This window comes from Lynx canadensis, chromosome B1 (genome assembly GCF_007474595.2).
Source record: "Lynx canadensis isolate LIC74 chromosome B1, mLynCan4.pri.v2, whole genome shotgun sequence".
NCBI lineage: Eukaryota > Metazoa > Chordata > Mammalia > Carnivora > Felidae > Lynx > Lynx canadensis.
In genome coordinates this window covers 44864317-44934834 of record NC_044306.2, presented here as the reverse complement: position 1 = coordinate 44934834, position 70518 = coordinate 44864317, and the positions used below count along the sequence as shown (strand labels likewise).

The window sequence follows — 70518 nt, the reverse complement described above, 5'->3', positions numbered from 1 at the left end:
GCGGACACAGCACAGTGAAGGGGTTGCTTCCGAGGGAAGGAAGGCTCTTTACAAAATTCAGCTCAAGGCTTGGAATTGAAACATGCGGGGCGCCTGGGTGGCGCAGTCGGTTAAGCGTCCGACTTCAGCCAGGTCACGATCTCGCGGTCCGTGAGTTCGAGCCCCGCGTCAGGCTCTGGGCTGATGGCTCAGAGCCTGGAGCCTGTGTCCGATTCTGTGTCTCCCTCTCTCTCTGCTCCTCCCCCGTTCATGCTCCGTCTCTCTCTGTCCCAAAAATAAATAAACTTTGAAAAAAAAATTTAAAAAAAAAAAAAAAAGAAACATGCATCACCTGTGCTGGCCTTGCTCTCCCAGTCACGGCCACCCACCCTGGGCTCTCTCACCCCCAGGGCCCACCTTCCTGGCTCCAGTTATACAGTGTCAGGACCCAGAGCACAGAGAGGGTCTCAGGAGCCTCTTGATGGTGACGGTGATAGGTGGGACCTTCACGTCCATCCCCTTCCTGATACTCACCTGTCTTCCCTGACCCCTATTCCCTCTTCTGGGCGTGTTGGCCCAAATGCTCATGGAGAGCATCCTCCTTTGCACCCCTGCTCCCAACATCACCCTCCCCTGTCCTACCCCCAATGTCATTCCTCCCCCCAATACACATACACACACACACACACACACACACACACACACACATACACACTCCCTCTCACCTCCCTTCCCTCCCCCACCCCTTCCCCTCCATTTGTTTCAATGAACAGCCCCTTTTATCTATTCTGTAGGTACAAATGAAGCTGTCAAATTTGATCAGGCGCTTGATATGACAGGCCGTGGGAGTCAGGACCCCTTGAACAGAGTGGGCCTTGTCTGTCACAGCCTGCCTGACACTTCCCATAATGCCCAGACTGATGAGATTCTGAGTAGGGCCCAGCACATTTTCAACTCTATTTTGGGTGAAAACCCTTCTTGAAAGATCTTGAAAGGAGCTGGCAGTTCAGCCGCCCGGATGATTAATGAGGGTTGGCTCCGCTGGATGGATTTCTCCTGGTGCCAACGGCCGTCCCCCCAACAGGCTAGAACGTGTTGCCGTTGACTTCCCCCAGTACTTCCCCCCACAAGGCGACACCCCCCCAAAAAACCTCTCCCACCAACCCTCGGACATTCCCGCGGGCCGCCCCTCGCCTCCACCTGCAACCACTCTGACCGCGTATCTCTCCCCATCCTCCCTCGTCTGATGCAGGAGCAGCCCCGGCATATGGAAAAAGTTAACTGTCACAGCTGAGGGAGGCCCGGCTTGAGCTAACAGGGCCCGCTGGACAGCTTTGCAGGTTTTTGAGGGGCATGGAGGGAGTGCTGAGAGGGGACCAAACAGGACAGTGACCCCTGAGTGCCACGTCACATGCTCCAGTGGGCAGGGTAGGCCTCTCCACTTTTTCTCCATGGACTTCAGGAACTCTGGGGACAGGACCCACGGGGTGTCTAATGCCCCAGAGAGATAAAGCCTTCAAGTCCTTGTTTTTCCTCATCTCACTGTTTCTCACGATTATTTTAACCAAGAGAGTTCTTTATTGGGCAGGACCCTCCGGTGTAGGGCAGAAGGTCTAGCATCCTTGGTCTCAAGACATGACTTGTTTTTGGCATCCCCCCACTCTCCAGTCATGGAGACAACCAAAACTATCCCCTACACCTCCAAACAGCCCTGGGGTGGTCCAGCCCTGCTTGAGAACCACCATTAGAGGGACGAGTCTCCCCTCTTCCTCATGCTTTGAGGGCCTTGTCCTCATCTCTGCCTCCTTCTGCACTCACACCCTCAAGCTCGCTCAGTGGAGAGAGCACCTTGATGGAGGGGAAAGAAGGAAAGAAGGAGGTTCTCCCACCCACCACAATACTAACTTTTCTCCTCCACTGCTTGCCCCAAACCAGCCCTGCTTTAACCTCTGTCCTATTGCCTTCCTCTCCTGCTGTCCTATTTTTCCTAGCAGATTACAGCTTACGCATGCTTCAGGTGAAAAAAAAAAAAATGTTGCCTGAAACTTCTTTGGGCTTTCCAAGCTCAGAATCCTTCAGGAACAGGCCAGTGAAAGGTAGTTGGGGTCAGAAAAGTGCTGTTTCTTTTTGGAACATGGAACATGGTTTTTTCCTATGGAACATCCATAGGGGTTTTTGTTGTTGTTGTTGTTTTCAAGCCAGGCTCCAAGGTCTGGGGACTCTATCAGAGGAGAAGCAGGGTCCTAACCCCAACCCACCCACGATCTCCTGTGGAGTAGGCTAAGCCAGTCCATGAGAGAGGGTTTCCAAGAATACCAAGCCATACGTACTCTCTTCACTCTATATTTTCTTCTCCCCCTTTCCTTCTGAAACAGAAAAAGAAAAAGGAAAAAACACCATAGTTTACCCACCCCAGGCCACTGGGTAGATGCCCAATGAGCTCTGAGATCATCCAGCCCCTAGCTGGACCTAGCACCATCTGTAGGATCCTTCAGTACCATCTACTAAGCATCTGTTACACGCCAGGAATTGGGCTCAACTCTCGGAGTAAAATAGTGAGCGAAAAGACACACAGCCCCTGCCTTCCTGAAGCTTATAGACTAACAAGGAGAACAAAATTAAACAATTCAATGTAGGATTATACATCGTGGTAGTAGCAATGAAGGAAAAGGAGAGTGTTCTACCGCGCATACAGAGAGGGTGTAACAAGGAACGCTCGTTTAGAACTAAGGTCAGAGAGAGCCTCTTTGGGACCATGACCGTGAAGCTGAGACCAGAAGGCTGAGCACAGCCAGCCAGATAAAGAAGGAAGAGTGTCTCAGGCTGGGGAAATTCATGCCCGGGCATCAGCCAAATTCTCCTGTCATGGAGATCCTTTTCCCTTGCAGCTGTGCCTCCCTGGAAGGACAAAAGCTCAGTAACTCAGCCAGAGCCCTGGAGAAACCAGGAATGGGAGGAGCTGGGAGGAGAAGGGCGGCGAAGGGGTGTGGAGGGAGAGCACTGACCACCCAGTCACCCCACAGTCCAGGGCACCACCAAGGTGGTTACCTCGGCAAGCAAGAGGGAGAACTGGAGACTGGTCTGGGGCTGACGGGACCTCTCAGGAGGGTTTCAGGGATGCTCTCAGGCCAAGCTTTGAGCTTCGCCAGCTCCTGGAGCTGTGATGGGGGCAACGGCTGATGGAGACAGAAATTAAATGAACGATGACACAAATTAATACATAATTACAAGATTCTTGCCCAAGAGGGAAGCTTGAGGGTGACTCAGCTTTCTCTCTTCCAGAAAGATAATATTTTAATGAAATACTGGAGAGTGTGTTACTTACTCTTGGAAACCCATAGGCCTTCCTTGGCTCCCCCCCTGAGCGGCCCCTCTCTAATCAAGGCCAAACCTTTAACCTAAAAATCAAGTCCTCCACGGAATGGCCCTGACACCTTTCCACCCGTCCCTGCCGGAAACATCACAGGAGCCAAGCATGACGGCTCACTGTTTCCTAGACACCCAGCTCTTGCATCCAGTTGCTCCTTCCTCCTAAAAAGCCTACCCCCTCTCACAAATTCACTGGTCTTGTTTTCACCCCAACCGGTTGCCCTGAATCCTCTGAGCCCCTTATTTTATCTCTCTGATAGTCTTTGTCTATGTGAGGACCCCTCACCACCCCTCACTGGCCCATGAGTACCTTAAAAGCAAGAAGGATCTCTTATGCATACTCATGCCCCCTGTGTGCCTAGGACAGTGCCAGGCACGAGGCAGTCCATCCATAAATGCTTGCCAAATTCCATTTAATCTGAAAAGAGCTAAAGAGCTTAAGCATTTGTCAACATCTTTAAACTGAAGTCACTACTTTGATGAGAGAAGAGACCCCCCAGGAGGTAAAACTCAAAGGAACAAGAGAGACAAAAAAAGGCAATCAGGCAAGAGAGAAAAGATGCACGTCCTTTATCAGTGGCCCAGTGGCCACTTGTTCCAGAAGTCTTCCCTTCTCTCCTCTGTCTCCCCATGCCCAGAACAGGAGAGGTGCTCCTGAGGACACAGGATTTGGGGTAGGGCGGCAAACCCTAGAGGCAGGCAGAGGAGACCCTCCTTCCTCTCCCAACTTGCCATGGTGGCTGGCATTCTCCCACTCAACTCATTTCTTGGATTTAAGGAGCAAAGTCCTGGGGGGAAAAATCATAACAATGTTCTATGAATGGGGGAAAGAGAGAAGACACCCCCCCCCCTTAATACATCAGTGTTCACCAAACCTGTTTGGGAGCAGCCCACACCTAAGTAGACAGAGAGCAGGGCTCCCGGGAATGAAACGTCAGAAGATAGAGAGGTGGGAAGGAGCCAGGTCCGAAAAGCTCTGCAACATGAACATTTCCCCACGAATGGCAGCTCCAGGGTTGGTGTCCCTGGGGAGCACCCGGCAGCCAGAATGCTGCCAGAAGGACTTCCCTTCCTTGTCTCAGTGCTGACCCACCCCATGCTCACTGCTGTACCCACAGTGTCCAGTCCGTGCCTGGCACGCAACAGGCCCTCAACAGGTATTTCTTGAATCAACAAATAAATTAATACGGCTGTAGGAAGGTGCTGGGGATGGGTCCCAAGGGGAAGCTGGTCCTTGCTCGCAATTCTGCAAAGGGATCCAGCAGACCTGTGGAAGTTCAGACCCACGTTGCAGGAAGCAATCCCTGAAATTAGCCAAGCACCCCCATCTAGCAGACAGAGGTCCACAGCTGAGCAGCCTGGAAAGGACGCATTTGCACACTTACCCCACCGTCTTTTGGAACAGAACCGACCTCCCTGCTGTCTTTCGGGATTTCTTCCGGGAGAAAGAGAATTTTCCTGGCCACTGGGCCAGAATATAAAAACAAGGCTACATAAAACAGGCCTAAGAGGGAAAGAGTAGGCCAAAAACAATATGCTCCTCTCCCCCCTGTTTCTTTAGGACCTCAACCTCTTTTCCCAGTGAGGAGGAGGAGGAGGAGAGGGGAGCAGAGCCTAATGACCCCGTGCCCCCTTGCCAGGACAGAGGTCCTCGCAGGCAGGGAGTCAAAGAAAACTTTTTCGAGACCGATTACCAAGAGGGTAACTAGGTACACAGAGCACATGTGAACAGGCTCCTCGTTTCCAATTCAGGACTGTCAGATGGTGATTAATGACTAACAGCCACAGAGCAGCCTTGATTGCCAAGTGCCGTATTGTTAATGCTGACATTTAATGAGGCCGGACACAAGTCCAGCACAATTCCACACCATCATCTGCAAATAGCGCTCAACAGATTTAATTGGTTAAGTATTTGTGTGTGTGTGTGTGTGTGTGTGTGTGTGAGAGAGAGAGAGAGAGAGAGAGAGAGGGAGGGAGGTATAAAGGGCAGAAGAAAAGGATGAGATGTTGGTGGGTGAATCTGCCCTACAAGGACATCTCTATTTTAATACGTGTAGCGGTGCGATCACCGAAGTCAGGTGGAGCGAGTCCACACGACTATCTCCGCAGACCTGAAATGCAACCGCAGCCCCCAGCAGAAAAGTCTCTCATATGGTGGAACGGGCCACCACACCCTCCCCCACCCCGCCAACGCATCTGACTCCTGCTGCGGTCCCCCCACACCACCCACCACCATCACCGCTGTCTTTCAGGGGCAGCTGGGAACTGGCATGTTTGTGAAGTTAGAACACATGAAAGAGAGTTGAAAGAAGAAGTTGTCTAGAAGTGGGCCTGGATCCAGGGCTCCTGAGAAGCCACTTTTTCACTGGACTCAGATCAATGGCCCCTTGGCCCGCCTGCCTGGGCGGCTCCTCCCCTGCCAAGAGAGAACTGTTACCCCCATTCCGGAACTCAACACTCTCTTAGGAGAGGAACGGAATCCATCTTATTGTTCTAGAAAAAGAGTCCCCGGCAATGGGGACAGAGGGACTGGCCCAGCAAGGATTCTGTAGGCCAGCTGAGCAAGGTGACAACGGGTGTGGAAAAGGAGACGTTGGCTCCAAAAGGGCGGATCTAATGCAAGGTGTCTGCACTCATGGAATCCTGGCTACAGTCACAATGCTGTGGCTTGGACGGAGGGAAGTAGGTGGAACGCAGGTAGCCAGCACGCTAGCTGGGGAAATAACAAACGTAAGAACAGCCGGACAGTGGACGCTAAGGGCCAAAGGAGCGGCGGAGGGGGTCAGTGCCGACAGCATGCAAAGGAGAGGTCGGTTCAGGGTCAGGCGGAGTCCGGGGCTGGAAATGTCTAGAAAAGGCAGGAAACATACCTACGATGTTTGAAAGATGGAAGTCCTCAGGCAGAAAGAGGTGGCAAGGCCACCAGCCAGGTGAGGGCTTTGGAAATTTGAATTCTCATTAATTCCCCTTCAAAGCCTTATTCCTCGAAGTGTGACCCTAAAATCAGCAACATCACCATGGCCTTGGAGCCTGTTAGAAATGCAGAATCTCAGGCCCCAGGCCTGACCTATGGCTCTCAGTCTGCATTAGGACAAGACGCCAGGTATTTGCATGCATGTTGAAGTTTGATAAGCAAAGCTCTAAATGCCCTGGGCAGGAAGCCACACACAGAAGCAGCCCTGGCCCCAGAACCCGATATGCCCGGAAGTCCCCTGACATTCACCCACTGACAGTCCTGCAACACCTAGCAATGTCCTCTGGGGCCCCCTCAGCCTGGAAGGAGACCAGGACTACAGCATCTGCCCTGTGGCCCTCCGTGCCCTTGCCCTGTGGCCCTCTGAACCACGGCTGCAACACCTCAGAAAATAATCACTAAAAGCTAATGTTTCGTCTTGTGACTCTGTGCTTAGGGGTGCCCCTCCTGTGACCCGACCTTCCAAACCCTGTCCAGGAGCCACCAAATCTTCCCTGCCAAGGCCTCTCCTCTTTTCAGCAACAAACCGTTAGGGGCTTTTCCCACTGGCTGCTTCTTCTTACCCCTCGCCAAATTAGGCTGTTCCCCCAGCTTCATTAAATGCTCCCATGACCTTCCATCCTGTAACTCGACCCCACGCTGACAGTGTAGGAGCGAGGGGAGCCTAGGGGAGCCAGGAGAACTGGGTCTCACTTCTGGCCCCTCTGGGCCCCCACCCGGGGCAAAGCACTTCACACATCTGTGCCTCAGTTTCCTCCCAGTAGAGTGAAGGGATCGAAGGGATCGGATAAAAAGGGATGATCCTAAGGCCCTTTTTGACTGTAACAGTCCATGGTTTTATTTCAGAGAGTTATTGTGAGGGCCCAATGAAATGAGATAATAGATACTATGATAGATTGAAAAGTTTAAAATGATCCCCAAACAGCGTAATAAAGAGTCTCCTTTCCTCCAATCGCCAACCGGCATGTCCCTGCAAGTGTCCCATTGTTCTCGTGGTTCCTGTTTTTCTCCACGGATTGGGGGCAACGTGAGGGCAGAGCTGGCGGATTCGATTTCTTCTGTATGCTCTCTCAGTGACTAATGCTCACAGAGGCCACTCACCAGCATTGCTTACTGGGTGACAGACTGATTACCCTCCAGGCCGCTCATTCGCTTAAGTGGACTTGTAAGAAAATAACAGAAAAGTGGTCACCTTCGCTTTTTAGGAGGGGAAGGTAAAGGACCTTGAAATAGGCATGTCTCATTTCTCTTGAGGGAAAAAGGTAGTTTGCCCCCTTAAAATTAGTTGGATTTGGAAATTCAAGCGGAATTTTTAATAACGCCTTGCAAATTAGCACAAACCAGCATGCCAGCGGCTTAATTCCATTCTTACTAAGTATACTGTGCGCTGAGTGCCAAGACCCCTCTCAGTAGTAGGGGAAATACAGAAGAAACACTATCAAGTCAGAGAACGTTTGCAACAAACATAGCAGGAATTAGGTATCAGGATATATACCGTCCCATTCTAAACAGTTACTTTGGAAAGGATATATACTCATTCTAATACCTTATCTTGCTCTAACCAATTTGGCATTCTTTGAAAACCATCTCCAAACCCTGTTGCATTTTTTACTGACAATGACAAATCTTAATGTGTTGATTAGGTGAGAGAAATGTCTTTTGAAGCCAAGCCTGGTGAATAAGCTGGATGGTCAGGCTTATGCAGTCAGGTCAAAAATCTAAATAATGTGCATCTTCTAAAAAAAAAAAAAAAAAAGCTTCTTCCAAAAAAATTTTTTGAAGCCTATTTATTTTGAGAGAGAGAGAGAGAGAGTATGAGCGGGGGACGGGCAGAGAAAGAGAGGGAGAGAGAGAGAGACAGAGGGAGAGAGAGAGAGAGAGAGGGAGAGAGAGAGAGAGAGAGAGAGAATCCCAAGCAGCTAACAGTATAGAGCCCAATGCAGGGTTTGAACCCACCAACCACGAGATCATGACCTGAGCCAAAACCAAGAGTTGGACACTTAACCGAATAGGCCACCCAGGAGCCACTTACAAAAAAAAAAAAAAAAAAAAAAAAGCTCTTAATGAGCATACAGGAATACTGTGCAGCCTTTGCCTGCGAATACTTTGAAGGTCTTTGACCAAGTTGTGTGCATTTGGCTCTGTGGGTAACAATCAATCCCGCAGTAGACTTCCTGGCTTCTATCATTGCCCTACAGCCCACCCCAACCCCCATCCTCTACCCTCAACACAGCACCCAAGAGTCAGATCATGCCACTCGTCCGCTTGAAACCCTGCAAAGGCTTCTGTCTCATCTAGAGTGGAGGCCAAAGTCCATAGGGTGGCTTCTGAGACCTCACGTGAGCCAGCTCCCATTCCCTCCCGGCTCCTCTCCCACCACTGTGGGCTCCAGTCAGGTGATCTCCCCGCCATCCCTCAAGCCTGTCAGGCAGGATTCCACTTAGGGCCTTTGCCCTAGCTGTCCCCTCTCTCTGGAAAGCTTCTCTCCCACAGATCCACGTGGCCAACTCTTTCATTTCCTTCAAGCCTTTGATCAACTCTCACTTTCTCCTGGAGACCTAGTCTAACCTTCTATTTTTTCTAAAAAAAATTTTTAACGTTTATCTATTTTTGAGAGACAGAGAGAGACAGAGTGTGAGCGGGGGAGGGGCAGAGAGAGAAAGAAAGACACAGAATCTGAAGCAGGCTCCAGGGTCTGAGCTGTCGGCACAGAGCCCGACTCGGGGCTCAAACTCACAAGCCGTGAGATCATGACCTGAGCCGAAGTCGGACGCTTAACCAACTGAACCACCCAGGCGCCCCTAACCTTTTATTCAATACCTTCCAGGTGATAACTGTACCACATAGACACAGATGAAGACTCGGCTACACACAGGATCCCTTTATCCTACTCCTCTGTTTCTCTTTTCTGTGGTACATATCACCTTTCACTAAAGTATGTAACTTACCTAGGTATTATTTATTATATTTACTGTTGTTTGTATCCCCCTGCTAGAATCCAGGCCCAGGAAGGCCCAATGTCTTTGCCTATTTAGTTGAATCCCAAAAGCTTAGAACTGGCACTTAGCTGGTACTCACTACATACATAGTGAATTGAATTGAGTTGAGTTGAATTGAACTGATTTCAACTGAATTGAATGACAGGTCCCAACTTATATGAAGTATAGTCCCTGCCTACCAGTTGCTGACAGATATGATGAAGAGAATGAGAGGCACGCACATGAAAGCAGTTGAACAGTGCACATGGGATTCAGTCAGGCTGCAGGAGCAGCGGTCGGTGCAGGTGCAAGGAGGCTGAGGCTTCCATCTGGTCAAGCAAACCTTGTCCTTGTCCCCAGCACCTGCCTGGATCATTTCAGCCTTGGGAATACTCTGCCTAAAGTCCTCTACCCTTGCTGCCCCCTTACCTATACCCTACCCGTCCATCAATGCTTAGCCCCAGTCCCCCTCCTCCATACCATCTTCCTGATTATTCTAGCCCTCCCTGAAATCTCTGTCCTCTGAGCTCCCGTGGCACACATATTTTGTATCAGACCATTTAGTCTTTAAATAGAAACGCTCTGTGTAGATGGGTATTACTAAGGACATCTTTGGCTGCTTCTCTGAACAACTCCAGCCCTGTCCGGTAGTGGCTCCTGACCCAAGTGGCTCCCATTGGTTGGTCAACAGTCAGAGAGAAAAGGGGAAGGTATTGCAGGCACGGGAAACCTCAGAAGCAAAGATAGAGTGGCGTGAATTGACATGATGAGCTTCAAGATATTACGCCAGTAGTTCTCAGCCTGGCTGAGATCTGAATCACCAAGAGGGCTTTTAACCAAGATCTCCAGGCGGAGGCCTGATCCCAGACAGTTTCATCAGAGTGTCAGGGAATGTGGCCGAGGCATCACTATTTTGCAGAGTCCTCAAGTGATTCTATTCTGGAGCAAGAGTTAAGAACAACCACACTATGGGGGCGGCGGTTGGGGGGGGGGGTGGGGTTGGGCGGGGAATGAGTAAAAGAGGTGTCAAGGAAACTGGAAAACAGACCCAAAAAAACCCTCTTGTTGTGCCTGTCCTTTTTTCTCTCTCTCGCTCTCTATTTTGTTTCTATTAATCTGTCATGGGAATTTGTCTTTGTCGGAGTAGTCCGGATGGATCAGCGCTGTGGCCAGATGATCCTGCCCCCTGCCCCGCAGAGAATAGGCAGCAGTGACATATGTGGGCCCAGCCAGGGTCCGTGGGTACCCACGGGAATCAGAAAAGCTTGGGGAAGCTAGAGACTTATTTTCGATCACTGAGAAATTTATACTGCAATGTCTCCCTTCCCAGGTTGTTAGAATTCAGTTTACTCTCTCGTGCCTGCCCATCCAAAGAGCCGAGAAGCACGCCAATTATATTCAGGCTGCCGGTTCAGAAATTCTTGCCTAATTCTTCACACCCCTCTTGCCCCCACATCCTCTGAAATCGAGCAGAAGTTATACCTCCTCACTCTAAAAGGCAGCCCGGCTCAAGGGCATTGAAGAGCATGCCAGGAACTTGGCGGCTATGTGAGTCCTCGCCCGTTCTGGTCTGTAGATGCTCTCTGGCACACCGCTTTTTCTCCTCTTTTCATTTCCTTGACCTACAAAACGCAGACCAGCAACCGAGGTGCACTTCCCGGGAGCTGCCTGCAGGGGCGCCAGTGCAGCCTGGGCCTGCCCTCCCACTCGCGCCTGCCATCCCACCCCAGTCCTGGACCCCAGTCCCCACCCACAAAACAGCACAGGGGCGCCTGCGTGGCTCAGTGGATTGAGCCTCCGACTCTTGATTTCAGTTCAGGTCATGATCTCACCGTTCATGAGTGAGCTCCAGCCCCGAGTCAGGCTCTGTGCTGACAGCGTGGAGCCTGCTTGGGATTCTCTCTCTCTCTCTCTCTCTCTCTCTCTCTCTCTCTCTCCCTCTCTCTCAAAATAAATAAAACTTAAACAATTAAAAAAATTTTTTAAAAAAGTAGCACAGTCACTGGAAGTCACTATTCACCACCTGCCACTGTTAGGGATGAAGCTAACAATACCCGTGCCTCTGGAAAAGGACGCGCGCTTACATTCAGGTAGGATGTAAAGGTCTTAGATGCAAACTTGTCCTGAGTGCTAGATCTGCTTATTCGGGAAGGGGGTGGGCTGGGTGGGCAGGAAAGGGAGGGTAAAGGAACATGCACAGGGAAATATGTTGGCACTTAGTGGCTGAAGGAGGGAGGGAGGAGAGTGCCAGGGAACGAGGTGGAGGGTGTAGAAAGACGAGGCTGGAGCTGGAGAGCTGATGACAAGCTTCCCAACTCCGCAGTCTTGCCAAGGCCCAGCCCTGGATCCCACAGGGGTCACAGCCCAGGGCTGACCTCTGAGGCCACCTCCTTTCTCCTCCTCAGTCTTCCATCTCTGTGTAGAGCCATGGCCTGCCAGGCTCTGGCCAACCTGTGGCCTCTCCACACTGAAAAGGTTCCCTTGAAAAGCCAAAGGGGGAAGAAACCCGCCCCAGCAGCGAACCCCATATATACAGAGAGGTAACTTGAAACCCCGGAGCTGGGCCAGAGGAGGAGGGGAAGGGTAGAGGGGGATGAGGTTTTTCCACTTCCATTCGCAACTGTCAGGCGAGTGATTAATGACCAACAGGTTTGGAATCGCCTTTATTGCCAGATCAGTATTGTTGCCCGTGACAGCTAATGAGGTTGGACAGGCTTCTCCACGCTGAGCTTTATGGGGCCGGCTCCCTCCCCTGCAGAGCTCACAAGCCCTGCCAGCTTTTGTGCACAGGAATGTTCCAGCCCCCCCACCCCAACTTTGTTCCTCCATCACTACCTCCCCCCCCCACAGTGCCCTGAACCACCCATCTCACCCAGAACCTGCCCCATCCACAAAGGAAGCACAGTAACGGGGTTCCGATCTCCAGCCTGCTCACAGAGATCCATCTATTATACCCATACCCCTAAGCGCCTCCTCCCCAGCCCTGCTAGAGCTGAGCGGTGGGACTGCGTGGAGGGAAGGGAAAGGAACAAAAGCAAACATTACAGCCCTTGGGTTTAAGACAAGGGGGAAGACGTTTCTGCATGCTTGCTCTGGACCGTCTGACCAGCAGCCTTCACAAGCCACTCCACAGTCAGCTGTAAAATGCAAGAATTTTACACGCTTACCACTTCAATCCAGCAGATGTGTTGAGGAGGCCAGGATGGAGGGGTGAGGGAATTTAGGAAGAAGGGTTTAATAACAGTTAATAATGATTTTTAACCAACCGCCTCGAACCTAGATACACAAAGCCAGGTTTCAGAGAAGAAATCAACTTGGTCTGAGGTCTCAGGGTAAGGAAATATACTGGCTTTGTTTTCTGCTCTCTTACAAATAATCTTTACCTCTGTGCTAGTTCACATCTTGATACGGTTAAGCACGTGTTTGCCTGGGGTTTAATATTTGAAGGAATAGGAGCAATGTAATAAGCAAACAGCTTAAAAGGCCCAGAAAGACCCCCTCAGCTTAAAACTCTATTACTTTTCAATGTGATATAAATGTATTTTGCTTCTGCTCAGAGCAATTTCCTAGTTTACTCTTATTAAACCAGGAGACGGCTTAGCAGAGTTCTTGATTTATGAAACACATACTAGATTCATTAAAACCTTAAAAGATTTAATACATTTTATCAGGACATTAAATCTGTGCAGGCTTTTTAAATCAAATACCTGCCATATTTCATCCCCCACACCCTGCACACTTACTTAAGAACACTAAAATGTGGACTGACAAACATTACGGGTGTTTCAGGCCTGATTTCTAAGTGGCATTAAAGTCCTCCCCTCTAGGATTTACAGCCCAGCCTCTCCCCAAGGCAGAGCTTCCCTCTTTGGAATTCGGCTCAGTAAGTCAGCTGAGATCTACATTTCCAACATCTACACGAATGTTTCCACCTCTCCCATCCCACAGCCAGTGGGGGTTATCCTGGTAGGTTCCCTAGGACCCCACCAGCAATACCTGCCCCCCCATGCTTAACTCCTGGGCTCCACATTCATGACCTCTCCCTCCAGGCTCCACTCCCCTGACTCTCTTAGCCCACACAGAACTGCATTGGCACATCTGTCGTGCCCGGAATGCCTGGAAAAGCTTGCTCTTTCATTCTCGAACCCCATTGCTATGTCTTGCTCTACAACAGTGGTTCTCAGCTAGGGGCAATGTTGTCACACCACCACCCCAGGGGACAGTTGGCAATGTCTGGAGATACATTTGGTTGTCACAATTGGGTATGGGGGAGGAAGAGGGCTGCTGCTGACCCCTAGGGAGAGAGGCCAGAGATGCCGCTAAACATCCCACAATGCACAGGATAGCCCTCCCCCCACCAAGGAATCCCCAAAGAACCATCTGGCCTGCAATGTTAATAGCAGCAAGGCTGAGAAACCTGCCATTGGAACTTAGCGGGCACAGGTGGCCTCTCTCACTCTTCCATTCTTTCAACATTTAGGACTGTGGCTCATGGCTAGGAGGTGTTTAATAAAGGTTGATTGAATTGAACTAAATATTTGTCCTGGTGCATTGACATTTTCCACATTCACAAATATGGGGGAGAGGGGAAATACTGGATCAACAATCAGATGAGGAAGTGACTTACCCATCTAACCTGCGTGTCCTTGTTTGTAAAACGGGGTTATTGTCATACAATCCTGGTGGACTGTCATGAGGATCACGTGAGCTCATGTATGTCCTAAAGGGACATGCGATGTTTATTATTTTGTTCAACAAGCATTTATTGAGTGCCACTTATATACTAGGAATTATGTTAGACTCTCTGGGGTCGGTGTGGGAGACACAAAGACAGGTAAAAGAATTCCCTGCCCTCCCAAAGCTTACACTCCTGTGGCACGTACTGACATAACCAGAATACTTCGGCATATTAAAGGGTGTGCCATACGAGAAAAGCGTGTGCGGGACAATGCACAAGACTCTGTGAAAACACAGAGAAGAAGCATTGAGAAGGTTCTTAAAGGATGAGCAAGAATTGGTCGAGCAAAACACAAACACACAATGGAATGGTATCATAAAAGCTGGAGGGGAAGGTAGGGGATCACATCATTGAAGGCCACGTATGACGAGGTAAAAGATGGGAAGTTGTTCCCCCGATATGATCAGGGGGGAACCTTTTCGAAGCAGAAAAGGTGCACAAAGATCACACAGAGCACAGTGTGGATGATGCACTGATTTAAGGGTAAGCTTTTAGGCAGAGTAAGGAAGTCACTAACAGCAGACTCTGACGATAATCCAAGTGAGAAATGATAAAGCCCCGAACCAGGGCAATGCGTAAAGAGGAGGGTGGCAGCATAAAGGAACAATTAGAGCTTCGATTCTAAATGAAGGGGGCAGATTAATATAGAGGCTGGGTGGCCTGCATGGTTGAGTGCATGGTGACGCCTTTCATGGGAGGAGTATGTCTGGGGGGAACGTGTTTGCAACATGATTGGTTTGGCCCCATCCCACATCCAAAGAGATGGTGGAGTGAGGAGGTCATGGAAGGCTCTTGGTCCCCAAGGAGAAAGGAGGGATGTATTTAGGAATCCAGGTGGAAACAGACTGGCCGAGAATGAAACATGGATTCCCTTATCCTTTGAGATGCACACACCAAGTATATAAGGTATCTCTGTCTATGCAAAAAGGAATCTATCGGTGAAACAAAGAGATATCTAGAAAAATATTTGCAGACAAAATTCCATAACGTCTTTTTCTTTAATTCCTAAAATTATTATGGATTCAGAGATGTCAAAAGAATGGTCATCCCAGCAAAAGAGGCCAAGCCACACCTCAAACCATGAGGCGTCTTGGCGGTTTCCCAGAGTAACAGGGCCTTTTTCTCACTCCCCGAATGCGGTGTGGACCTTGACCGAGTCCCTGCTCTGGAGACTTCCTCCCCTTTGCCTTCTGTTCTTCCAAGAGTGACATAGAAGGCTGTATTAAAATCACAGGCAATAACTGGGTCCATCGACAGATGAATGGGTAAACAAACTGTCTCATGGCACAATGGAGTGCTACACAACAGTAAAAAAAGGGATGAGCTGTTGATATACTCAACAACGTGGATGAGCCTCTAAATTTTCTGGGAAAAACAAAGCCAGCATTATGGCTCCCCCCATAAAAGAGTCTATACGGTATGCGTTCCATCTGTATAAAATTGTACAAAATGCAAACTAATCTATAGCGACAAGATCAGTTGCTGCTTGGGAATCAGGGTTGGAGGGTCACAGAGAGAGAGGGGTAAGAGGGAGAGTTGTAAAGGGGCATGAGGAAATTTGGGGGTATGAGGCATGCGTTCATTATCTGGGTTGTGGTAATGGTTTCACAGGTGTAGACATATGTCAAAACTTATCAAATTATACACTTTATATGCACTTTATTATACCCATTATACCTCAAGAAGGCTGTAAAAACACATCATCACAACATGATCTTCAGGTGACTTCCAACCAACTCCCAACTCCCATTTTTCTCATGACTCCCCTTTGATCCCTTTGATCCCTTTGTCCTTTGAAAAAAAACTTTAGCCCCAAGCAAATATACTTTTGTTCTTAAAAGTCACCCAAATCCTGGAAGTGCAAGCTGGTGCAGCCACTCTGGAAAACAGTATGGAGATTCCTCAAGAAACGAAAAATAGAACTACCCCAGGACCCAGCAATTGCACTACTAGGCATTTATCCAAGGGATACAGGTGTGCTGTTTCGAAGGGACACATGCACCCCCATGTTTATAGCAACACTATTGACAATAGCCAAAGTATGGAAAGAGCCCAAATGTCCATCGATGGATGAATGGATAAAGAAGATGTGGTATATATATACAATGGAGTATTACTCAACAATCAAAAAGAATGAAATCTTGCCATTTGCATCTACGTGGATGGAACTGGAGGGTATTATGCTAAGTGAAATTAGTCAGAGAAAGACGAAATATTATGAATTCACTCACATGAGGACTTTAAGACACAAAACAGACAAACATAAGGGAAGGGAAACAAAAATAATATAAAAACAGGGAGGGGACAAAACAGAAGAGACTCATAAATATGGAGAACAAACTGAGGGTTTCGGGAGGGGTTGTGGGAGGGGGGGTGGGCTAAATGGGTAAGGGGCTTTAAGGAATCTACTCCTGAAATCATTGTTGCACTATATGCTCACGAATTTGGACGTAAATTTAAAAAAAATAAAAATAAAACAAGTTAATAAAAAAGTCACCCAGATCCTGGTTATTCCAACTGAAAATAAGAGGGGAATATTGTAAGTAACCCCCTTGATTATCATTAAGGATATAGTTTCCCACTCCTCGTCTACCAAGCTCACCCAAATCTTACTGGGATCAAATGTCTTGAAAGAAGACCTCTATTCCCTGTTTGAGGGCATGAGGAAGAAAACGTTTTTTAAAAGTTTTTTCCAGCAACTTCCAGTCTTGTGATGCAAATGCAGTGAAGCCAAGATTTTAAGAGTTGCCTGGTTCCTTTGGGGCTAACCTGGTTATTAATAATTAGGGCTCTGACTGTGCAAAAAGGGGGTCTCTTCTCTCATTGGAGTGGCTCTCTCACCAACAAGGAGCTTGATAAGAGGACTAAACAAACAACAATCCAGAGATAGGGAGATGTGGGTGGCTGGGGTGGGAGCACCTTCTTATCCTGCTTCAACCTACAATTATAAAAGGAACTGGCCTGATGTAAAGTTTTGCAATTTCTGACCATTGGTCTACATTCCTGAAAGGTTACGTGCGAGAGATAAATGTGGTAACTCTGTGTGTGTGTGTGAGTGTGAGTGAGTGTGTGAGTGTGTGTGTGTGTGTGTGTGTGTGTGTGAATGTGTTTTAGTTGAATCATTATGTTCTCATCATTTGCTGTAAGGAAGAAACAGACTTGGGATCACTTGAATTCTGCTTTGCAATTTACAAGCTTTGCGCTCCTGGGAAATCCCTTGACTTCTCTCAGCTTCAACTTCCTCCTCTAAAGTGGAGCTGAACTCAAAGGGCTGACCTGAAGATTAAATAAAAGGAGAGTGGCATAGGGCCTGGTCCATGGAAAGCACTAGATCGTGCTTTATGAAATTTGTATTGTAAATAAATATCCGTTGAAGTGTAATTCCAGAGTCCCTTATCTCTCCTTCTGACAAGTCTTCATCTGGTTATTACTCAATGCCACATAACTTTAAGCTTATCCTTCTCAATTTCTGCCACATTAATAATCCAAACCTGCAAACAGACAAGAACACATTACAGGGATTTGTTATTTAAAACAGTGACAGCTAACACTATTGAACACTTAAAACGTGCCAAACATTGTGTGTGCTTTTTTAATTGTCATTGACATACAATGTTATATTAGTTTCAGGTACACAACACGGTGACTGGACAGGTCTATACATTACGCGGTGCTCCCCACAATAAGTATGGTCACCATCTGTCACCCTACAACATTATTACAATGTTATTGGCCATAGTCCCTGTGCTGTGCATTTCATCTCCATGACTTAATTATTTTATAACTGGAAGTTTGTATGTCTTGATCCCCTTCACCTATTTTACCCATCTCCCATCCACCCACCTCCCTTCTGGAAAGTTCCAGTTTGTTCTCTGTACTTAAAAGTCTGGTTGTTTGTTCATTTTTGTTTTTTAGATCCCACTTAGGAGTGAAATCATATGGGATTTGTCTTCTTCTGTCCAACTTATTTCACTTAGCATAATGCCCACTTGGTCCAGCCATGTTGTCACAAATGGTAAGATTTCATTCTTTTTTTGGCTGAGTAATATTCCATTACTGAGTGTGTGTGTGTGTGTGTGTGTGTGTGTGTGTATACACATACACACACACACACACATACACATACATACATACACACAGCCCCTCGGGCTGCTTCCATATCATGGCTATTATAAATAATGCTGCAGTAAACATAGAGGTGCATGTATCTTTTCAAATTAGTGTTTTCATTTTCTTGGGTGAATACCCAGTAGTGGATCATATGGCATTTCTACTTCTAATTTTTTGAGAAACCTCCACACTGCTTTCCACAGTGGTTTACCAACTTACACCCCTACCAACAGGGCACGAAGGTTCCCTTTGCACCACATCTTGGTCAGCACCTGTTATTTCTTGTCTTTTTAGTCTAACCATTCTGACAGTTGCGAGGTGTTACCTCGTTGTGTGCGTGTGTGTGTGCGCGCGCTTTTCTTGATCTGTCGTTTGATGCTCATGACAGTCCTGTCAGTCCTATAAGGGTCATACTATCATTACTCCCATTTCACAGATGAAGAAACTGAGGCACAGATTAAATCATTTTCCAAGGTCACACTGCTAACAAGAGGCAGGGTGGAGGGGGAGGGTGGTGAAAAGGCAGGATTTAAACCCAGGCAGTCTGACTGTGGAGTACCTGCACTTAACCACTACTCTACACTGCAAGTTTTTTTTTAATGGATTTTTAATCTGCACCTGGGTGGCTCAGTCTGTTAAGTGTCCAACTTCAGCTCAGGTCATGATCTCCTGGTTCTTGAGTTCAAGCCCCACATCAGGGCTCTCTGCTGTCAGCATGGATTCTCTGTCCCCCCTGCCCTTCCCCTGCTTGCTCTCGTCTTTCTCAAAAATAAATAAACATTTAAAAACTTTTAAAAAATGGATTTTTAAATACTTTCATTAAACAAATCATTACAGATGTACCTGCTTGATAATACTGGATATTGTCAGAAAAGCCACAGAAGTCTTAAGAAAGGGATTTTCCGGGGGCGCCTGGGTGGCGCAGTCAGTTAAGCGTCCGACTTCAGCCAGGTCACAATCTCGCGGTCCGTGAGTTCGAGCCCCGCGTCAGGCTCTGGGCTGATGGCTCAGAGCCTGGAGCCTGTTTCCGATTCTGTGTCTCCCTCTCTCTCTGCTCCTCCCCCGTTCATGCTCTGTCTCTCTCTGTCCCAAAATAATAATAATAATAATAATAATAATAATAATAATAAACGTTGAAAAAAAATTTAAAAATAAAAAAAATAAAAATAAAATTAAAAAAAAAAAGGGATTTTCGGGAATGCTAGATCATCTGAAGTCCACCTGCTGCCTCTAGGCAGGGCCAAAGTTAAACTACTCAGGTCTGGCAAAAAAACTTCCTGAGAACAGAATCCCAAAGCTTTCACTCATAGTTCATTCCAAAACTTAACAGTCAAGATATTCTTAAATTACAACAAATTCAAATCCTTTATACTACAGGCTAAGCCCCATTCCTTGGGCTGATAAACCCCAATATTTCTATTTCTCTGACTCATCCACTCAACCATTTAATAAACTTACTAAGTGTGCCCTGGTGAATTATTTCACTGAAGGTGGAGATAAAAAGCTCTTAAGTTCTGATAGGATCTATCAGGAGACTGACCAGCTGGGAGGAGGAGGGATTTGCAGTGACAGGATGGGGAGAGAAGAGGTCCTCGCTGATGGAGGTGGGCACAGAGCCCCCAAGGCAGCACCAGGCAGCCCACTTGTGGGCTTAACCACGTAATGCTGAAGCATCCCAGCACAGACTCATCCAGGGCAAACCCAGGATGAATTCCAAGCAGACATGCCCGGAAAACCTACGCTTTTCTTTCCCTGTGTCCTAAATCTGTCTAACAGCACCATCTTGCCATCCTCTCTGTGTAAAAGCTTTTCATTTACTGGGGGCTGCAATTAACTGGACTCTTTTCTCTTCTGCAAACAAAATAAGTTCAGTGGCTGAATGAGAAATGTCCCGATGTGCTGCTGTTGAACAGCCACAGCTGCGGACAACGTGAGGCCCTGAGACCAGAACACCCAAGCTCTAGATCCTGATCCTGGTGCCATTATGCCTTCAGTCTGCATTTGCTGAGTACCTAAGCTACCCTCAGGGAACTTAGTCCCTCCAAGGAGAGCGCACCAGCCTCTGTGTACCGCAGTTAGGTGTTATAAAGGCAGTTAAGCTCCCGAAGTTGACGGAGCGCAAGGGAGGCTTTCATCCACCGTTACCCCCGCACCACACTGAGCTCAGGATCCTATTTACTAAAACTGGGATAACTCCTTTTTTGTCTACTGTATGGTGCTGTGGGGACCTCAAAGGCCAAGGCTCCTAGGAAAGCAATTCAAAATAGGGACTGTTTGTTGATGAAAGACGTAAAGGTGCTAATCCACGCGTTAAAAGACGTGTTTCATTCACCGGTGCTACAGGAAAGCGCGAGCAGAGAGCTAGAATGGCTGCAACTCGCTGGTACCTGCCCCGAAAAATACACTTGACCGAATGGCAGGGCTGGGGGGGAGGGGGGGAGGGGGGGCGGGGGGGAATCCAGGGCAAATTCCAAAGTCAAAACCTCGGAAAGCTACACGCTCAGTCACTCAGCACCCGCCGCTACTAGCGTCCTCCCGCGCGTCACTCTCCAGGCGCTCCGCACCTTCCCCGCCCTGGAAACCCTAACCAGAGGTCCCAACGGGCCGGACCAAGCCGAGGGCGCCCCCTGGCGCCCACGCGCGGGCACCGAACTCGGGGAGCGCGGGGGCGGGGCTGACGAGCTCAGAAGGCGGGAGTCTTCTCGCGTGAACTAAAGGCGTCATCGAGGCGACGGACCCGGAAGGAAGTAGCGTGTGGAGGGGCGTGGCGGTTTCTACGGTTGCACGGGGGTTCGGACGAGTACGGAGCGCCTGGAGGGACAGCCTGGTACGCGGCCCCCGCCCCTTAGTGTGCGCACTGGGCCTTTTTGCGGCTCCCGGCCCGAGCTGATCAGCCGTTCTCCCGGGCTCGAACCCCAGCAGCCTCTCTCCCTCAGGAGCTAGAAAGCAACCCCTTTCTGTTTCGTCCCTTCCCCCTGAACCGCAGGGCGCTTGGGACGCGCGACCCTCTCTCGGAAGAGGGCAGGGAAGGGGCGCGATTTGGGAGCGGGGAGGAGGGCATCTGCAGAAAGGACACAGCTGCAGATCGGTAGCTGGAGTCCGCTACGGTAAAATAAGCGCCTTGCAGATGTCTGAGCCCTAGCTATGTTAGTCCTGGGAAGCAGAATCCACGCCCTGCACGGGTGGGCCCGGGCACGCCTGTGAACTTTGCTGTCAGTTACCATCGTTTTTCCAGATCCTTCGGTGTTCAGAAAATGAGTCTCTAGATGCCAGCTGTTTCTCATCCTGGTGCCTGGACCCAATTGGACCCAGGAGCCCATCTTCCCACCCTTGGGAACCCTCTTTCTTCTCTAACCGTGGGGCTTGGGGACCTGTCGGGTGCAAAGTGCCAGTCAAGTGTATGGGAGGGAGTGTAGAGCCCTCCCCCGTTTAGATCCAGAGGAATAACTGGGAAGGTGGACGAAAAGCCAGAGAATCCCATCCTGGAATTCTGCTCACATGCTGTGTCTGTCGCTCCAGCATCTGGAAGGACTAAATAATGGTTTCTTTTGAAATGGCAGGCAATTAGGACTGGGAGGCTCTGACCAGAATTACATAGCCACAACTGCCTGTCATTTGACATCCTCTGTAATTTGGGCAACATACTGCAGCTGCCTCTCTTCCCTTTTACTAGCGTGAGTGGCTCCCGTGACAGCACATTCGTGTTCACAGGAAGAGAAGGCTGTGTTCTGAACGCTGCCCAATTGGCACTGGTTCTCTCTTGGGGCCCGGCTGTATCTGGAGCCACTGCCTCTCCAGCGAGGTGGGGAATATAATTCCACAGCTAAGGAAGGAGTGGGAATGTTGCCTGAGAACAGGGATGAAGAGAGTTGTAGATCTAGCCTTGTGTTCATACTACAGCAGGCTGGATAGGAGCCACTTGCAGGGAGCCCAGCTTAGTAAGGTGCTCTCTCTGCTTGTCATAGCTTTTCTCCTGCATGTCGGACCACACACATTTTCTTGCATCTTTTTCCCTAGGATAAAGGCTCACTGATGGCTCAGCTGGGAGCAGTTGTGGCTGTGGCTTCCAGTTTCTTTTGTGCGTCTCTTTTCTCAGCTGTGCACAAGATAGAAGAGGGACATATTGGGGTGTATTACAGGTAAGGAAGGGACAGGGAGAAGCTTGCAACTTCCTGTTAAATGACTTTCTTTCCTACTCACTGTCTAGCAGATTCTGTTGAATATCTGTGTACATTGAATAGAGGAATCTTTTAGACTGAGCTGTTGTGTCAGTGACCAGGGGAGGGGGGCATATACACACACGCTTATATACATACATAAATGTAAATATGAAACTTAGTAGTCTCAAGTTGATGTTGTGTACGGTGAATGATAAATGTGTATAGAGGTTTAGAGTTAAAATCCACAGGAAACCAGTGCTTGCAGGTTATCTCTGAAACCTCGTTTTCTCATATCCCCCTCCCGGCATCTTGGTGCCACAAGGTTACCTCCGACGAGCACCAGTTCTTGATGGCAACTTGAGCTAGCCTGATCTGCCAGTTTGTACCCACTCTTTAAAATTAACGTTTCAGGCAAAATGAGAAATCCTGCAGATTGATACATAACCGTTCAGGCAAGCGCTAGGATAGTGGTTCTTACAAGAAAGCTCCATTGGGTAGCTGTTTTATTGCTCTTTTTAAAAAATATAATAATGTATTTTTTTCCTTCATAATATAAAGCAAAGAAGCACTTACAAATCTTGGGTTGCTTTCCTTTCAGTAACTTCCATGACCAGGTTTTTTGCTTTAAGTCTTTATGAGCTCTTTCTCATATATGCTCAAGATGCCTATTCCTGGATTGCTGATAGCAAGTTCTAAAAGTCTCGTTGGGATCCACTCTCCCCTTTATTTCTCCCCACCTTCTGCTTATGTGTCCCCCAAAAAAGGCTTTTAACTTTGTTACCCTTTACATACAACTTGGTTATAAAGTAATGCTACCGCCTGAAAAATATTTGTAAATGATTTTAAAAAATTTTTTTAACATTTTTATTTATTTTTGAGAGATAGAGACAGAGTGTGGTGGGGGGGTATGTGGGGCAGGGGCAGAGAGAGAGGGAGACACAGAATCCAAAGCAGGCTCCAGGCTCTGAGCTGTCAGCACAGAGCCTGACACGGGGCTCAAACTCATGAACCGTGACATCATGACCTGAGCCAAAGTCGGATGCTTAACTGACAGAGCCACCCAGGCACCCCTTGTTTGTAAATGATTTTTAAAGCATTTCTTAAAATTATTCTTTTGATTGTTCATGTCACTGGGATCCAGCATCAGTGCAGTTAATTGATAAATGTGTTAATGGACTTAACTGCCCTCCTAGATTGCCACAAGCTCAACGGATATGACAAAGACAGAGTTCCTCTTACGTTAAGTATTGCCAGGGATTCTGCCGTCTTTATTCCACTTGGCCCATGTGCCTATTTTTCTTGCCACAAAAGCATAAGTAATGGTTTTATGTTTTACCATCAGACTTCCTAGAATATTAGGGTCGAGTTGAGAGGAAGGGGTCTGTGGACATGGCTGAGGCACGTGACACTCTATATGAAACGTTTATGGGGCCGGTGCAAATAATATTGATGTAATAGATACCTCTTGCTAAACTGCCTCTCTCTTCTTCCTCTGCAGAGGCGGTGCCCTACTGACTTCCACCAGTGGCCCTGGTTTCCATCTCATGCTCCCTTTCATCACATCATATAAGTCTGTGCAGGTATACTTGGCTTATGGGGTATGTTTGGACCACTGCAGATTTGGGGTGTTGACAAACGCGTGATTGTAATCACTTACCATTAGGTCAGTATAATGCCTTTCCAAGGAATCTCATACACACACACATACACACACACACACACACACACAAACACGTACACACACATATATATATGTGTATACATACATACGTACATGTGTATGTATATATGCACATGTTTATATACACGTATGCATATATGCATGTGTATGTGTACATATATGTATATGTATATGTGTATGTATGTATATCTAATGGAGAATGAGGCTCCATGAACCATGTACTCTAGAGCTTTATTTGGTTGTTGAAATAGCTGGATGGAGTCATTGCCTTGGCCCAGCAGCCCCAGCTGGGAATTATTTCTTCACTTCAAGGTAAAACCAAAGAAGAGTATGTTCTGAATGTATAGAAGGAAAAGTAGGGTGCGTGTGTCTGTGTGTTTTAAATCACAGGCTACCAAGATAAATAGAAATAAAACATGGTAAATTTGCTGGTTCTTATTTGAAATTCATAGATGTGAACATAATTTGGTGGGGGGGGGGGGGGGTTGGACTCAGTGAAGGGAAATGACATCTAAGTAGAAGTAGGATTCGTTATGACAGATCTAAAAGCCTGGCTAAGTTAGACTAGCCATCTTTGAAGTATGTCCAGCTAAGAGGAATAAGATTTACAGAATGACTTTAAAACTAACCCAGGAAAATATCCCAGGATACCTCCTCAGCATTCTCCCTGTACATCACTTCTGCTATTTCCTCTGCTCGATGGTTTCTAGAGTGCATTTGTGCACATGACCTCACGAGTCTTACAATAAGGCTGAGACCTCACAAATCTTACAATAAGGCTGAGAATGGGCTGAGCCAAATAAAGAATCCACTGTTTCAAGACTGGTAAAGGAAGAGATAGAGATAAACACAGGTCTTAGGACTCCTAATGCAGGGTCTTTTTTACTAAGTCATTACTAAGCTCATCTGTATGGTGATTCACTTACAGTGAAGGGGGGGGGGTAGGTACCTTTGTTTGGGTGTCACACCCTATAAGTAAGGAGGATTAGGTGAAACATTCATGTTTAACAAGAGCAAAGCTCATCCCAGATAACTTCAAGGACCAGGCCATTTGGGATTCTAAAATGAAGTTACTTTACTTGTCACTGCCCATTTTACAGCATTTTATGTCTCCTCCATTTCTAGACCACACTGCAGACAGATGAGGTGAAGAACGTGCCTTGCGGGACTAGGTAAGGGCCCCGGGGTAAAGCAGTTACACCTGCAGCAACAGAAGGGCTGTCTGGCTGACTGCAGCAAGAGATAGCGAAAAGGGATGCATTCCTTCTTGGTAGTTTTACCAAGTTCCCCACCTCCTAGCTCCCTAGGCTCCAATTTGACTAGGCGGTGCAGTGCATCGGGGAAAATCATGGGAGGTAGACAGGTTTGGGAGAGCCTGGAATGCTGTGATAAGTTTGGACTTTTTCTGTTGCAAGTGAAGATCCACTAAAGGCCTTCAGCAGGCAAATGACCCGATACAAGAAGATAGGTTTCGCATAACCAGCTATGGAGAATGTTTTAAAGGTAGGGGGAGGGGCGCCTGGGTGGCTCAGTCGGTTAAGCATCCGGCTTCGGCTCAGGTCATGATCTCACAGTTCGTGAGTTCAAGCCCCAGTGCCTGGAGCCTGCTTCGGATTCTGTGTCTCCCTCTCTCTCTGCTCCTCCTCTGCTTGCACTCTCCCTGTGTCAAAAATAAATAAACATTTAAAAAAATAATAAATAAATAAAAAGGTAGGGGGAGACCTCAGGGTCTGGTGATCCAAACAGAACACTGCTCTAGTGGTCCGCTTGGAAAGAAAAAGGAGATCTAAACTGGACAGGGTGACAAACACCACCACAAGGAAACATGGGAGCAAATCCAGAATTAGGACATCTCACGGGATAATGGGCCTGATCTCATCACAAGGAGGAGCTTTGGGTTGAAAAGGAGACTTAAAAGACATAAATGTGATGGATGGTGAGCCTTGATTAGAACCTGGTTCAAAAATACCAGCTATGAAAGATAGAGAAGGCCTGGATTCGTCAGCTCCGGCTGCTATAACACAGCGCCACAGACGGGTGGAAACTGGTGAAGCCTCTCTTCCTCGTTTGCATGTGGTGGCTTTGCTGTGTGCTCACACGGCCTTTCCTCTGTACATGCAGGGAGAAAGATGTTTGGTGGCTGCCTTTTTTCGTTTACCACTCTAATTGGGTGAGCGCCCCACCCCTAAGCCCTCATAACCTTAATTACCACCTGAAAGGCCATCTCTCAATACAGTCACCTGGGGGTTTTGGAGTTTACACTTAAGGCTTTTTGGAGGGCACACACTTCAGTCCGCAGCAGGATCGAGTGAGGAAATTGGAATAAGGACTAGGTATCAGAGGCTGTTAAGGAATTCTTGCTAATTTTCTTAGGTTTGGGGATGGAGTTAGGACTACATAGGAGAATGTCATTACTCCTAGGTGAGTGTTGCTTACTAAAGTATGAAGGGGTAAAGAGTATCATGACTGCAACGTTGAAATGTTCAGCATAAAAAAGATCAATCAATAAGGTAAAATGTTAACAGTTGTTAAGTTTAGTGTTCGTGTATGGCCATTAGTTGTACTATTCTTTTCACCGTTCCTGTATACCCAAAATTGTTTATAAAAACGAATATTTGCAGGGAAAGGGAAGGGCTGAACCAAAGTGAGGGTGGAGACCATGAGAAATGGTGACCGGAAAATCCCACTGTGACCTTTAAGTTCTGAGAACACCTTGACTTTTCCCTGCAATTGATTGCTTCTGTCAAAAGGCATGGCAGATTCAAAAGATACAGACTATTCTTTTTCTTACTGGTACCCCCAAAAGTTTCATTTTTCTCCATCTGGAGATATTTTTAGGAGGTGTGGTTTCTTGGGAGACTGTGTTCTTGCTCCAAACTTGGAAGATTCCTACTTGGAGATCCCTCCTGCCTTCTGACCTCCCGAGAACTCTTTCCTGCTGAGTCACACTTCTTACGCCATCGCCCTGGGACTGCACTATGTTCCAGAGCCTACTGGTGACTTCTCTGTCCGTTCTTCCTCCAACAGTGGTGGTGTAATGATCTACTTTGACAGAATTGAAGTGGTGAACTTCTTGGTCCCAAACGCAGGTACGTTTTCCCAGTTTCCCTTCTCCACCGGCTTACTTTGCCCAGCATGTCCCCCCGTGCCCCCCCCCCCACCAGAGTCTGCTGCAGCACCTCAGGCAGTGGCGGGGGGGGGGGGGGGGGCTGCCTTTTCTTACCTTGCAATCCCACCCTCCCTCCCAGTGTATGACATAGTGAAGAACTACACTGCTGACTACGACAAGGCCCTCATCTTCAACAAGATCCACCACGAACTGAACCAGTTCTGCAGCGTGCATACGCTTCAGGAGGTCTACATCGAGCTCTTTGGTAAGGAAGCCTCTTCTGGCCATGGCATGCCTTGGCAGCTGTTCCCCCCACCACCGACTTCCGAGCCACCGTAGGGCAGGATGGGTACGGGGGGACAGGAAGTGCAAGCCCAGTGCTCAGGAACCGGTCTGTGCTGATAGCAGCAGCAGGTCAAGAAGGCAGGTGAAGTTTGGGCACACAGATGGCAGTGGACTGGAGGCCTCCTGGTCCACATCAGGGCTGGAATGGCAGTCCCTAAAACACCTGCTGTCCCTAAAACACCCTTCTGTAATAAGACAGGGTCAGTTCTCAAGCACCTGAGAGAGTATCCAACCCAGCAGCCTCATTTTCAGATAAGGGTACTGAGTGAGGCCCAAAGAGATAAATGGCAGGGCTGAAGCTAGAACTCTCGCTTCACCTTGCTTCCCACCACACCACGCCGAATGCAGGGAAGCCAGGAAAGGCGAGGAGGACGGCAGGAGTCGCATTTAATTCTGGAAGGGGGACAAGGACCATAGCTACTTAAAGTTCCCAGAGCTTTGTGGTGGTGGGTCTTTTTAACCCTATACCTGTAGGGATGAATAGGAAAATCCTTAAAAGAATCCACGTACTTAAGTGGATACCTTTTGTCCTCTTTAGCCACCAAAGTAAACATAGTGTGACTTTAGCAGCAAGGGAGGGAAACAGTTCAGTAATCCTTAAAGCTCTTTCGCAAGAAGCGTTCTGGTTCAGCTTGCTGCGGAAGTGTTCTAGTAGCCGGTGCCGAAAGTAAACGATGGTACAGCTAGTCTTGATATGAGGACTAGACAGTGACTTTTCCCAGGAATCTTCTGAAAAAGGACCGTGCGTGAGGACGTTTCAGAGTAGACAGGGGAGGAGCGCCTGGTGCTGCCGGAGACCGCGATCAGAGCCCCCTGCACACGGTGTTCCAGATTTGGGAAATTGTCAGAGTCACTTTCGATTTTTCTGCAGTAGGAAGTGAATCTAAATTCCCTTTAGAGGGTTTGGATTCAGCATGCTTTTACAAAAAATGCAGTAAGTTTGCCTTACTTTTTTCTTTTTTTTTACCTCAAACTGATTAGCATTTTATAAAATATCATTACTTTTCTCTACAGCCACTGTTTTAGAACTTGTGCCATTAAATGAACATTTTAAAGCATTTGAAACAACAAAAGGCAAAGGAGTCTAATTTCCATGAAGAGAAAATGAAAATGTGACATCATTTTGCATTAGAAAACTTCTTACTGTCAAGGCGCCTGGCTGGCTAAGTCAGTGGAGCACGTGACTCTTGATCTCAGGGTCATGGGTTCGGGCCCCACATTGGGGGTAGAGATTACTTAAAAATAAAATCTTCAAGATAAAGTAAAAAGAAAGAAAGAAAACTTACTGTCACAGAGATAAACTTAGTAGCTTAGTGAAGCTTCTTTTACAGAGAAGCTCAGACAATACATTTGCTTTGAAATGTTTTTCTTTTTAAAGTTAAGTCTTGGGGTGCCTGGGTGGCTCAGTCGCTTGAGCATCTGACTTTTGATTTTGGCTCAGCTCATGATCCCAAGGTTGTAGAGTCGAGTCCCACGTCAGGATCCATGCTTAGATTCTTAAGATTCTCTCTGTCTCCCTCTGCCCCTCTCCCTTGCTCATGCTCTCTCTCTTTCTCAAAAAATTAATCAATTGATTAAAAAAATTAAGTCTTGGGAGATCACTGTCTTGCTTAGAATCTATTTGCATCTGTAAAGGAGAAATTCATGTCTCAAATCCCACTCGTTAGGCACGGAGGTTTTCTCCTGGTTCTGTCCTCTCAGGACTCACAGCCCCGACTCAGCTTCGCGGCCTAATTCTCATCACTGCTTACCCTGCTGCGTCCTCTCTGCCCACTTTATAAATTTTTTTATGTTTTATTTTTTATATTTGAGAGAGAGACAGAGAGCGAGTAGGGGAGGGGCAGAGAGACAGAGACAGAATCTGAAGCAGGCTCCAGGCTCTGAGCTTCCCGCACAGAGCCCAGTGCAGGGCTTGAACTCACAAACCATGAGATCATGACCTGAGCCGAAGTCGGACCCTTAACCGACTGAGCCACCCAGGCACCCCAGTCTGCCCACTTTATAAAAACATTACCTGGTACTTGCTCAGAAGTTGACCTGATTCAACCTCTTTGTGTAATGTAACCTAATCAGCATTTATCTGCAGAACTATAACGTGTAAACAACTTATTGGTATTGCTTTGATAATAAACCACCTTGCAAAATATTTCTTCCAGATTGTCCTAGAAAGTTACTAGCCCAGGACCACAGGTGTCCATTAATAAATGACAATGTTATTATTAACCTAGGGAGGGCACAGAACATCTCAAATTTGGTTGATCTACCTAAAATAGAAAATATGAAACGTGATGTTTATCTCCATCTGTCATATTGTTAAACACATATCAGGTCTGAGGTGCTACCTTTGGGGCATTTCTCCCTCACGCTGACAGGCTCATGAGAGCATATCCAGTCCATAGAAATGTTAAAATTCCTTGCTGACCGATATGACAGTTGAAGAAAGTGCCATTTTAGACCTAAAAATTAAAGCATAGTGAACAAACAGGTTTATTAGTTTGACTGCTAACTCGCTTGAGCACATCACTGAACCTCCATGGGCCTCCATTTGGGCATCTGTTAAAGGCATTTGCTGTTCCTCAGTGGCTCCTCTTTGGGCACAGGTGACCAAGAACGGCTACTTCAAGCAGGTGACAGCTGACAGTAATAAGAGAGGTGATTCAGTTCCGATGTCCCAGCCAGATTTCGAGGTTTCATGAAGTCTTCTCAGGGCCTTGCAGGGTCTTATAGAAGACCTTGGGGGGTGGTCGGCGGGGGGGAGGGGGGTGGGGCGGGCAGGAAGAGAAGCCCCAGGCCAGAGAGGGCAGCTGTGGCCCCGCATGGTCACAGCCAGAAGGGGCAACCAGTTAGAGCTCTTCCTAAACTTCCCTATGAAACGACTCCCATGTGAATTCTGACAGAGCAATCAGGGCCAAAGCAAACGACACATCAGAAGACTTAGGCTCATTTCCAGAACCGTAAATTTTCATTTTCCCCTTGTGTTATTTGATGGGAGTTCTTAATGGAAATAGTCTTCCCTGGGGCTTTCCTTGACGTCAGAGTCTGTTTTTCTGGTAGAAACTTCTAAAATTACCAGATTTAATGTGCTTGGCTCCCTTCGAAATACCTAACACAGCCACTCCACCTTCCTTCCTCTTGAAAATGGGAGCCCGCCCTCTGTTTCGCTGCTGTTGTCTAGGGGAAGGCTGCTGCCTGACTCAAGAAATGTGCTAGAATTGTTGTTTGTACTTGTTCTTTTGAAAGCTCAGTTTCCTTTTGGGCAAGGTTGATATTTTCAACAGCCTCAGTGATTTTATCTGGAGGCCACAGGAAAAGGACACTCTCCCATCTAGGGGCCGCACAGGGATGTCACTTTGAAAGATGGGTGGTGGGGGACGCCTGGGTGGCTCAGTCAGTTAGGCGTCCGGCTTCAGCTCAGGTCACGATCTTCTGGTTCATGAGTTCAAGTTCCATGTCTGGCTCTGTGCTGACAGCTCAGAGCCTGGAGCCTGTTTCAGATTCTGTGTCTCCCTCTCTCTCTGCCCCTCCCCCGCTCGTGCTCTGTCTCTCTCTCTCAAAAATAAATAAACATTAAAAATTTTTTTAAAAACAAGAAAGACGTGCAGGGTATCTTTAGATTTCTGGGCTCTGCTTTGGAAAGACCTTTGGCCTGTCAGGTGCATTCTTGAGCTGGCGTGTTAGTTTGTACTCTGCCCTCACACTTTCCTCCACCCTGCCTAAAAAACGTAACAACAACGTTTTCGGTCTTTCTTGATTCCAGATCAGATTGATGAAAATCTCAAGCTGGCTTTGCAACAGGACCTGACCTCCATGGCCCCCGGGCTCGTCATCCAAGTAAGCATGGCCACTGTGGGACGCCCCCTGGTAAAGGTGTATCCCCCGCTCTTCCAAGGGATGTCCTTCTCGTGCAAGCAGATCAAGGGCTAGTGGCAGCTGCTCGGGTCCCTCACCACCCTCACCTTCCCATCAGGTGCTATTTTTATCCTTCCCCAGGCTGTGCGGGTGACAAAGCCCAATATACCCGAGGCGATCCGCAGAAACTACGAGTTGATGTGAGTATTCCCTCTGCCCAACCTGTACCCCCCACTCTGTCCCACACCCCTCACCTCATCCCATCCCAGAGTTAACCGAAGCCGTGCCACGCGTTTCTTCCCCTCCTTGAGTATTCGGCACAGCCCGCTGCACCGTAAGATGGGGCGGGTGTGTCGCAATAGTCACCTGGGCTCCGGAGAAGCCCTTTCAAGCAGCGATGCTTTGAAAAGGGCCGGGGGGCGTTGTTTGTGCTTCATGGCTCGTGCCAAAGAAGATGGGAGGGAGAGGCGGTTCAGTGGGCAGGCAGGTGCATTTTACCTAAGTAAATTATGCTTTACTTCTCACAAATGAGTTATTTGGGAGGAGAAAGAGAGCCGCGTTACTGCCTGCAACAGATCTGCTCTTACTTGGGACAGGGAACAGCCTTCCAGGCGAGAGTGAGAAAGCCAGGTTTGCCTCTCCTCAGCAGAAGTTTGGTTCCTCCAGGGGACAGTGAAGTTCCTCGGAAGCGTTTTCCGCAGCCGCCTCACGGCTGCACACTGTTCTTCCCTTCAGGGAAAGCGAGAAGACAAAGCTGCTCATTGCAGCCCAGAAACAGAAGGTGGTGGAGAAGGAAGCTGAGACAGAGCGCAAGAAGGCCCTGATCGGTCTGGATGTGGTTCTGGGATCCCCTCTCAGGGCGGAAGGGCTGGGGAAGGCGGGCAGATGGCGAGGAAGCCTCGGGCGCAGTTAGGTCACATGGTCCTGCAAACCCTGGCCGCGCACAGGAGCGGCACTTGTACTCCCAGAAGTGACGCTGAAATTGTCAGATGGTGGGCAGGGCCGGTGAGCTTTGAGTCTCCCCCTATCTCTGAAATGAAAGGATCCCTTCCTAGTTAATTCTTAATCGATAATAGGAGTAGCTAATACTTCTCAAGCACCTACCATGAGCCGTGCACTTTTCTAAGCACTTACGTGTGACTCGTCTCCTCACAAGCACGAAGGGACTAATGTGCCCAGTGTCATATGGCAAGTAAGTGGTGGAAATGGGGTTCACCCGCAGAGACCCTGGCCAGAACCCGCTCCTAACCTCTGCACTAGATCATCAACGACTACTGACTGCTTCCCAGAGTCAAGTGGCAGGAAGAACCTTTTTAGACACTACCGTATTCCTTAAAATACTCTTTTGGGAGAAACACCCTTATGACTTAGGAGAGAGGTTGGGACTCATTCCTCGCTTTCGTGGGAGGGCCCAGGTCTCCCGGCTGACTGTCTCGTGCCGATGTCGGGGTACTGCACTCACGGGTGCAGTCCACACGTGCCCGCCGTGGTCACCCTCTGGGGCCCTCCCTCTGAACACATCCGCATCCCCGCATCAGGGACTCTGATCACAGGAAGGGTGGGATTTAGTCTAGCCTGTGAGATATCCATAGTGCTCTAAGCCTTTTCTCAACATCGTCACTACAGAGGCAGAAAAAGTGGCTCAGGTGGCAGAAATCACCTATGGGCAGAAGGTGATGGAGAAGGAGACCGAGAAAAAGATTTCGGAAATTGAAGGTGAGCAAAGCGAAATGAGTGCCTGAGTTTTCCTCACGCCCCACTGTGTGGCTGGGTGGGGGTGGGGTCGGGAGAGCCCTTTCCTTGGCTCTTTAACCTTTGTTCTAAGATGTCCTGATTCCTCTGTGCTTTGACTCAAGTTTGGGGGAGATTTGGGCCAGGCTGGCATACGTTTTCCACTTCAGAGAGCGTTCATTCATTCAACAAATGTCCATGTAGTGCTGTTAGGTGCTCTCGGGTGAGGAGTAAGAAAAAGGGAAATTGTGTAAATCCCTGCTGTCTGGCAAGGGTCTCAGTGGCAGTGAACTCAGAGGCTAGGCCAGAACAGCCCCTCCTTGTGCCGTGCCTACCCCCCACAGCTATGGCTTCTAAGTCTGTTCTCAGTATCCCTATGGTAGATACTGAGGCAGGTCTGAAAAAGACACCTTTTCGGTACCAACAACACTGGAGCCAGAGAAAAGTGTTTTCTTGACTGGCTTTTCTGAATATTATTCACCTTCAGTTCCCTGCCCCTAAGCCCTCAGCTCATCCCCACCACCTGCCCTTTCCTTCACGTGGTGCCTTATATCAAGCAAATTCTAGGACAAAAATAGGACCTCGAGGCCCAGCTTCGAAATGCCATGTCAACTTGTACTCACCATGGGGCTCTCAGGCTTTGCAGGGGCCCAGTGAGGAGCCAGCTGGGATTTTACAGGCCAGCAGTTCCTTGTTAGGGAGCTCTCTGCAAAACAACGCATTTTTATTTCTTATAAAAACATGTCATCAGGTGCTAAGACCACTTGAGTGGGCCCCATGCAGCCAGCGCCCCTGCCAGACTGCACGCTCTTTCCGCCCGGGGCCGTGCTGGGGGTGTGCAGTAAGAACCCACCCACAGGCTGACCTTTCTTCCAGGCTTTTTGCTACAGATATTACACGAGGCTGGCCGCATTCCCAAGGCAAGGGAGCAAGCATCAAAAGTTTTGCATCAGCTTGACAGAAAGCTGGTCTCAGCAGATTAAGGAAGTGTTTTGCTTGCATGGTGGAAGTTTAAGTAGGTCTTCATCCAAACAGGTGTTAGTCTGGACCATGGCATGGACTTCTCTTGTTGGGAGTTGTGCCAGCTTAACCAGTGTTAACTAGAATCTTTTTGAAATGGTCAGTGGAAATAAAAGAGAAATGAAGGTGGAGAGGGACCGAGCTGTTTCATGTTCGTGGCATCCAGGTTTAGGGGGAGCCACTTCTGGCTGTCTTTAGAGCCTTCTTTGGGCTCCTCGCGCTCTTGCTGTGCAGCACAAGAAGGGTGAAGTGGCACCCCACCCGTCTTCCCAGACGCGGAGCGACAAGGACTCAGCCTGTGGACACAGGAAGTGTCCCTTGGCAGCACTTTTCCTGAGACTGCCTTTGTAAGTGTCGCTGGGCATAGTAACAGACGTGCTTAGAGTTGGTCCCCACTACCCGGAGATGCCTTCAAAGCATTTTTCACCCATGGTTGATTTTCACAACAACTTGTGAAGTAGGAAAAAATGCCTCTTTCCACCATTTCACGGAGGAGGAAACCAAACCACAGAGAGAAAAGAGCAGTCTCCCAAGGTCACAGAGGCAACCAGGGGAACATCACAGGGCCCAGGGTTCTGGTAACGTCTACACTGCAGTTCACTGCGTTCTTGCCCTCAGATGCTGCCTTTCTGGCCCGGGAGAAGGCAAAGGCTGATGCCGAGTGCTACACCGCTATGAAAATCGCTGAAGCAAACAAGGTAAAGCCCAATGCACCTGGTGACGAGAGGGTATATTTGGCTTTGGGCTGATGTGGTTTGAGGGTTTGTGATGTTGGATGGCCACTGCCACCAAAGCCCCTCCTAGCCAGACGTGCTGGCTGCCGTGCTGTGTGGGCCTGGTGCTCCCCTGTTCCTTAGCCGTGCCTCAATAGAAGCTCAGTTGTCGTGCTAAACCCAGAAACTCCCTAAAACTCCCTTGCAGCTCTGACCTTGGAAATCAGTACCCGTTACTAACAGAACAGTGCGACCAGGAAGGGGTAGGGAAGGCACATTTCTTCGACAAAGACCCTCTCCTTGTGAAAAGTGAAGGGTGCCACCCAGAGTTTTCTCGAATCTGCCTCCACATAGCCGCCTTTCCTTTTTTCTTACAGCTGAAGCTGACCCCTGAGTATTTGCAGCTGATGAAGTACAAAGCCATTGCTTCCAACAGCAAGATTTACTTTGGCAAAGACATCCCGAACATGTTCATGGACTCTGCAGGCGGTCTGGGCAAGCAGTTTGAGGGGCTAGCTGACAAGCTGAGTTTCGATGATGACCCCTTGGAAGCAGACCCTGAGGAGAATTGAAATTTTTGTATACGACCTCAAATGACACTTAAAAGAGATCTTTATTTTTGAATGATGAACCAGGATGCTCCTCCCTCCCACATTACCTGCCTTGACTCTCTCCCACATTCGGTGGTGAAAAAAAAGAAGAAATGGATTTAAATAGATCCCCTCCCTGGGAAGGACGGGAAGGGGTTGATGATTTGGGGTTTTATTCAGGTAAGTGGGTCAGATGACTTCTGTTAAGACTGGGAAACCATGGCTTTGACCTTTGCCCTCTAGACACTAATTTTAGCCCTTTGAAGCAGATTTAAGGAGGGACTCAGTCATTACAGAGTGGGAGAAACGTAGGGTGTTGCCTCCAGGTGATCTGATTTCCCTTATTTGGGAAAACGGGGTCCAGTTTTCTCGCCCCTGCCTCCAAGGTGGGAGACACCTGGGGGTGAGGCCCAGCAACTGAGCAAATGTGTGCTTTTGAGTTTGCCAGCAGAGCTGCGGGGGGACAGCTGCAGGGGATGTTGGGCTTTGCTGGCATTTCTCTCGGGGCGTCTGTGAGTCACGTTGGCACGCTTTTCTGGAGTCCTCTTAAGGAAGAACCTGAGCTGTCGGCTCTGCAGACCTTTCTGTCCACTGCCCTCCTTGCCCCAGGGCTCAAAGAGCAGTGGCTTCCAACTACATTCCAGAGTCAGGCTTTGGGCACCACCACACGCTTCTTTTTAAAACTTTTCACGTGTTCTGTGATTTGGTTTTTTCCTCTCACGTCTGTTCATTGATTCCACTCGGCATCAGGAAGACAGGAACAAACAACCCAAGTGTCTTAATAGCTGCTGACGTGGGGTCGTCATCTCTCTCAGCCACCGTGGCACCTGCTTGGCAGACTGCGTATGTTCCTTGAGATCAAGTGTCTTTTCTATTGTGGGGATTCTACCTTGAAGAGCTCCTGTGGGGGAGGAGGACGGTCCCCTGGAAGATCTCCTAGTCATAATGCTTCTAGCTTGTGCTGGCATTAGTCTGATGCAGCGATAAAAAGGGAGCCCATTCTCTAAGTAGCACGTGTTTTTAAATCTAGGGCACTGACAGCCACACAGGGGTCAGACTGAGTGCTAAATCTCCAGAGACAGCGATGGGGGTACATGCCCGAGGCCCTGCCCCGGCCCCTTGGTTGGAAGGGCTGCATCAAAATCTGTTCAAATGTTTGAGTTTGGTTTTAGTTTTGTTTTTGTTTTTCCATTTCTAAGTAGGGAAAATTTGAGTCACTCTGGGAGATTTGGGATGAAGGAGAACAAACATGAAAGAAAGGTTTCCTTCTATCCTGAAACGGGGGGTGGGGTGGCGTTCAGCTTATGTAGCGCACGAGTCGTGCTCCAGATTGTTAGGTTGTCTCGAGTTAACTTGCAAACACGTTGGTATTCTCCATGACAAGCTCTGGTTGAGGATTCAGCCTTGTTATTAGCCTCCCCCCCTCCCCCTGCCACCAAAGAAACTACCACTGTACCCCCTCAGCGATACTATGAATGATACTTTCTGGCACGGATCCCCACTTCATTTTTGATCCCATGCCCAGACCTGGTTTATCGAACGGCCCCAAAATTCGGGCCAGCTTGCTCCCAAGTAGCACCAGGCTTGTCTAGGGTCCTGGGAACAATCAGCCTGCTTAGGTAGAAACAAAATGTGAACTCCTCTGAAATGCTGCCCTTCTCTGTTCTTATCTCTGGGACTTAGAATTTTCAAACCACTGGTCCTGGTCACACTTTGTGCAAGCAACCACATGTTTGTGGGAATGATGGGTTTTCATGTGCTCACAGGCGCTTGCAGAAGACAGTCAGTCTCCCGAGGCCAACAGGGTAACCGTCATTAAGATATACTCACCCTCCTCCATTTCGGTGCCATTGATCCCTTGTTAGGAGCAACAGGACCCATGACATCCAGCATCCCCAGTTTTCATATTTGTCAGCTCCCCCTACCCTGAGACTTGCCGCCTCGGCCTCAGAAAACGCTACCTTAACAGAACCCAAGGCAAGGATGTCTCAGCCTCTGAACAGTACGTTTGCTCAGGTTCTTAACTTGAAAGTCTCCCTAATACCAACATTCTGTGATAGTTTGTCCCTTGCACTAGGTACACTTTAACCACAACAGAGCCTCAGTAAAGTCTGCTGCACCTGCCCCCCTCACTGCTAATGTTGCTTCCTCTTTAACCACAAAGTATAAATGTTGCAGTAGCCCTCGGTTCAAATTCAACGGTTATCTATAACCTGCCTAAATGGTGAAATCATGGAGGTCAGCGGTTTCCTCAGCATGGGACTAACCAGTCTGTCTGTGCGACTTTGTTTCTTTAACACTCACTAGAAAATCCGATCTTAAAACATTTGAGTTCTAAACATGTAAAATGTGACAGCCTACAATTTTGTAGGCAGCAAAGTCATGGCTGCTATTTATAAATGGAACTTCTATCAAAATAAGTAACTGTTTATAAAATTCAGTTTTTGTAGGATTTTCCAAGGAAAAGTCACCTTGGCTGAATGTTTCTCACTAAACTTTACAGAAGTGGTTCATATTCGGTACTGTTTTTAATCACTTTTTTAATATAAGGACAGAATATTTGCAAGGAAGCCAAAGTTTGTTAATAATTTTTATAAGACTAAAATAACATAAATCTGAAGGTAACTGTGGTCATATTAAGTTGAAGGAGGAAAAAAATTGACAATTGTAGCACTATATTGATCCAAAAAAAGTTGTTTTATACATGATCTGTTGTAATTTCTATGGGTATGTGTATCTTTCAGCATTGATAACTTTGCCATTTACAGAGAGTAAGTAGTGAAAGTAAGATCACCGTATTTACTGACTTCTCTAAGTTTGATTGAAGATAAACCTCCCTCAGTTGAAAATAAACCTGTATCTTGGCTAGTGGCTGCTCTGTGTCCATGAACTTAACCTCTACTTTAGTGCTCAGTAGGATTCTAGCCACGGTTTCTATTGCTTCCTTAGAAAAGAGTTAATAGCCAATCAGTTTGTGTTTGTATTTCCATTTCTGTGTAAGCTGGTAATTGAATAGTCAAACAAACTCTACTTTGAAAGAGCCCCAACAGTTTAATGACCCCCTTTGTAAATGAGAAATGATTCTTGTTATATTAATAACTCTATAAATTATATGCTGGATTAATTGCCTTAGGTTGATAGCTGGAGGAATTGTTTTAGACAACACTAAAGGTGTGAATTTATATCTGAGTTTTATTTTCAGTCTTGCTAAATAAAACAAGTCTTTGTATTTACTTTTTACTTTTTTTTTTAACGTTTATTCATTTTTGAGAGAGACAGAGCACAAGCAGAGGAGGGGAAGAAGAGAGGGAGACACAGAATCCGAGGCAGGCTCCAGGCTCTGAGCTGTCAGCACAGAGCCCGACATGGGGCTCAAACCCACAGTGAGATCATGACCTGAGCTGAAGTCAGACGCTTAACTGACTGAGCCACCCAGGTGCCCCTGTATTTACTTCTTTGTTAAAGTGAAATTCAGCAATAGCTCATGTTAGGATAGGTAATATAAAGAAATAAAACTAGTGGGGCACCTGGGTGGCTCAATAGGTTGAGAATCTGAGTCTTGATTTTGGCTCAGGTCATGACCCCAGATTCATGATGGGATCAAGGCCCTTCTGGCTCTGCTGAGCATGGAGCCTGCTTAGGATTCATATTTCTCTCTCTCTCTCTCTCTCTCTCCCCCTCCCTCCCTCCCTCCCTCCCCCCACCCCCTCACTTGTACGTGCTTTCTCTCTCTCAAAAGTAAACTTTAAAAAATATATGTATACATAAATATATTCAGATGAATACCCCCATCATCAATGTAGAAACAGTAAACAACTAATCTGTAAACTTGGCATGATTCTGGGTAGGTGCTGTAGAGGTTGCTGATTTTAAAGAATCCATAGCGGCTGCACTTCCCCAAAGGGCAGAGATACCTTGAGTTGAGCCAAAACTCATTTTGATATCATTTTAGTGAGAAAGTCACAGTCTCTACTCCGGAAAGCCGCTCAGCCTAAGGCTGCCAAACAAAATACAGGGTGCTCCGTTCAGTCTGAATTTCACATGAACAACTAATAATTTTTAGTGTAAGGATGTCTCAAACACTGCATGAGACACACTAAAAAAAATATTATTTATATGAAATGCACACTTAACTGGATATCCTATATTTTTATTTGCCAAACTTGGCAACCCTAGCCCAGGCTTTCTGAGTTTTGTTTTTTTTTTTTAATGATGCTCCCAAACTTTTTTTATTGGTTTGAGAGCTGCTACGCAAATACTATGAACTTACAATTGAACAGGTAAGTTAAGAATGTAGTTACTGGCGTTAGACTGCCATGATTTAGATCCCTGCTCTACCATTTTTTAGGTGTATGGCCTTAAATTCTTTAACCTCTCTGAGCCTCAGTTTCCTCATCTATAAAATGGGGTGAGTGGAGGAAATGAAATAACGCATGTGAAGGGGTTAGCACTGTGCCTACTGTGGGTAAGTGCTCAGAAATAACATTTTCAATCATTTGGAAAAACAGGCCTAGGAAGCATACAACTATAAAGTGGGTACCACTATAAGATTACAGACTGCCCGGCACAGAGAGGGAAAGGGGAACAATATTAGAATGCAGCAAACAGTATTAAGAATACAGCTTCTACAGAAATGGCATATGTAAAAAGTAAGCAGGTTTGGTCCTGTGGAGAACTCCCAGTTCTCTGATTTAAAAACAGTTGAGGTGGGGCACCTGGGTGGCTCGGTCAGTAGTGAGCATCTGACTCTGGCTCATGTCATGATCTCTTGGTTCGTGCATTTGAGCCCCGCTTTGGGCTCTGCGCTGAGCTGACAGCTCAGAGCCTGGAGCCTGCTTCGGATTCCCGATCTCCTTCTCTCTCTGCCCTTCCCACGCACAAGCTCTGTATCTCTCATAAATAAAATAAGACATTAAAAAAAATTTTTAATAAAAAATAAAAAGAGTTGAGGAGGCTAGCAAAGCAAAATGCTAAGACCAAAATGTAAAAAGTAAGAAAATAAAGCCCATGGGTTGACCCCATAAAAGGCATAAGGGGAATTTAGCGACTTCACATTCATAGAAGTTGCATAATGGTTGGCTGGGTATCCTCTAGCTCCCCAGAGACCAGAGAAGAGGAAATTAGTTTGCAGAATGAAGTATTTTTTAAAAGATTCTACTTGAGATAAGACCGGCTAAAATTTGAAATCCAGAAAAGTAGTTGTGTGCAAATAGGAAATAAATCCAGGGATTAACATGAATAACATTTTCTCTGATGCTTTTCAAAAATTGGGGAGATTCTATGCTGTTTGGAGGGTTTAAATGTCATTCTAATTCTGTATGAAAGATCAAATGATCTCTAAAGGTCCTCCCTAGGTCTGTGGTTCTAGAATCTATATTCACATTTCAAAAGCCAAATGTGACAGTATGTTTGCTGAGGGATTGTTGTCATGGTTTCTCTACCTCAATTCATTTAAACTGGGGCACAGACATCATTTCTCCATTTCTCTTTAGAGCCAAGTAACCAGGCAACATTAATTTTCTATTATTTTATCTCTTTTTATCCCCGAAAGAATCACAGTATGCGCAGAAGGAAACAGTTTTAAAATCCATGAATGCATTTCCCATAATTCAGGGCCTCAGACTATAGAGGTGAATGTTTTAAACACTTGATGGCCTTTAGGATGAATAAGTATACTAGATTTTTATAAAATTATATAATCTGTTCCTCTGGGTATTTGGCTTTTTAATCTTTCTCTTTTCCCCTTTATCCTTGCAAACTGTCAGAGCAATGTAAAGACAGTTGCTGGTGATGATGTGATTGTGGACTTCCATTTTTTAAGGATTAGGTGGTAGGGAAGAATGAAAGGTTAAATAAGTTACATGGTTGATGTCCCAGAAAGAGGAAGAGAAGAAATTAAAAAGAAAACCAGGAGAAAAAAGTGGAATACAATTCATTCAAAAGCATAGCTAAGAAGTAAAGAAATTGGAAAATGTGAAATGATGAGACCGGGGTCACCTTGATCTTTTTGCCTTTACTTCCATTTATTTCCGTAGGGTTATAGAAGGTTAGCGATGAAAAGCATCTTAGAAATGAATCCGTAGTAAAGCCTGTCTTACTCATCCTGGTCTCCCCAAAGGTACCTTTACAAAGAAATGCCTCAATAAATGTTGACTGACTAGATAAGAAGGGTGGGGGAACTCACATGTGTTGAATGTTTTTGCACTCGCTTTGGCAGAGCACTCTACTAAGGGTGTTAACACGTTATCTTGATTGATCCCCCCTGCAGCTCTGAAGGAGATTGTGACTCCATTTTATAAAAGAAAAACTAAGAACTTCAGTAACTTATCCAAGATGCCAGTTCAACAATGAAACCAAAATTCGGTGTGTCAATCCTGTGCCACCACTACCCAATCTTGGCACCACTATCCTTATTAACTTGAAATTTCAAATCACTCTCCTGATGCCTTTTTGGGAGCCATGCACACATTCAACAGTGGAGGCCAGGGTGGGGGAGGTTGACCTTAGAATTCAAAGACGACACCTGACCTATGAAGTTACTCCTACTTGTTATCGTAATAACCTATCACCTGGATTGTACATCCTTTAGCTCTGATGAGGTGTTTATGGTTTTTTAAATGTTTTCCAAATAGCGTGTCACTTTATGTCAGGTTCACCCAATGCTTCCTCTATACATCTCTTCAACATGATCTCCATCACTGTAATCCCTTTTGTTTCACCAGTGACCGCTGCCTAGCCCCAGACCTTTCAACTCCATATCTCTAGAGCAAAGGTCTATTATGTACACACCATGAATAATTATTCTAGTCATTTTTAAAATTTTTATCATTTTGTCAGGAGTAGAAATTATCAAGTCCAGAGCCATTTGACAACCCTAATTTACAGACACCCCCAGTTACCTGTAAACAGAAACTTCCCCCAAAGTAGTTCTTGATGGCAAGCACCCTCGGTTCTGCTCAAAATGATTTTCCAGAACACAACATATGAAATTTTATCTCAGTTCCTGGGGTCTGGGGAGATGGTAATAGAAGAAAGAATATTGCCCTTTATTTCCTGAAGATTTGAAGTAAGCCCAGTCACCCCAAGACAACCTGGGGGACGCACTTTGGCCCTTTCTCCAACATAATAGCGTCCCACTCCATCCAGTTGAAACGTTTGAGAATCTTTAAACAGTACAGCCAAAAGCACTTTCCGTAACAGAATTCTCTCTACCCACAGCACCTACTATTTCACCATCTATTAAACTTCGTGTTTTACTGTGTTAGCCTTTACATTGTTTGGCTCCTCGCCATGTTTATGACCTTCACACTGCCCAGAGCTGGACACACAAGGACACTCAAGACTGGACTGAATGTGTGCGGAGCTCATGCTAGGCGGTCCAAGGCCACCTGTGCCCTCTGATAAGGCAGCGCTACCGCAGGTGGTCACCAATCTCTTGAAATAATAGATAGCCCGAACTAGGGCATGCGGTAAGTCAAAACTCTGCACCGGGTTTTGTAAATTACTTACGCTTAAAAAGATCTCAGTAAGGTTTCCTATTGGTTACATACCGAAACCTTACCTTGGAGGTACTGGGTCTTAACGTGGTGTTTAATGTATTCATTAAAATGTCTTACTTTTTCTGCGCCTATTGGTAATTCTTTGAATACATGTGTGGATCGCATCATATTGCTATTTGACAGCACTGGTGACAAGGATGACAAGAATAACCATATAATTGAATCGTGCCGTTTCCTCCAGAAACTGTTTTCTGTCTCTTAAGGGTTCCTCACGAGCCTCATCTGAGACACCAGCAGCCATGTCTCCGGCTCTAGCAGCTTCGAACCCTGGTCCCCGCGCACAGAAATCTTAGCTCACAGCTCTCTCAACGCCAGGGACCGGCAAAAATGTGGGTCTTTTAGAAAGGAACCAGGACCCCGGAACAGGCCGCGTTTTTTGCGTCAAGAAGCTCCCGCGGGGACGGGGACCGTGGCTCAGGCAGGAGGACTGGCAAGGCTTGCCAGGGGGCACCGGAACCACGTCAGGCCGGCCTCCCCACACCCACCCCCCGCCTCCGGAGCGCCGCCTCCAGAGCGGGGCCAGGCTGTCCCCAGTAAGTCCGGGGACGACCTCCCCAAGATGTCCGCCGCGGCGGGGTGGGGCCTCCCGCCACACTGCCCCCGTCCCGCCCCCGCGCTGCCCGGTGTCGATTGGGTGAGACGACTCAGTAGTGAGCTGCGATTGGGTCACACCAGACGTGAACTGGGCGGGACCGGAAGGTGGTCTCTGCCTGGGGGGGCTCCCGGGTCTGGGGCTCTGCGTTCGTCCCGGGGGATGTGGAGAGCTGGCAGCATGTCGGCGGAGCTGGGAGTCGGGTTCGCACTTCGGGCAGTGAACGAGCGCGTGCAGCAGGCGGTGGCGCGGCGGCCGCGGGTGAGGAAGGGGACAGCGTGGGGACGGTGGGCGGCTGCTTTGAGGAGGGGGAAACACCTGCGTGGGAATGGGTCGTCACGGTGACGCAGAGGGGTCTCCCGGAGGGGCGGGAGCCGTCCTTCCGCCTTGACTTTGGCTCGGGTTGCAGAGCCCCCAAAACGCTTAGCGAACGGTGTCCTCAGCCACCTCGCCGTGAGTCTGTCAGGTTTTCTGGAGGTTGGCTTAGTTGGAGCAGAAGGTATCCACTACCCGGGAAAATGACCAGTCCCCCAGCAGCGCGACCATTGCCCGTCCCACCTCGTGTCGTGGCCAACAGCCTTAGCGGACAGGAGCAGCGCCAGTCCCGTGCCCAGAGGCTACAAGAGGAGACGTCTACTACAGGAGCACCCAGAGGAGGCCAGATCCCCAGATCACGTGTGTGGCAGCGTCTGACTGCTAGTAGGTGCTCAGGAACAGTCAGCTCCACCCGGAGGTGAAAGAGACGGTGGACGGGCCGGGTTCTGGAGACCCCAGAGCTGCATAGCACGTTTGGACTCGAAGGGGGCTGACATCCAATCCCAAGCAGTCTAGAGGGAGATTCCCCCCCCCCCCTTCTAATATATTTTGTCTCCTCTGGGAATTTCGTTAGATCAAGGGTCAGTGTCTGCTCCCCCTCACTGCAAGTTTAAGCCAATGGTGTGGAGTGAGACACAACTGAACAGAGAGGTCAGAGTTTCCCCCATCAAACATTTATGGTGTCAGAACTCAGAATGCTCTTCTGGAGACAGAAGATCTGTATCAGTGTAGTCTTTCCTTGGCTTACCTTGAACTAAGTCACTCAACTGCTCTGGCCCGGAGTTTCCTCACCTGCATAGGCAACGGAATGAGCTCTGACTGCCTTTTAAGCCCACCCTTGGCATTAATGTTCTATGATTCTCGGCGATTCTCTAAGGAAAGCTAGGGATCTCCCTAATAAACATCACTCTGGGAAGTTCTCCCAGCATAACTCCACAGGTGGATGGGCCGCCTGTTCCACTTTTCTCTCTGGAAGTCATCAATTCGTCAACGTAATCCTAGGAGCTATGACGTGATCTCATAAAAGGCTGGTGATGCATCATCCCTCAGAAGGAAGCTGGAACTTTTTGCTAATGGATCTGAATCTTTAGAGCCTTTGAAAATACAGTGATTCTGTAAAAATTGCAGAGGGTCATCGGCTGTGTGAAAACTGAGCTATGTGAGGATAGGTGGATCTCTTGTTGCCTCTGTATAGATTTGGTTGCAACAGGGAAGCCCTGCTCTTTACGTGATGGCCGTAAGAGGGCCATATGGGCCTAACCCTCAGTCCAGAGTTTGTGGTGTCCCTGCCTCAGTTCTGCTGCTGGTTCTTACTTAGATTGAACAATAAATTACATAGCTACCCTACACAGGCCACTTTTGGGGGGGGGGGGCAATATTATTGAATATACCAGGACCAGAATGAGTTTCCAAAATTTAACCTTGGGGTTTCAGAAGCCAGAAGTGGTATCCCCTCTAGTCAGAGAGTAATGCCTTCCCTTAACAAACTGATTCTTAAACCTCCAACGTTGGCATTGCAAGAGCATCATCTGAAGAGTTTGTTTAAAAAGGAGATTCTCAGGAGCGCCTGGGTGACTCAGTCGGTTGAGAGTCCGACTCTTGATTTCAACTCCAGTCATAATCCCAGGGTCATAGGATCGAGTCCCACATCAGGCTCCATGCTGGGCATGGGACCTGCTTAAGATTCTCTCTGTGTCCTTCTAACCCTCCTCCCCCACTTGTGCTCTCTCTCAAATTTAAAAAAAAAAAAAATTTTTTTTTTAATTAAAAAAAAAGGAAATTCTTAGACTCCAGCCCCAGAGATTCAGAGTCAGTAAGTCTGGAGTGGTACCCAGATGATGCTGATGCAGTTGGTCAAAGACCGCATTTTAAAGAAATACTGCTTTTACTTACCTTCCCAGGTCTCCTGAGAGAGAACTGTGTTTTGCCAGGTATTAAAGTAGCTACCATATTAGATTTGGATGCCATGCATTTGAAAGACATTTGATCAACATTATTTGATACTGGTCCCCCTCCAGTATAAGAATAATGGAGCTTACCAAATGTCAAGTTAAGACCTATGCCAACTGATCCTACAGGGTCTATCTTATAGAACTCACTGGAATAATATTCCTAAACGTTCACCCATTGGGCTCTTTCTCTCTTGGCAGGATCTCCCAGCCATCCAGCCCCGACTAGTAGCAGTCAGCAAAACCAAACCTGCAGATATGGTGATTGAAGCCTACAGTCATGGCCAGCGCACTTTCGGGGAGAACTACGTAAGATCCCTTTTCCAAACTCCCTTTGGAAGAGTTGTGATTGCCAGGCTTCTCACTTGTTCTGTTTTTACCCTTCAGGTTCAAGAACTGCTAGAAAAAGCATCAAATCCCAAAGTAAGTGAATATCTGAATTCTTGAGTTTGCATCTAATCTTGGCTCCGCAGTTGAAAGTTAGACCCTTGTTGGTGGTTGGGTTTTATAGCAGGGTTGACTGGCAGTAGAAATGTCTCCATTCACCTTGAGCTCCAAATAAATCTCAGCTAGATTTTCTTTCTTTATTAAAACTAAGACTATAGTCACCTCCTTTGCAGCTTTTGGATATGGTAATTTAGGAGCTTGCTATAATCCTGGATCCTCTGAGATTGGAAAGCTTTACTCAGTTCATCTTTCTTGGGTTTTTTTTCATTTTTTGTTTTTTAAAGAAGTCTCCACACCCACCATGGGGTTTGAACTCATGACCCTGAGATTACAAGTCGCATGCTCTACCAACTGAGCCAGCCAGGTGTCCCATAATCAGTTCGTTCTTAATGGATGATATCTAAAAGATGGAGGGAGCTGATGGGAATAAGGAAGAGGAACAGAGCAGAAGCCTTAGGTAGTAGTATCCTTAGGAGCCCAGCTGAAGAGGGTGATAGCAGTTTATTGCATAGACATGAGAAGTCAGAAGGGAGTGTGTAAGGTATTTGAGCCGGCATGGCCTTCATAAATTCTGAGTCAGACATGGTTACCTTTTTTCCTTCAGATTCTGTCTTCGTGTCCTGAGATCAAATGGCACTTCATTGGCCACCTACAGAAACAAAATGTCAACAAATTGATGGGTAAGATAAAATTCTAAACATGAAGACAAAATTTCTCTATCATTATACTACTTATACTACTTTCTGTGAAAAAGAGAACAGCTTTTAGAATAGTCCTAATTCACCATTTGTGTTTTGGAGTTTTGGGGAAAAAAATGTTAAGTGCTTAGTATAAGGAAAAAGCCTCATACCAAGAACAGAATGAATTCACCATTGACTGGGTTGTATGTACTTGGAAACCTACCCTACTTTGTGTTAGGTATCATTTGGTAGTCTTCCAAATAAGTTATAAGGAATTGTAGCCCATAAAATTATTCATTGGGCAAGGGAGACATTTTTCTCCTTTTCCCTCTGGATGTAAGACTATGGTAAATGAAATATAATAATATACAGTAAATTAAATACAGTATATATTGTATATAAAATACAATATACAGTAAAGTACAATTAAGAATTAACTACAAAAGAACTTAACCATATGACAATGACATGTGGAGATCTGTCTGAGGAACTGAATACTTACTTCTCTCAAAGGTTTCTAAAATAACCTGTATTTTTTTAAGCAGCTTTTTTGAAGTATAATTGACCTGTAGTAAATTGTATATATTTAAAGTGCACAATTTGATTAGTTTTGATGTATGTTTGTACTTGTAAAACCATCACCACAGTCAAAATAGTGAACACATTCATCACCCCAAAAAGATTCCTCATGCCCTTTGTAATAACCCCTTCTTTCCGCTCCTCCCCACTCCCCTCCTCCAACACTACTTACCTGCTTTCTGTCACTGTAGATTAGTTTACCTTGCTAAGAGTTTTATATAAATGGAAATATAAAGTATGTACTTTTTTTTTGTCTGACTTCTTCCACTCAGCATAATTATTTTGAGGTTCATCATGTTGATTTGTGTATCAGTAGTTCACTCCTTTTTACTGCTTTATCCATTCACCTACCGATGGACATTTGGGTTGCTTCTAATGTGGGGCCATGACAAATAAAATTGTTATGGCAGTGGCGGAAAAAAAGCTGCTATGAACATCTTTGTATGGACTTTTTTTTTTTTTAATATTTATTTTTGAGAGAGAGAAGAAGAAGAAAGACACAGAGCACGAGCAGGGGAAAGGCAGAGAGGGAGACGCAGAATCTCAAGCAGACTCCAAGCTGAGAGCTGTCAGCACAGACCCCAACGCAGGGCTTGAACCCATGAACCGTAAGATCATGACCTGAACTGAAGTCAGACGCTTAACCAACTGAGCCACCCAGGCACCCCATATGGACTTCTTCTTATCTCTTAAAATAAATACCTAGGAGTAGAATGGCTGAATCTCACAATAAGTATATGTTTAATTTTTTTTTTAATTCTGAGAAAGTACACATAACATAAAATTTATCACCGTTAACTATTTTTAAGTATTCAGTTTAAAGGCATTAAGTACATTCATATTGTTTGCAGCCATCACTACTTTCTATCCTCTAGAACTGTTTTCCTCTCTCAAAACTGAAACCCTGTACCCATCGTGTATGTTTAACTTTCTAAGAAACTGCCAAGCCATCCTCCAAAGTGGTTGTGCCGTCGTACATTCCCACAAGCAGTGCTCAAGTTCTTCCACATCTTTGCCCACACTTAACACAGTCAGTCTTTTAATTTTAGCCGTTCTAGTAGGTATGTGGTAGTGTCCTTGCATTGCCTTAATGGCTTATGATGTTGAACATCTTTTCATATGGTTGCATCTGTTTATCTTCTTTGGTGAAGTGTCTGTTGAAGTCTTTTGCCATTTTCTAATTGGATTTTTTTACTTTTAAGACAGGAGAATTCTTTATATATTCTGACTACTAGTCCTTTATCAGATACATGCTTTGCAAGTGTTTTCTTCCACTCTGTTGCTTGTCTTTTCATTCTCTTAACAGTGTTTTTTGAAGGGCACAAGTTTCTAATTTAACGAAGCCCAGTTTATCAATACTGTGCTTTTGGTGTTGTGTCTAAAAAATATTTCTCTATGGTTCAAGTCACAGATTTTCTCTTAGCAGTTCTATAGTGTTCAGTTTTATATTAAGCTTCATTATTCACTTTGAGTTAATTTTGTATGTGGTGCAAGGTATGATTCCAAGTTCTTTTGGTTTTCTGGGTTTTTTTTTTTTGCATATAAATATCTAATTGTTCCAACACTACTTGTTGGAAAGTCCGTCCTTTTTCCATTGCATTCCTTTGTACCTTTATCAAAAATCGATTATCTGTGAGTTTATTGCTAGACTATCTACTCTGTTCCACTGATCTACTTATCTACTTTTACACTGAAAGCATGATATTTTGATTCATGGAGCTTTATAATTCTTAAAATGGAGTACTGTTAGCCCCCAGCTTTGTTCTTTTTCAAAGTCATTTTGGCTATTCTAGATCCTCCCCATTTCCATATAAACCAATTTGTCCATTTCTACCAAATATATATATATTTGTTTTATAAATATATATATATATGTTATATATATGTTATATATATGTGTTTTATATATATATGTATGTGTGTGTGTGTGTGTGTGTGTGTGTGTGTGTGTGTGTATATATATATATATGTTATATATCAAAAGCCCTGCCAGGTATTTGAATTAGGATTGTATTGAATCTATAGATCAATATGGGGAACAATGACGTACTAAAAATATTGAACCTCCCAACACATTAACAAGGTATAGCTCAGTAGTTCTTTAGGTCTTCTTTATTTTCTCTCAGTAATGTTTTGTAGTTTTCATTGTGCAGGTTTTCTTCATCTTTTTTCTGATTTATATCTTTGTTTTTCTTATATTTTGATGCTATCTATTATACTGTTATTGATTCTGTTTAATTTCTGATTAATTAATCTGTGTTGCTAATATATAATACAGTTGATTTTTGTATATTCATCTTGTATACTGCAACTTTGTTAAACTCACTTGTTCTAGTAGCTTTTTTTGCAGATTGCATATAATTTTCTACGTAGACAATTATGTTATCTATGAACAAAGACAATTTACTTCTTCCTTTCCAATCTGGATGACTTTTATTTCTTTTTCTTGCCATATTATACTAGCTAATACCTTCAATACGATATTGAGTAGAAGGGCTAAGAGTGTACATGCATGTTTTTCGTGACATGCTTTATCAGAAGGAGAAATTTCGCTTCTAATCCTAATTTGCTGAGAGGCTTTATCAAGAATAGATGTTAGATTTTGTCAAATGCTTTTACTGCATCCATTGAAATGATCCTACAGTTTTTCTCTTTCAGTTTATTAACATGTTGAATTACATTTATTGATTTTCTATTGTTAAACCACTCCTATATTCCTAGGGGTGAGCTCACTTGGTCATGCAGTATTATCCTTTTACTATAATGTTGCATTTGATTTGTTAAGTTTGTTTAGAATGTTTGCATCTAGGGGTGCCTGGGTGGCTCAGTCAGTTAAGCACCCAACTCTTGGTTTTGGCTCAGGTCATGAACTCATGGTTCATGGGTTCAAGCCCAGAATTGGGTTCTGTGCTGACAGTGTGGAGTCTGTTTGGGATTCTCCTCTCTCCCTCTCTCCCTCTCTTTGCCCCTCTCTTGCTCTCTCTCAAAAACGAATAACTAAACTTAAAAAAAAAGTGTATGCATCTATAGTCACAAAGGACATTGGTCTGTAGTTTTCCTTTCTTATAATATCTTTTTGTAGATTTGATAACAGGATAATGCTGTCCTCATAGAATGAGCTGGGAAGTATTCCCAACCCTTCAGTCTTTTGGTAGAGTTTGTGTGGAATTGGTATTGTCTCTTTCCTAACTGCTTAGTAGAATTCACCAGTGAATCCTGGAGTTTCTTTGTGGGAAGGTTTTTAACTGTAGTTTCAATTTTATTAATAGATTTAAGACTATTCATATAATCTGATTTTTCTTGGGTGAGCTTTCAAGGTTCAAGGAGTTTGTCCATTTCATCTAGAGTAATGAATTTATGGGGCACCTGGATGGCTCAGTTGGTTAAGCATCCGACTTCAGCTCAGGTTATGGTCTCGCAGTTTGTGAGTTCGAGCCCCATGCTGGGCTCTGTGCTGACAGCTCAGTTCCTAGAGCCTGCTTCGGATTCTGTGTCTCCCTCTCTCTCTGCCCCTCCCTCACACTCTCGCACTCTCTCTCTTTCTCTCAAAAATAAATAAGCAATAAAAAAAATAAAGTAATGAATTTGTGAGCATTAGGTTGTTTGTAATATTCCTTTATTATCCTTTTAATATCTGTAGGATCTGTAGTGATGTCAGCTGATTCCTGATGTTGGTAATGTGTGTCTTCTCTTTTTTTTTCCCCTAATCCATCTGGCTAGAGGTTTATCAGTTTTATCAGTCTTCTCAAAGAACTACTTTTAGTTTCATTAATTTTTCTCTATTGTTTTATTAGTATATGTTATATAAACAAAAATAATTATGTATTGTGGGATTTATAACATATGAAAAAGTCAAAATGCATTGCAACAATAGCATACAGAATGAAAGTTAAGAAATAGAAGTACACAATTATAAGGTTCTTAAACTATATATGAAGTAGTATAACACCACTTTAAGGTAGACTATGCATAAGTTCAACTTTAAAGCAACCAATAGGGGCGCCTGTCTGGCTCAGTTAGTAGAGCACATGACTTGATCTCAGGGTGTAGACTGGATGTAGAACTTATTTAAAAAATAAAATAAAGCAACCAATAACACAGAGAATTATAGCTAATAAGTCAGCAAAGGAGATCAACTGGAATAATAAAAAAATTTGTGAAATGGTTTCTCATTGTGGTTTTGATTTGCATTCCCCTAATGACGAATGAAGTTGAACATGTGCTTGTTGGCCATTTGTGCATCTTCTTTGGAGAAATGTTTATTCAAATCCTTTGTGTATTTTTTAATTGGGTTTTTTTATTATTGAGTTGTAAAAGTTCTTTATATATCCTAGGTACCAGGCCTTTATGATGTATATCATTTGCAGATTTTTTTCTCCCATTCCATGGATTGTCTTTTGACTTTCTTTATGGTATCATTTGTAGCACAGAAATTTTTCATTTTCATGTACACTTTAATGTAAAATGGACATTTTAAAGTACATTTAGTGTACTTTGTCTCTTTTTTGTGTGTGTGGCATGTGCTTTTGGTGTTATAGCTAGGAAATCCAAGGTCACGAAGATTTTTTTTTTTTTAATAATCTCTATGCCCCATGTGGGGCTTGAAGTCACTACCCAGAGATCAGGAATCACATGCTTTACCAGCTGAGCCAACCAGGTGCCCCCAAGGTCACCAAGATTTACTCCTGTTTTCTTCTAAGAGTTTTATAGTGTTAGCTCTCACCTTTGGGATTTTTTGAATTCATTTTTATGTATAACCTAAGGAAGAGGGAGGTGCAACTTCATTCTTTCCGTTGAACTGTTTGCACCTTCACCTATATTTTTCAGAGAAATGTTTGCTAACTATAGAATTCCAGCTTGACGGTTTTTTCTTTCAGGACTTTAAAGATGTCACTCCACTCTCTTCACTTACATTGTTTCCAGTGAGAAATAGGATGTCATCTTTATCTTGGTTCCTCTGTATGTAACGTGTTTTTTTTTTCTTCTAGCTACTTACAAGATTTTCTCATGATGACTGGTTTTGAGCAATTTGATGATGATGTTTCCTGGTGTAATATTTTCCACATTTCTTGTGCTTGGGGTTCATGGAGCTTCTTGGATCTGGAGTTTATAGTTCTCGTCAACTTTAGAATATTTTCAATCACTGTTTCTTCATATGTATGTTCTGCCTCCCCACTCCCTCCCCACCACAACTTCTCTTCTCCTTTGGGGACTCTGGTTACCTGTTCGTCTGCTTGAGGTGTTTCGGCAGCTCACTAATGCCCTTTTAATTTTTATGATTTTTTTCCTGTTTCATTTTGGATAATATCTTCAAAGTAACTGATCTTTGGCATTGTCTAATTTGCCATTAATTCCATCAGTGGATTTTTCATCTCCTACATGTGGTTTTCATGCTAGAAGTTCAGTTTGGGTCTTTTTTAAATATCTTCCCTGTCTCTCTGTATTTTTTAATAGATGGCACACAGTTATGGTAACTTTTAATGTGCTGTCTACTGATTCTATCATCTTTGATAGTCTGGAACAGTTTCAATAGATTGATTTAATAGATCATATTTTCTGCTTCTTTGAGGCTTTCAGTGCCTGCTTTTTTGGTGGGGGGATAGCCAAACGTTGTGAATTTTCTTGTAGGGGGCTGGTCAGTTTTGTATTCCTATAAATATTTTTGAGCTTTTTTGGAACACAGTTAAGTTACTCGGGAACAGTTTGATCTTTTTAGGTCTTGCTTTTAAGATTAGTTGGTGTGACTGGAGAGAGCTCAGTTCAGGGTTAATTATTCCCCATTTCTGAGGCAAGGCCCTCTGTATACTCTAGCCAGTGCCCCATGAATCCTGAATGTTTCAGCCTGTCTGATGGAAACGGGCACTATTCCATGCCCTCTGTGAACATCAGGCACTGTTTCTTCTAATCTTTTCAAATAGTTCCCTCCCCAGCCCTGGGTGATGCACGTGCCAGTCTGTACCCAGCTGAGTTCTGGAGGGGAGCCCTTTTCAAATCACCGGTGATGCCTCTGTATGCAGCTCTCTCCTCTCCCGAATTCTGTCCTGTGAACTCTAGCTGCATAGTCTTTCCATATTCTTAGCTCATGTCCTCATCCTAAGGCCCACGCTCTTCCTCTCTTCCCCTTTTATGCAGCACATTCTAGAAACTCTCCAGGAAAGAGAGGTGGGGCAGTCACTTCATGTGTTGCTCATGTCTCAGAGATCACTATGTTTCACTCCATGATACACAGGTCTTGTAAACCATTGTTTCATATATGTTTCACACATTTTGTCCATTTGGTTGTTCAGGTGGAATGGTCACTCTGGTCCCCGTAGTTACTCCATCTTGTCAGGAAGTAGAAGTCTACTACATTATTCTTAAAAGCTATTTCACACTAGGTATGGGGGAAGTAGAGAGACTATTTACACTTAATAAATCGCAGCAAGACAATCAGCTTTTTAATTTGAGAAATAATTAAATTAGCTTCCCTTCCTCACAGTGTAAATTCCAGCTAGATTAAAGAATCCTAATGTGAAAAATCAAAACCCTAAAAGTGTTAGAAGAGGGGCACCTGGGTGGCTCAGGCGGTTAAGTGTCCAACTCTTGATTTAGGCTCAGGTCGTGATCTCATGGTTCATGAAATCAAGCCCCTCATTGGGCTCCGCCCTGACAGTGTAGAGCCTGCCTGGGATTCTCTCTCCCCCCTCTCTGCCCCTCCAGGGCTCGCGCACTCACACGCACCTCCTCTCTCTCTCTCTCCCTCTCTCTCTCTCTCTCAAAATAAATAAACTTTAAAAATAAACAAGTATTAAAATAAAACATAGGAAAATATTTTTATTTTTTCAAGCTGGTGAAAGGCCTTTCTAAATAAAGCATAAAGTCTGGAAACCATAAAAGAAACAACTAGCACATTTGCTTACACAAAAATTAAAGCAAAAAGAAAGCACAGATTGGTAGTAAAATAATAGTTTTTAAAAGGGAAAGAGGTTAATGTCCATAATGCATAAAGAACCATGTGTATATATTTTTAATCAATGAGAAAAACATAGGGGAAAACGAACGGGTCATTTACAAGGATAAAAAATACAAATCCAGGAATGAAGTGAAAAATGCTTAACCTCAATAAGAGAAATGCAACACACAATAAAAAATTCTACCTTTCACCAGTCAGGTTTGCAAAAAAATTAAAAAGCTGCTAACATGCAGTGCTTTGAGAGCATGAGTAAGTGAGCACTCCACATTTTGCCAGGAGGACTCTAAAATGGTAGGGCTTTTTTGAATTTCTCATATCCAATACAATTTAAATTGTGCTTCCTCTTTTAACTAGTAATTTCAATTCTTGGACTCATGCAGCCTATAGCAACATGTATAAGTGTGCAAAGGCCTGTGTGTAAGCTTTGGGTTTATAGTAAAAAAGAAACAATGTCTATTAACAAGAACAATGTTAAATAAATTGTGATCATCTGTTCTGTGGAACGATGCAGTTGTTAAAAGTACAGGTGGGTTTATGGTACTGATGTAAAAAATCTCCAACATGTATTGCTAACTGGAAGCAAGCAACCCATAAAACATTTAGTAGGAGCCAATTTGTATGTTATTTCAAAAAATAACAGGAAATTCTATGTCTGGGGAGTGTGTGTGTGTGTGTTCGTTTGGATGGAAATACACTAAAATAGATCTGGAAGAATCCTTATCCTAGCAGTAATAGTGATAGTTTCTAGGGTGAGAGGCTTGGAGTTTTTACTGCATATATTGCTTTTACTTCTATATTGCTGCTGCTTTTTTTTTTTTTCCAACATCAAGCATGCGTACTTTCAGTCTCTTTTTTAAAATATATGTAAGTTTTTAAGTGAAGTAGCCTGAACTCAAATTCAGTATGAAGAACATGGGGTCAGTTTGCCATCATTTCAAGTCACAGCTCTAATATTTGTTAATTTTGTAAACTGGAATAAACTTTATCCTTTCTGAGCCTCAGTTTCCCCATCTGTAAGATGGAGGTAATAATAGTGTTTCATGAACCATGATAAAGATTAAAAAGAAATGGGTGCCTGGCTGGCTCAGTCACAGGAGCATGTGACTCTTGATCTCAGGGTTGTGAGTTTGAGCCCCACGTTGGGTATGGAGATTACTTAAAAATAAAATCTTTTAGGAGGCCAGGATGACTTAGTCGGTTAAGTGGCTGACTTGGTTTCAGCTCAGGTCACGATCTCATGGTTCGTGAGTTCAAACCCTCCATCGGGGTCTGCGTTGGCAGCATAGAGCCTGCTTGGGGTTCTCTCTCCCTCTCTCTCTGCCCCTCCCCTGCTCATTATCTCTCTCTCTCTCAAAATAAATAAACATTTAAAAAAGTTAAATAATAGAATAAAATAAAATCTTTTTAAAAAATAAAAAAAAAATAATTAAGAAAAAGATTAAAAAGAAATCATGCATATACAACAGTTAGCAAATTGCCTGGGGGATTTCAGTGTTTATAAATGCAAGCTGCTGATGCTGCTTCTGTCTTTGTCGTTCTTTATCTGGGCAAGACTAATACTTCATTTCACATGCATCTCTGGAAACGAAGATGGCTTTGATGACGTCAGCATCTCCCTTAGCTCTCCGTATTGAGGTCATTCTGATGTCCTTGTTGAATGAGAGCACCCCCAGCGCACAGTTTAAGAACATGGTGTTAGCATGCCAGGGAAGCACTTTGGCCTCCGTTGGTTATCCTCTCTTTATTGTCATCTTGACCTGTTTCTCGCTGTGTGAGCTGCGATTTAGTCGGATCAAACCTGCTATTAGGAATCTCTGCAATTCCCGACCCTCAGGAAGCTCTTAGAGTTGGCACGCTGCCGGATTGTGGTGCGTCACCGTTCCCCCTGTTCGTCTTCTCTGATTAGATAGCAATGGGCCGACATCCGAACTCACATCTAGTAAAACTGTCACGTGAGTCTTAGCAGAACTGAGACTTAACTGTCTTGTTCTTTTTCTGGAAAACTGTCTTCCCATCTGCCAAGTCAAATATTGGTTGCACATTGCTTGCCACACTGGGACGAGTGGAGAATTACCTTGCCTCTTTCTCATTACAGCTGTGCCCAATCTCTTCATGCTGGAAACCGTGGATTCTGTGAAGTTGGCAGACAAAGTGAACAGTTCGTGGCAGAAAAAAGGTTCTCCTGAAAGGTTAAAGGTTATGGTCCAGGTTAACACCAGTGGAGAGGAGAGTAAGTGACCAGACCTAACTATAGATTTTTCTTCCCTTAGGATGGTTGAAGGTCAGCAAGAATGACAGGCCTAAGTATCTGATAGCTAAGGTTATAGAAGGAAATCATGGGCCTGTAAGTAAGACGTTTCATGCCTGTAAGTAGGATCTAGAAGGCACAGTGACATCTAAGCCCATCCACATATAATTCTTTCATAACATCATGTGTTGTTATTTCTTAATTTTTTGATGGCCCAAAATTGGACGAGTCAGGAAGGGGATTGTGACTTTGATTTCCAGAAAATTCCCAAAAGTCACCATCACTCCTAAAAGAGACGGCATAGTTACCTGTATAACACTTCTCCAGTGTTAAAAAAAATTTACTTAGCATAATCTTGGGAGAGAACAGAAGAAAATCCCGTGAGCACCCATTAATGAATACCTTCAAGGGGCTTGCGTTAACGTTGTAACCTAGTGAACAGAACTGGAGCTTTGAAATCAGATCTTGGGTTTGACCTCCAGCACTGTCCGTCATAACTGTGGGTTAGTTACCTAGCCTCTCTGTACCTCAGTTTCCCTGGTGGACAGTGCTGTCATAATGATGCCTACTTCAGAGGGTGTTGTAAGGATTATAAGTCTTAATGCGGGCAAAGCTGTTGGCATAGAACCCCACCCATCTCACTTGTTAGCCACTTGATTGAGTGTTTACAGATTAGTCGTTTGCTTATGACCATCAGACCAGTGTTCATCAAACCGTAATATGAAGGAGCACAGCGCCAAGGCTATTTTCTAGATGGGCCCTCAGGTCAGGCTTCCCGGACTGAAATCCCAGTTGCACAGTTTCTAGTTGTATGACCTTGGAAAAGGTACTTAGCTTTCCTGTGCCTCAGTTTCCTCATCTGTGGAAGGGGGATAGTAAGAGTACTTACTTCATAGTTACTGCATTAAGTGAAAGGCTCTTAGGACTTGGCATGTGTACCTGGCAGAGAAGTGTTCTGTAAATTTTAATAATTGTCATTATTTCTACACATATCTAGATTATATCTTACATTACCAATATAGGTAAATCTGAAACTGACTTCAGGTCAAGTCTGTGACATCATTTCTTGGTAATTAGCTATAATTTGCTATAGTTAAAGATTAAAGTGAATGTTCTTAGCATCTCCATTTGATAAATGAGGGAAAGAGGATATCAATATTCCTTATAACTGCATAACAAATAATCATTTGCTGCAGATTCCTCCTCTAGTTGTTAATTGGCAAGTTCAATTAAATTTTGAAAATATATAGTGAAACCCGTGTGATAGATACTTTATTTTTAAATGTTTACAGTCTTGGGGCACCTGGGTGGCTTAGTCGATTGAGAGTCTGACTCTTGATTTTGCCTCAAGTCATAATCTTCATCAGGCTCTGTGCTGACAGCATGGAGCCTGCTTGGGATTCTCTGTCTCTCTCTCTCTCTCTCTCTCTCTCTCTGTCCCTCCCCCACTTGCACTCGCTGTCTAACTAACTAAATAAATAAATAAACATTTAAAAAAATAATAATTTAAAATGTTTACAATTCTAATAAATTAATGAAACTGTAGAAATACCAGAACTAGGAAAAGAATCCTCAGATAAATCTGGTGTTTGGCAATGTGAGTCTTGTTGGTGTCCCAAGAAAAGCAGTGTTTTTTCTCTTCCCTGTACTTTAGCTGTTCTCGGCTCATGTCACTGAGATTCAGATGGTTATTATTCAGAAGGGAAGCAACATAGACAAAGACCTCAAAAATTAGGTTACTCTTGGGGCGCCTGGGTGGCACAGTCGGTTAAGCGTCCGACTTCGGCCAGGTCACGATCTCGCGGTCCGGGAGTTCGAGCCCCGCGTCAGGCTCTGGGCTGATGGCTCGGAGCCTGGAGCCTGTTTCCGATTCTGTGTCTCCCTCTCTCTCTGCCCCTCCCCTGTTCATGCTCTGTCTCTCTCTGTCCCAAAAATAAATTTAAAAAAAAAACGAAAAAAAAAAAAATTAGGTTACTCTTTAGGACTTGAGGATATGTGTTTTTCAAGAAGTCCTCTTGTCCGAGAGTCACCTCCTCTGTTACAAGGAAGGGATGGAAACTGAGCCTTCCTCTGGCTACTTAAAACATTTTGGTACAAGTGTCTTCTGTTTCTCTTTGTGAAGGTAAACATGGCCTTTTGCCTTCAGAGACAGTAGCCATGGTGGAACACATAAATGCCAAGTGCCCCAGCCTGGAGTTCGTGGGGCTGATGACCATAGGAAGCTTTGGACATGATCTTAGTCAAGGACCAAACCCAGATTTCCAGGTACTGGGGTCCAAGGATGGCGGGATTGCTCATGCACTAGAGAAGCATCTGAACGAAATGCTGTTGCAGGGCTGGCTGTTGTAATAAAGTTGAAAGCCCTCCCAGATATTGCCTGTCGGGTATCATGACCCTCTTCTGAACTCTCCTCAACTCCCCTTGAACCTGGCTAAAACACAGTCTCTAGAGAAAATGAGCTCTTTTCCTCCTTTCCAGTGACTGATCATTGTTTTGAAAGTAGGAGCATTTGCTAAAAAACTTTAGGTAACTTCTGGAAATTTGGACAGGCCTTGAAACCACGAAGAACCAATAGTCTTTGTCAGAGATGTTCAGATTCAGCCACTCTCAGACACCCTTGGAGAAGGCAGGAGGAAATAATGTGACACTTGTCCTTCTGTTAGGCGTTACTGTCCCTCCGAGAGGAGCTGTGTAAAAAGCTCAACGTCCCCACTGAGCAGGTTGAACTGAGTATGGGCATGTCCATGGACTTCCAGCATGCGGTAAGTGTCCTCCTTGCCCTGTCCGCCCAAGGGGAGGGCCCGAAAGGCCGCAGGAAAGCAATGTTTGCCGGAGAAACCTTCGAAACGCCTCATCATGGCAATAGAGCAGCCAACAGCAGTGGCCCTCAACTGTCCCAACATCCCCCACCCCCTTCTTTTCTGAAATGAGATGTATAGAAATTACAGCCTGACACATAACTCTCCTAAACTCCATCTAATTCCCTAAGGGGATTCTAAAGAAAAATCAGAAGGGGCACCTGGCTGGCCCAGTTGCTAGAGCATGCGACTCTTGATCTCTGGGTTGTGAGTTCAAGCCCCATGGTGGGTGTAGAGATTACTTAAAAACAAATAAACTCTTTTAAAAATTATAGCTCAATTTCTTATTTTTCTTTCTTTATTTTTGGGGCACCTGGATGGCTCAGTCGGTTAAGCATCCGACTTTGGCTCAGGTTGCCATCTCATGGTTCGTGAGTCTGGGCTGTGCGCTGACCGCACAGAGCCTGCTTTGGATCCTGTCTCCCTCTCTCTCTGCCCCTCCCTGGCTCACTGTTTCGCATGTGCGCGCTCTCAAAAATAGACTTTTTAGGGGCACCTGGGTGGCTCAGTCGGTTAAGTGTCCGACTTCAGTTCAGGTCATGATCTTGTGGTTCACGAGTTCGAGCCCCACGTCGGGCTCTGCGCTGACAGCTCGGAGCCCGGAGCCTGCTTCGGATTCTGTGTCTCCCTCTCTCTGACCCTCCCCCCATTCATGCTCAGTCTCTCTCTGTCTCAAAAATAAATAAACATTAAAAAAAAAAATTTTTTTTTAAATAGACTTTTTAAAATTATAGTTTAATTTCTTATTTTTCTTTCTTTCTTTGTTTTTAAGTAATCTCTACACTCACTGTGGGGCTGGAGCTCATGACCCTGAGATCAAGAGTCACACGCTGTACCGACTGAGCCAGCCAAAGGCCCCTAAACTGTAATTTTTTTAAAAAGCATCGCACCGTATAAATGTTTGGGCACGGATGTGTGACAGTGAGTCCTAATGAAATAGTCTGGAGTTCATCTTACGGGTAGATTCACAACAGCTGTAACTATATGCTGAGAGAGATGTGTGGCTCTGGAACAGTAAATAACTTGATCAAGTTCTAAAAACCAAAGTGTCAACCTCACTGTGTGTATCCAGTAGTTGCAGTCTCGGAAAATCATATATATCAAAACGGTGCAAAAATGCTTTGTGTTTATAAGTGAACTGGAATTCGGTCCCGTGCTCAAACAATTACAGGGAGGTTTTTTCTTCTGACAGTGGAACGTTAGAAAGGGGTGTGGGTTGTCAGACAACCCTTCGTTGTGCCACTGTGTCTCAGTCACACAGGGTGACACGTCTTAACAGCCCCAACTCAATGGCAGTCATGTCCCCTAGTCACTGTGACAGCCAAGGAAATCCTGACTTCTTAAACACACCCCTGGAGGTGCTGTTGTCCCAAAGGGAACCCCTGCCCTGCACCCCTCTTCAGCTGCCTCATCCTTGTTCTTCATAGAAGCCCCTCCAAAGCCAGAACGAGAGGCGGGACTTCAGCATTTGCTGCATGATTTTAAACTCAGCCCTTGATACTCTCTCTTCTTTCCCACAGATTGAAGTAGGATCTACGAATGTCCGAATAGGAAGCACCATTTTTGGAGAGCGAGATTACTCCAAGAAACCTGCCCTGGACAAGTCCCCGGCTGACCTGAAGGCCCCAGTGGAGGTGGCCCAGGCACACTGAGCCCAGGCACAGCCAGCCGTGGCTCGTGGCCCGTGGGCCTGTCCAGGAACACTAACTATGCACTTACCTGGTCTCCATTTTGGTATTCCCCGTGTCACAGCACAGCCATGCTCTCCTTGTGACCTGGAGAGAGCGCGCTAATGATTGTGGGTGTTGATGGGAACCGTGTGTACTTGGGATCTGACATAAGAAGCTCACTTCAGGTAGTGGCTTTGGATTGGGTTTGAGAAATCCAGACATTTCTGCAAAACAGGTATCAAATCAGTAGCCAGGAATCGAGTTCAGTATTGAATCCTGCCCAGGAGCACCAACCAACCCACAAATGCCTTCCCCAGGTTAAAATGTGGTCACTCATGCCTATAATCACCGAAGTGAGAGGGATTCCCATTTGTCATCCACGTTAATGGAAAGTCCCTTCATGCAGACCCCCTACTGAGTAATCACCTTTGCTGCACTGGGGCAAAGTGATTTCTGCCCCCAGGTTTGACTCTACTCAGTAAATATTTGTCCCTACTCTGGAATGACAGTGCAGGTAACTTCAGGAGCTGGCTCAAGGTAGTGCTGCAAACCCAAATCACATTGATCAGAGGTTATGTCATTGGTTACCTCGGTGGTCCCTGTGGACCCTGAAAACTACAGGGGTAAAATAAAGGGACTTGGGCCTTTCGAATATCCTCCTGAAGAGACAGGGCTCTCCTTAATGAGAATTAAATGCTATGATTTGTTCTCCACTCTAATCCTCTTAATGGTGATTTCTTATCTCAAAGGCCAGTGACTCCTTCTCAATCTCTAGGCAGCCTCAAAGACCAGCCCCACAGTGAGTGTAGCTCCCCAGAAACTCCTTTAAGGCCAGTTCAGGCCCACAGTTCCAACAAGGCCTGGCTTTGAGGTTCCTGTTCCTGCAGAGCATTTTCCAGGCACCTCTAAAGCCCTTCCTCGTCCCCACTGCCCTGCTATATATATAAGCCAGAATTTGGCAACTTCTTGATTGTTAATAAAGTAGCAGCAAGGTCTTCAAACACCAGAAAGCACAATTCTCAGATATCCATAACAGATGACTTCCGTCTGGGTGGTTTATTTTCTAGATGTTTTTTTCCTTATTTATTCAAACCCCAGTCTTCATTTTATGAAATAACTTTCAGAACATGATGCTGCTGCTGCTGAATGTAATTTTGTAAAACTTAAACCATTATGATTCCTGCACTGTTTCAGTCAGAGCTATAACATGTCTCAGAGTCTAGTAAATAAAAATGTGAGTTTGAATTATACCATCTGTGCCAATTACAAAGCAATTAAAAGATTTATTTTTTATGACCCTGTGTAACGAGTGAGTATTAACAGGAGCGGGGCATTGGAACCAACAGGTAGCAGCTGTGCCCATCACTTGACATTGTGCCAGCCTGGCTTCAGAAGAGGGCTTCCCTTGAGTCCCAGATGCAGCCAAAGCCACACAGTGGATGAGAGAGCAATTCTGAACTTCTAAAGACAAGAAAAGGAAATGTGGGCATTTCAGGAATTACCAAAATCAAGAGCTTACTAACCTCTTACTGCAAGAACCTGTATTCTAAGTGGCCTCTAGATGGCGAGGTTGGCTAACCTGTGGGCAAGCACCGGGGTTCCCAGCTCAGCAAATTTCCTGGGAGGGGCCCGTCACCCTTAGTCTCACCTCTTCAGAGAGCAGGAGTGGAGGCCAAAGAGCACGATTTTTCCAAGTGATGTGACTGACTTGCGGCACCGCTAGGTTCTTCCAGATGCCTCATTTCTTTGCTACCTGGGCTAGTGGCCTGACGGTGGCTGTGGAGCACTTTGGGAGAGGGGAACTGGTCTAACTAAGCTTAATAAAGAACTCTCTGGATTGTGCCTAGAGATTGAGAGCAATGAAAGAGGCGAGCCAGGGCCTGATCAAATGCAGATAAGGAAAGGGAAACCACGGTAAGTCTGTCCAGTGTACCCACAGCGGAAAGAAAATTGAACAAAATTGTGACTTTGGTTTTGTTACACGTGACAGGCAGCAGGTAGAACACTCCCAGATTTTCATCAGATCAGTGAGCATCCCCAGCAAGTTTCCCGGGTCCCCACAGCATGCTGTTCGGGGCTGACCCGCCACTCAGCCTAGCATTCTCTGTGCCACCAGCTGCCAGGGCCGGTGTCTGCCTCAGAAGGTTTGGATGCTCAAAGGCTCCCAATTAGCCCGCAAGGCTTTGTCCTGGAAAACTTCCTCCTAGTTTCCAGCTACTGCCTCTCTATTACTCGAATCATACTCTGCTCCCCGCACCTCACTTTCTAAACATTCCAGGCACATAGAGTGCTCTCCCCTATATTCTCTCATTTTGCCCTCACAGAAGTTGGTAGGATAATTAGGCTACATGGTGGTGTCCCTTTGTGGATAGAGTGCTGAGTCCCAGAGAAGGTTCTGCACTCCTTTTTTATTTTTTATTTTTTTAATGTTTATTTATTTTGGGAGAGACATTGGGGAGGGTCAGAGAGGAGAGACAGACTCCCAAGCAAGTTCCACACCATCAGAGCAGAGCCCGACATGGGGCTCGAACTCATGAACTGTGAGTTCATGACCTGAGCAGAAGTCAGACACTTAACCGACTGAGCCACCCAGGTGCCCTGCACGCTCTTCTGAGGGTAGAGTGGGTCAGTGGCAGAGCAAGAAATAAACTCCGGGCTCTTGATTCCCAGTCCAGAGCAGGCTTATAATGATTGGTAAGCGGCATATTCTTAGATCTATAGGTTTCAGTTAAGAGAAGCGTATTCCCGTTAAAGAACTGTATGCTTTTAGTCTATTGCAGTTGTGCAAAACTGACACATCTTTAATGCAGAACAAACTCTGAAACCACAAGCAGTGAGGATGAGCAGGGAGGAGAGAATTAAACCCAGCCTGAGTGGAACCCAGCCTCTCCCTTCTGTCATCCTGTTTCCCTAACACACATCTCCCCCCTCCCCCCCCCCCGCCCCAGATTCAAACTATCCCATGGGCTGCGAGGCCCAGATCGGGTCGTGCAGAGCAGTGCCCTTTTCCCCTTTGAGCCAGACTGGCAGGAAATTGTGTTCCCCATGGCTACATGGGGGAATGAGGTCAAATGGGACATTCTTAAAACCCAAGGCACTTTCCTTCTGAAAAGCAGTGGCCCCGTGCTTCCCACCAAAGCTCTGCACAGGAAGGACTCGCCCACCAATTCCTGAAGGGCTGTGATAACAGTGGGTGTCGTCAGTGGTGCAATTGGAACTGATTTGCTGTGGGAACTGTGACCGTCTTTACCATGAAATCAGTAGAATTGCTATTACATCAGCCTCATGACTAAGGGCAAAAGAATCCAAACCGTCCACCAAGAAGTTGTACTAATCTGCTCTCTCCCTGCAAGAAGCCTATAGGTAAAAAAGAAAAGGGCTTCCTTTTCCAGCCAGTTTGCATCAATGGGCATCCGCCGTGGCCGTGGCCGTGTGATGTTGAGGGGCTATACACAAGGTAGGGGGCCCTTGAACTTCACCTCCTCTCCTTTAATCACTTCAAGGGTGCAAGAGACCTCAGAGCTAACACTCTTTGCCTGGTAAAGTCCAGCACAGATAAACATTTAAAATGGAATATGCTAGGGACTAAGGGGAGGGGGCTTTGGGTACCTTTCTTGTATTTCAAATAGGTTTTCCGAGCTCACAAAGGAGCAGAAGCCACTCCTTGGGTGCCTGAGTGCCTTCCTAAGCTGCACTCCGGGGGCTCCGTGCGCCCCCTGCCAGGACCTCCCCCCCACTCCGCCCCACCCTGCCCAGGCGCCCCAGCTCAGCGCCGCCCTGAGGCTCTCAGGCTCCGCAGCAAAGCTTGACCCAGCTGCCAATCTCCACAATAAAATCAATGTGTGACCTTACTCGCCAGCTGTACTGAAGAAACTAGCACAAACCAGGGCCAACTTTGAAGCCAAGAAGGGAAGATGAGAAGTTGGGAGAGAGAGAAAGGGGGGAAAACTTGGCTGGACTTGAAAGGTGTCTTGTCTGTCTGTTCCCCATTAGGCGCAATCCTTTTGCAATCTGCCGCCTCGACATAATTCTCTTGACCAGAAACTCTCCAGAGAGATAGTGTCAGAAGGAAAAACAAACAGAATAGCATCTCTGACAGCAAAGTCACTTAAAAACCTATTTGGGGGAGGGAGGGGAGAGAAGAGATGTCAGCACGTAGGGGAGGGCGCTCCACAGCAGGCCACGTGTGCAGACACGGCTTACCCTGGGAAGGGACAAGGACAGGAAGGGGAGCCCAGGCGAGGACAACCCCAGGAAGGGAGACTCCAAGTCCTCTGCCCTACGAGCCCCTCTCATCAGAGATGCACTTTGTCTGGCTTTCTCACCTGTGCCCTCAACACCAGAATCCACAGTGCTGGGCTTTTTATGGCCCTGTGATGCACCGAGAGAGATTCAGAAGGACTGTCTTCGGGGGGTGGGGGGAAAGTGGTCCCAACCTCTCCTGCCTCACTTTCCCATTGCTGACTGCCACCTGCAGCGGAAGGCTGAGAACCCAGCTCTCCCCGTAAGCCGGCAGTCAACTCCCCCCCCCCCCTGCAGCAAAGACCCTTCTCCCCAAGACCCTTTGACTTGACTTTGAGCTCAGCCACCTAGTGGCCTAGTGTTGGGGAAGGCAGGCCCCACCCTTCGCCAGCGGGAACCCAGAGGGTAAGGAGTGGGGGTACAGGGGCAGGAGAGGGCACAATTCGGGGCTCAAGTTTCTGGGGCAGGCGTCCTGTTATAGGAGAAAACTTTTTTTAAAGGGAAGAAAAACTAATCAGAAAAAAGAAGCAAGAGCTTTTCCCTGCCTTTCAGACTTGTTTATTACTAGGATATCTGATTTCAGCAGAGGAAGCCGGCACTGAAGCAAGGTTTTTATTGGCCGTGAGCAAGAGGAATTCAGGGTTTGCCTCTGATTTGGCTTCCCCAGAACAAGCAGCGCTGAAGAGTGCTCACTCGCTGCTTTCATGGAGCAGCTTGGTGCTTCGGGGGCCCCCAGAACTCCCGCTTTCTGCAGCATCGACTAAAATCCCCTTTGGAGAATGAGGGCGGAGCAAGGGGCCCAGCATGGAAGGTGGCCTCGTAAACATTTCAGAGAGGAGAGCAAAATCTTAGCTTTTAGTTAAGAAGTTCTGAGAGTGGCTCCAGGGGGGCACGAGTGAGGCTGTGCTCACTGCCCCCTGCCCCGGTGGTGGGGTGGGGGGGTGGGGGGAACCGGAGGAGGGAAGGTCTGGTTTGGATGAAAGCGCGGTGTCTCTAGCTGACAGGGCCAGGCAGGCTGCAGTCGGAGGGCCTGATGGTTTCAATGTGTGGGGCAGATAAAGCCAGGATCCGCAGAGGCAGCCTCCGCCAACAGCTTTCCTCAGCTGGGGCGGCTGGCCCCGGGGAAGAGATTACCAGCTGGGCCTCAGGCTGGAGGGGCTGCCGCTGATCCCCCAGGGCTCCCCACAGACACCTCCGTGGACCAGACAGCCCAGCCGGCTTGGTCTCACCCTAGTCGGGCACAGCCTTCTTGCCTCCTGCTGGCTTCCGAAGAGGGGCGTCTCCTCCACCGGAGAAAGAGGGAGGGTGTCCCTCCATTGGGGGGGGGGGGCCTCTGGGTGAGCCCAGCCCTCTCCCTGTCTCCCCTTTTTTCCTTCTTTGTATCCTGTCTCTACTCACCTTGGCCTCTGATCCCTTTCATCACCCTTCCCCCACAAACTGCCTGCAGGTGAGGGCAAGAACCTCAAAGCCGAGGTCTCTCAGGGTCCCTGCTTTGCTTTCCTACTTGACCTGGCTGCTGACGGTGTGAGGACTTTGGGGCCTGCAGGGACTGTAAAGGTCCAGGTTTGGGATGCATGTGAGAGCCACCTTCTTCCTCTGCCTGGGCCTGGGTCTGTGTGCCTGGTCACGGGCCTTCTCCCAGACTGAATGTGCGTCTCGGCCGTGGTGTAGGCTGTCCACAGTATGGCTCTGTTCACCTGTGAGGCCCAGGCCAATCTGGCAGCCACTGTGCCCCCGAGAGTCCTGAGCTGACGCCCAAGCCTGGGGCGGTGGCGGGGTGGGGGAGGGGGGCGGGCGGCGACGGAGGAACAGGGCTCTCACTGTGTCTACTTCAAGGAGCCCAGGCATCAAAAGGACATTATGCATTTGATTTGGGAACATGCTCACGGGGAGAAGAGCTGCAGAAGTGAAATGAGAAGGCCCACGCCAGGGGTGGGGAGCAGCTATTGCCCACAGGCACACACACGTGCACACATGTGTACCCATGCGCGCGCACGCACGCACAGAGCCAAAATGCTTGCTCCAAGACTCTGGCACCAGTCTGTCTGGGTTTGACTCCCACATCTGTTCCTCACCAGTCAAATTCCCTTCGGCCAAAGACTTAACCTCCTTGGTGACTCAGTTTCCTCATCTGTAAATAGCGGTGATATTAAACTTTTTTGAGAGAGAGAGAGAGAGAGCACTTAAGGTGGGTGGGGGGGGAGGCCTCGATCTCATGACTGTGAGATGATGACCTGAACCAAAATCAAGAGTTGGCCACTTACCCAGGTGCCCCAAGGTGATAGGAAGAATGACTGCCTCCTGGTGTTGTTGTGAAGTTTAAATGTGATTAAGGCATCAACGCCATCTTAGGGTCGTCAGTTCAAGCCCCACGTTGGGTGTAGAGACTAGTTAAACATAAAAAAATCAAGGATGCGTATTTTTTAATGCGATCCAGCATGTGAAACGCTGTATACAGAACCTGGCACATAGTAAAATCTCAGTAGACATTAGTGTCCCTGTGCTGGACCCAGCCCGCTTGGGCTTTGCGGTCTGCCTGAATCTCCATGGAAAACCGGGGTGGAGTCCTGATGGACCCAGCAGATAAGGGCTGTCGGGAAAACTGTTGCCTTCCTTCATAAATGAAACATGATCCTCTAAGGCTGAGGAGGAAGGGAGACCGTCCAAGAGGCAACTAACTCCTGAGCGCCCGCAACCAGCTGCCCTCATGGGCATCTCACTGAGTACATAAGGAAGCTGGACACAGGGAGGTTAAGAGGCCCCACTTCCCCTTAACAGGCTGCCCGATCCGGACACCCAAGCCTTCGCTTCCCTTCCCCATAGCTTTAAACCAAAGACCCAGCTAGGGACTGGGGCAGAAAAACAGCCAAATCAGCCCCGAGTGAAACCAAAACTAGATACGCTGGCTCACACACCCGGGGCACTGAGACTCCAGTGACACACCCAAACTCCCTGAGCGCAGTCCCCAGGAGGGAGGCCCAGGGAGGGGGCTCCTCCTTCGATGTCTCTCCCAACCTCCCCCTCCATGGCCACAGGCCTGCCAGGGCCCCAAGGCAGCCTGACAGGTCTTAGGGAATAGAGCCTCATCTCCTGCACGGAAGTCTGACCTTGACCGTCCAGGGGGGTGGGGTGGGGGAGAGGTTTAGGGTGCACAAAGTGGACAGGAAAGGAAAGGAAAGGAGGAAGAAATGACAGAGAGAGGGAAAGAAGCAGAGGGAGATAAGAGAGACAAAGGCCAAAGGGCCAGCCCAGAAATCCCCCATGGCCAGCAAGGCATCAAGAGGACAGCTGCTTCAGGGAATTGGGGTCCCATGCAGATTACAAGCCCAGCCTGCCAGGCTGCAGCTCAGCCGTAGATGTGTGTTAATGAGGCTCCCCGCGACTAGAGGGGCTTCCCACACACTCCAAGTGGGCCAGAGGGACCTGCGGGGACAGGCCATGGTGCTGGGAGGGGGTGACGGTGACCCAGAGAACCAGGTTTGAAAATCTATGGAGAGCCACCAGCCTGAAGGCAGCTCCATCCGGTGGAGAGCTGTTGGGGGCGCTCCTGAAAGCTGAACCTGCAAAGCCACCCTCAGCCAGAGGAACGACTTCCCCCGCCCCCCCCCCATCCCAGGGGACTAAAAAGCTCCCTCAGTGGCTTCATCAACAAAGAGCATAGAACTAAAAGCAAACCCGGGTGAAAGCCGCCTCCGGGGAGCTGGTTTGGGAGGGGACTGTTCCTTTTCATTACAAGCGCTTCCATGAGATTTCATATTTTAACCATCTGTGTGCATTACTTTGATAAAAATAATTTTTATAAATAGCGGTGAGGGCTGGAAGCAAGCTTAACTCTAGACAAAGTCTGAGGTTTGCCTCAACCTTGGGCCCCCTGCCACATGCCTTGCAAAGGGAGAACCCAGTCCTCAGCCTCACCAGCGCCCAGCTGGCCCTGTCCCCCTGCATGGCGGGACCCGAAATACCCCAGGCTTATCTGGATCTCTCCTCCCACCAGGAATAGCACATGCCAGCTTTCTCCACCAAGTAGCTTTGTGCGCCTCTTCAGTCTTCTTCAGTGCTGCGTGGGCTGAGAGGGACGCGGATGTGTGAGCCTGGGCCCTGGGTTGGGGAGACCCTCACCCACCATGAGTGGGGGGGGGCGGTTGAGAGAGCCCGACTTCCCTCCCCGACCAGCTGCTCCACTGAGGGACTCTGTCATAGCACAGAAAGGAGTGAGGCCAAATGAGCCCTCTCCAGCCCCAACACGCAGCTGCCCTCACACGCACGCGTGCCCACACACGCATGTCACTTAACCGCCATTAAGTTGGTTAAGAGCCGTTCCAACGTCCTCATCTCTGAGACAATATAGTAGCCCCATAGGGGGGCGACACTGAGGATTAAATGAAATACAGTTGACCCTTGCATAACACGGCGGTTGGGGACACTGACCGCCCTGCACAGTCGAAAATCTGAATACAACTTTGGATTCCCCAAACACCTAGCTACTAATAGCCTACAGTTGACCAGGTACCTTACTGGTAATATAAACAGTCAATGAACACATGCTGTGCATGCTATACGTGCTATAGACTGTATTCTTACAATAAAGTATGCTAGAAGAAACAAAAGTTATTAAGAAAATCATAAGAAAGAGAAATGCATTTACAGTACTGTACTGTAAAAAAAAAATCCACAGGGGCGTCTGAGTGGCCCAGTCGGTCAAGCCTCTGACTTCGGCTCAGGTCATGATCTCATGGTTCGTGGGACCGAGCCCTGCATCGGGTTCTGCTCTCACACTGCGGATCCTGCTTGGGATTCTCTCTCTCCCTCTCTCTCTCTGCCCCTCCCCTGTTCTCTCTCTCTCTCAAAATAAATAAATAAACTGGGGCCCCTGGGTGGCTCAGCCAGTTAGGCGTCCGACTTCGGCTCAGGTCACCATCTCGTGGTTTGTGAGTTCAAGCCCCGCGTTGGGCTCTGTGCTGACAGCTCGGATTCTGTATCTCCCTCCCTCTCTCCGTCCCTCCCTAACTTATGCTCTGTCTCACTCTTTAAAAAATAAATAAACACGAAAAAAAAATTTTTAATAAATAAATAAGCTTTAA

At 46.4% G+C, this 70518-nt stretch overlaps 2 protein-coding genes and 1 non-coding gene across 4 annotated transcripts; 2 read left to right on the top strand and 1 right to left on the bottom strand.

Moving 5' to 3' along the window:
- The first annotated feature begins 20866 nt into the window (after window positions 1-20866).
- On the top strand, window positions 20867-38580 carry ERLIN2 (ER lipid raft associated 2). 2 transcript variants are annotated; one of them, XM_030312640.2, is made up of 12 exons: window positions 20867-20975; window positions 22166-22287; window positions 23807-23888; window positions 25115-25161; window positions 27017-27078; window positions 27238-27363; window positions 31201-31274; window positions 31434-31492; window positions 32028-32119; window positions 32919-33008; window positions 34662-34741; window positions 35134-38580. In XM_030312640.2, exons 2-12 carry the CDS (start codon window positions 22181-22183, stop codon window positions 35326-35328), a joined length of 1014 nt encoding a protein of 337 aa, XP_030168500.1. In that variant the 5' UTR covers window positions 20867-20975; window positions 22166-22180; the 3' UTR covers window positions 35329-38580. The 2 variants fall into 2 exon arrangements, with proteins under 2 accessions (XP_030168500.1, XP_030168501.1); XM_030312641.1 differs by lacking the exon at window positions 20867-20975 and adding an exon at window positions 21009-21255.
- A 5038-nt stretch (window positions 38581-43618) lies between these two features.
- Window positions 43619-62491, top strand: LOC115512019 (pyridoxal phosphate binding protein). Its single transcript, XM_030312642.2, has 8 exons — window positions 43619-43758; window positions 45963-46070; window positions 46149-46184; window positions 46813-46888; window positions 56515-56649; window positions 58790-58932; window positions 59331-59429; window positions 61046-62491. Exons 1-8 carry the CDS (start codon window positions 43660-43662, stop codon window positions 61175-61177), a joined length of 828 nt encoding a protein of 275 aa, XP_030168502.1. The 5' UTR covers window positions 43619-43659; the 3' UTR covers window positions 61178-62491.
- TRNAT-UGU lies at window positions 46502-46574 on the bottom strand. The gene has a single exon. It is a non-coding gene; the product is annotated as a tRNA-Thr (tRNA).
- Window positions 62492-70518: the final 8027 nt, after the last annotated feature.

Excerpts from the sequence above, each read along its gene's own strand:
- ERLIN2 (XM_030312640.2), top strand. The coding sequence starts at position 22,181 with ATGGCTCAGCTGGGAGCAGTTGTGGCTGTGGCTTCCAGTTTCTTTTGT. Across the intron at positions 32,120-32,918 it reads GCGCAAGAAGGCCCTGATCG|AGGCAGAAAAAGTGGCTCAG; the intron begins GTCTGGATGTGG and ends TCGTCACTACAG. Across the intron at positions 33,009-34,661 it reads AAAGATTTCGGAAATTGAAG|ATGCTGCCTTTCTGGCCCGG; the intron begins GTGAGCAAAGCG and ends TCTTGCCCTCAG.
- LOC115512019 (XM_030312642.2), top strand. The coding sequence starts at position 43,660 with ATGTGGAGAGCTGGCAGCATGTCGGCGGAGCTGGGAGTCGGGTTCGCA. Across the intron at positions 43,759-45,962 it reads CGGTGGCGCGGCGGCCGCGG|GATCTCCCAGCCATCCAGCC; the intron begins GTGAGGAAGGGG and ends CTCTCTTGGCAG. Across the intron at positions 46,071-46,148 it reads GCACTTTCGGGGAGAACTAC|GTTCAAGAACTGCTAGAAAA; the intron begins GTAAGATCCCTT and ends TTTACCCTTCAG.